Genomic DNA, 72,089 nt, shown 5'->3' with positions numbered 1-72,089 from the left:
GGAAGCGGTTGCAGCGCTGATGCCGAAAAAGTTGGCGTGTGACGTCACAGCTCCACGATGCAGGGCGGAAGATTCGGCTGAATGGAGTAAGCTGACAGCAACGGCTGGGAAAAGTGTCAATCCGGTAACAAGAGATGTAGGCTGGTTTCAGCAAGATAAGTTTGGTGAATCCGGAATGATAAATTTTAGGATGAAATCCAAAGAGGTAAATAAGAGCTCACTTTGAGTCACACTATGGTTAGTGGAAAACAATAACAAGCAAAGTGGAGAGGGGGGAGGAGGCTTAAATAGCATAGCAGGTGAATTGATCAGACAATTAAAGGGATATTCTCAGTAAAAGTAACAGGTTGTATTTAATCAATATGTAATCGTGACACCCCCGAAGATCCACTTACAGTTTTTGAAGACCGGACATCCATCCTCAACGAAGTGGCAGAAGTCCTCAGCGAAACCGGCAGAAGTCTTTATCCAAGCGGGCCAAAGTCTTCATCCAAGCCGGCACAAGTCTTCATCCAGACGGCATCTTCTATCTTCATTCATCCGGCGCGGAGCGGCTCCATCTTCAAGACATCCAGCGCGGAGCATCCTCTTCTTTCCATGGCTAACGAAGAATGAAGGTTCCTTTAAGGGATGTCATCCAAGATGGCATCCCTTGAATTCTGATTGGCTGATAGAATTCTATTGAGCTTCAATCCTATTGGCTGATCCAATCAGCCAATAGGATTGAGCTTGCATTTTATTGGCTGATTGGAACAGCCAGTAGAATGCAAGCCCAATCCTATTGGCTTGGATGAAGACTACGGCCCGCTTGGATGAAGACTTCTGCCGGCTTCGATGAGGACTTCTGCCGCTTCGTTGAGGATGGATGTCTGGTCTTCAAAAACTGTAAGTGGATCTTCGGGGGTTAGTGTAAGGTTTTTTTAAGGGTTTATTGGGTGGGTTTTATTTTTAGATTAGGGTTTGGGCAGAAAAAGAGCTAAATGCCCTTTTAAAGGGACAGTCAACACCAGATTTTTTGTTGTTTTGAAAGATAGATAATCCCTTAATTACCAATTCCCCAGTTTTACATAACCAACACAGTTATAATTATACATGTTTTACCTCTGAAATTACCTTGTATCTAAGCCTCAGCAGACTGCCCCCTCATTTCAGTGCTTTTGACAGAATTGCATTTTAGCCAATCAGAGCTGTCTCCATGGTAAATTCACGTGCAAGAGCTCAATGTTATCTATATGAAATGCGTGAACTAATGCCCTCTAGTGGTGAAAAACTATCAAAATGCATTTAGATTAGAGGCGGCCTTTAATTAGCATATGAACCTCCTAGGTTTAGCTTTCAACTAAGAATACCAAGAGAACAAAGCAAAATTGGTGATAAAAGTAAATTGGAAAGTTGTTTAAAATTACATGCCCTATTTGAAACATGAAAGTTTTTTTGGGACTTGACTGTCCCTTTAAGGGCAATGCCCATCCAATTGCCCTTTTCAGGGCAATGGGGAGCTTAGTTTTTTTTAGATAGGATTTTATTTGGGGGGTTGGTTGTGTGGGTGGTGGGTTTTATTGTTGGGGGGTTGCTTGTATTTTTTTTCACAGGTAAAAGAGCTGATTTCTTTGGGGCAATGCCCTGCAAAAGTCCCTTCTAAGGGCCATTGGTAGTTTATTGTAGGCTAGGGTTTTTTTTTTTGGGGGGGGGGTGCTTTTTATTTTGATAGGGCTATTAGATTAGGTGTAATTAGTTTAAATATTTGATAATTTCTTTTTTATTTTGTGTAATTTAGTGGGGTTTTTTCTAATTTAGTTAATTGTATTTAATTGCAGTGTAAGGTTAGGTGTTAGTATAAGACAGGTTAGGTTTTATTTTACAGGTAAATTTGTATTTATTTTAGCTAGGTAGTTATTAAATAGTTAATAACTATTTACTAACTAGTCTACCTAGTTAAAATAAATACAGACTTGCCTGTGAAATAAAAATAAAACCTAAGATAGATACAATGTAACTATTAGTTATATTGTAGCTAGCTTAGGTTTTATTTTATTGGTAAGTATTTAGTTTTAAATAGGAATTATTTGGTTAATGATAGTAAAATATATATATATTTTTTTAAATTATATTTAAGTTAGGGGTGTTAGGGTTAGAATTAGGGTTAGGTTTAGGGGTTAATAACTTTAGTATAGTGGCAGCGATTTTGGGGGCAGCAGATTAGGGGTTAATAACAGTAATGTAGGTTGCAGCGATGTTAGGGACAGCAGATTAGGGGTTAATAATATTTATCTAGTGTTTGCGATGCGGGAGTATGGCGGTTTAGGGGTTTATATGTTTATTCTAGTGGGGGCAATGTCGGCAGCGGCAGATTAGGGGTTAATCGTTTTATTTTAGTATTTGCGATGCGGGAGGGCCTCGGTTTAGAGGTTAATAGGTAGTTTATGGGTGTTAGTGTACTTTTTAGCACTTTAGTTATGAGTTTCATGTTACAGCATTGTAGCATAAAACCCATAACTACTAACTTTCTGTTTACAGTATAGATCTTGACGTATAGGCTGTATCGCTCACTTTTTGACCGGACAGGCCAACTCGTAATACCGGCGCTGTGGAAGTCCCATTAGAAAAGGACTTTTTAAAAGTTGCGGTAGTTACGTTGCGTTACGGCCAAAAAAGTGTGCGGTACAGCTAAACCTGCAAGACTCGTAATACCAGCGGTAGTGAAAAAGAGCCATAACGCAGATTTTTCACTCATACCGCAAAACTCGAAATCTAGCCGTTAGAGTTAAAACGTCAGAGTTTTTCAAATACATTAAAACATCAGAGTTTTTCTAATACATTTTTTTTACTTTCAGGGAAAACATGTAAATCGTGACAATTTACAATACCATGTATCAGTTTTCAACAACATCTATATTCAAATACATAGATCAAATACATAGATCAAATTATGAATCCTGTTCTCCCTAAAAATACTATTCTTATTCCTGAATTTAATTCTAAGAGAAATATTTTTTTCTCCCCTTTTTAATCCCAAATGTTTTATAAACAGCTGAACTTTCAGAATAAGCAATTGTTAATAACACTATATTAGACTGGGTCCTGGGCAATTTTTATTGAGAGGAGGAAAAACAGAACCATACAACCATACAATTGCAGATTTGGCAACTATGGAAAACATCAAAGTCCCAAAGGTCTTTTTATTGTAAACTTTTTCATAAAAAATTGTAGTAATTACATGAACACTTTTATACCCTCAATAAGACTCAGTTGTCTTATATGAACATCTTTTAATTCTATTGTTTTTTGAGGTTGTGGTCCCAGACAGCCTCAGATCAGTCACTGTCTTACTTCTATTTCCAAAATCAGCATAATTTCCAAGAACCATTTAACTCTTCCTTTTTACCTACCCAGGGTTTCAAGGGTATACAGAGCCAAAACATGCACCACATTATCATCAGGTAAAAATTCCTTTTTAAAGACTCACATTTTTTACCCACATATTGGTGTCAGACTTGTTAATTTCACGCAAAACTGGCATAACACCAGATCCTAAGATTCTACAATCAAGAGATAACTTTTCTCAAAGCGATAGAAATTTCCAACTCCAATTATTATATAGTTAAAGAGAGAAATAGTATCTGTTTTCCATATTATACATGTATACTTTATCTCGTATTTAGCCTACAGTCAGTTACAATGGAGGGAATGCACTTCCTAAGAGAATGGCTACGAGATGATGATTGAATCGCCTGCTTGAATGATTGCACATTGCTCAAGAGGAACATCACAAATGCCATTGTTTTCATTGGTAAGATAGATAAATATATATATATATATATATATATATATATATATATATATATATATATATATATATATATATATATATATATATATATATTTGTGTGTGTGCGTATACTTGAATATACTTATTCTACATTTGTTAGACTATTTAGGTTTACTAGAAAAACAAGGAGTGATCTATCATCTTATATCTTACATACAAGTTTCAACATTAACACTGCACATTCCACACAAAGAAATGTGTTCCACTTTTTCCATTACATACAAATCAGAAAGATAGCTAGAATAGTTGGGTTACTCTTATCCTCTAGTCCTGCTTTATTCCCAGCCCCCCTGCATGGCCAAGAACTTACACATTTGAAGAAAGCTCTTCTTCAGAAAAATCTCGCTAGTGTAATTTTATAACATTATCTTCAGAAACAATGAGAAAGGCAAAAATATTTCTGTCAAAGCAGAGAATCTTTGTAACCTAGTGAAATGACTGCAGATTGAGGCTTGTTTTATCTAAAAGATTTCAGCGACTAGAAGATTATTTTCAAGTTTTAATCCCCTAGAGGATTATTTTGACCTCTTTGTTTCTGATCACAATTTCCAGTTTTGGTATTTCCTTTCTTCACTTATATCCTGATAATAATAAAAATAATAAACACCCTCACTATTAGGTGGACGTCACCGAGTGCTTACGCTGCTGATACTGTGGGCGTGGCAAAGGAAGACGAGGAGGTGAGACACTCAAGGTCACCGAGAATGCGAAAGGTTAGGTGGATACGACAAACCCTCCCGGGGACTGGCTGACTGGACGCATCGGAAAGGCAGTGCCAGCAAAGATTGATATTTCGACTGAGATAGGAGTGGCTGGATTGGATGACACGAGCGGTGTATAGCTTAAACTTGCTGTGCAAGGAGAAAGGGCCCATAAAGAATCTGAGAGGCCCCAACAGAACCCGGGATCACTGATCTGCCCTCATGGGACATACCCTAGTGTTGGAATTAATCCCACAGTGATTTGTCCAGTGGCAGCGTTCTTTACACCACTCCAGCCAATGCTTGACATTGTACATGCGGATGTGAGGCTTGTATACAGCTACAAGGCCATGGAAACCCATTTCATGAAGATCCCGACACACAGTTCTTGGGCTGATGCTGCTTTCACAGGAAGTTTAAAACTCTGTAGTGAGTGATGGAAAATATTATAGATGATTTTTACTCACTACTCACTTCAGCACTTGGCAGCTCTGCTCTGGGAGTTTGCATGGTCTACCACTTTGTGACTGGGATGTTGTTGTTCCAAGACGCTTCCACTTCACAAAATGAGTCGACCAGGGCAGATGTGGGGTTCAATCACATATGCGGCATCGCAAACAAAAGCGGCACATATATTTCACCCGTCGGTCGCTATTTTTACTCCCGTTGCAAGTTGGTATCACATATTCAGCACAAGGACTTACATGGCAAAAATGAAGAAATTTTACTCCATTTTCACCTTGCCACACATAGGCAGGCGCAGCAAGCCTTTCGCTGAGTATATGAGCACCGTAACTCCCTGGAAGTTTTGACAAACACCTAATGCATGCGCAATATCTACTTCTCAACCACCATCCCTCCACCGCAATAACTAAATAAAACGTATTAACCCCTAATCCGCCACCCACCCAAAATGCAAGGTATCTAAATACACTATTAACCACTAATCTGCCAACCCCCACAACGCATCCTACCTATTAAAACTATTATCCTTTAATCCGCCAACCCCCACAACACAATCTACCTATTAAAACTATTAACCCCCAAATCTGCCATCCCCCCACAATGCAATCTACCTATTAAAACTATTAACCCCAAATCCGCCTACCCCCCCACAACGCAATCTACCTATTGACACTATTAACCCCTATTAACCCCTATTAACCCCTATTAACCCCTAATCCGCCCACCCCCACAACACAATCAACGTATTAATGCTATTAACCCCTAAACTGCCAACCCCCCACAACACAATCTACCTAATTAACCTATTAACCCCTAAACCACCATCCCCCCACAACACAAAGTATTAGTTCTAATCACTAAGCCCCCTAACCTTACACCCCGTAAATTAACCCAAATTACATAAAATAAAAAAAGACTATCTTACTAATAAATAACTTAAAAATTAACAATAGGCCCAGAAATACTACCAGTTAAACCAAACCAGAGACCAAGGCAAGTCATCTTTAAACTACTCAGATATCAGAAGAAGTTGGTGGTCTTAAAGGCGTACAGGTCCAAACCAGATTTACTCTATGAGGGCCACAAACTCCTCATTTTTCAGGACTTCTCTGCGGAGGTCGCCTGAAAGAGAAAGGAATTTTCCCCTCTCTGCTCCAAGCTGCACTCCATGGGATGACAGGCCTCACTTCTCTACCCTGCTAAGCTGCAGCTGATGACACCTGGCGGCCCAAAGCTCTTCCTGAATCCGCAACAGCTGCAAGAATTCCTAGACACTGAAACCCGCAATGGAGAGGGTTGAAGGAAGTACCTCTTTCCCACCCCGTGCGACTTGACATATAGGCAACATGCTTCGAGGACTGCTGTTAATGTTAATCTTAAGGACTGAGTATCTGTTCTTATATGTTTATGTTTGTACTGTTGTTGTAACTTTGAAAATGTTTATATTTGAACCCCTCCTGGGTTTACTGTTAAGCCTCTTCCCATCCCATGAGGTCTGCCTCATCTCGTTAACCTTAGTGTGTCTCCCCTTATCCCGCCCCTCCCCCACCCTGCATCATGCCATTATAATCTTACATCTGTGCATTTTTCTACCACCAGGTCGTGGGAGGAGCATCCGGATTCCGTCCAGACTGCTGACGACTCTGTCTCGGATGAGTCCTCTGTCCATGGACAGCACAGACTGAGTTATTGACACCGCAGACACACACTCTTAACCCCATTAAACTTAACTGCCAACCACATTGTGAGCCAAGCAACGAACCCACCTCTTCTCACTCAACTGACCTGAGATGGTATAGGTTCATGTAGAATGCACTCATCACAAGACAAGTATCAAGTTTATCTCTCATCCCTCAACACCATGGCATACCCCCTTAAAATAGTGTCTTGGAATGTGGGAGGTATCAATTCCCCAGCCAAATGAAGCACCATACTACAGCATCTAATGCGTCTTCATACATACATTGCCCTCTTACAGGAGACACACCTCACGGAAACAGCACAAGAAATTAAAAACCAGATGGGTGGGTCACATTTTCTACACCCCCACCAAAGGGCGCAAAAGAGGGGTTGCTATACTGATTAAGAAGGGTCTGTCAGTCCAAATCAATCCCATCAAAATAGACCCAAAAGGCAGGTACATCATAGCTAGCTTACACACAGATGATCAAACATACATCATATGTAACGTATATGGCCCCAACCAACCACAAGCACAATTTTGGCATTCATTACATACCGTCTGGGGGGGGGATTTCAATCTGGCTCAGGATTTACTGCTAGACTGCAGGGTTGATGCACATACAAAAAGACAAGAGAAAATTTACGCTAAAAAAAAAAAAAGAAATCAACAAATATGGCTGCTTTTAAAACGTCACTAAATCTCATTGGTCTGTGGCGCTCGCACTACCCGACTAGGAGGAATTTCACGTGCGCTTCCAAAACACATGGGACACTCTCATGCATTGACTATTTTTTGTGCTCCAAACAGTTACACACACACAGATCCCACAAACAGATGTTAAAGACATAATAATCTCTGGGACGCTTCCAAGGCAGTCATGCGGGGACAAATCACTTGTTTTACTGCCCACTATAACTCCAAACAGAAAAAAGTAGAAACCACATCCACCACAAAAGTAACAGCTACTTAAAACCAATATTTAGCCCACCCCTCCCCCCAAAATAGAAGTCAATATTATGATAAAAAGAAACTAAGGGATGACGCCCTGCGTCAACAGGATCATCTCTTTAAAACACACAGAAAGGCCAATTTTACAGATTCAGAAATAAGACTGGAACAATGTTGGCCAATATGGTAAAATTAGTTACCTCCAAATCTCTGATCCCCTCTATCCAAGTACAGAGAGTATTCCATTCAGATAATAAATCAATCACAGCAGAGTTTTTAAAATTTCACTCTACACTCTACTCCGCACAGCCAAGCACACTGTTTGACAGTAATCAATTCTGGAATCAGATAAACCCCCCTCCCTCAATTCAGAGAAATTAGAACACCTAAACGCTCCAATTCACATATCGGAAGTCCTGAAAGCTATTAAAGCAGCCAAACTAGGCAAAGCCTCAGGCCCTGACAAGATAGCAATTGAGTACTACAAACTTTTGCAAACTGAGCTTAGCCCAATTACTAGCCCAAACATTCACAGCCTAGCTAAAGGGCACAGAAACTCCCCCAGCTGACTTCACAGATGCACATATATGCTTAATCTTGAAGCCGGATAGAGACCCGGCGATCCCTGCCTCTTATAGGCCGATAGCACTCCTGAATAATGAATATAAACTCTTCACAGCCATACGGACGAACAGATTAGCTGCCGTACTAGGAACAGTAATTCATAAAGATCAGACGAGATTTATGAGACATCGCTCCTCAGTCATTAATATATGCAAACCCTTGCGGTCATCGACCACTACTGGCATGGGAGAAATTAAAATAAAACTGATACACTCCCAGAGGCATGCCTTCTCTCTATCGACGCAGAAAAGGCGTTTGATAGAGTGGAATGGGATCATTTACTGACCTTCTGAGCAAATTTGGCATCACTGGAGATTTCCAAAATCTCATACAAACACTATACCGCAAACCATGCACCTCAATAATAGTAAACGGAGAGGTGTCCCAGCCGTTTTTCCTTGAAAGGGGCACCAGACAGGGATGCCGTTTGTCACCCCTCCTATTCAACCTAGCCATGGAACCCCTTGCTATATATATCAGAAACACAAAAGAAGCAACAAAGGTAGGGACTCACTCATTGCACCTATCACTATACACTGATGACGTATCTCCATATTTCAACAGTTTGGAGCAATCTCAGGTTATAAAGTAAACTTGGAAAAATCGGAGCTGACATACCTCACCAAATCATGGCAGCCCGCAGCTTTGCAAACTATGCTTAAAGTTACAGACAGCTCTTTCAAGTATCTAGGCATTCGTCTACATGTTAATCCACACGTAATCTACAAACTGAACATCCCTCCCGTGATTGCACAGATTCGCTCACTGCTGACAGGCTGGACTAGACTATTGATGTCCTTATCAGGTCGAGTGAACCTAATCAAAATGATAGCGATTGGGGGGGAAACTTCGGGGTGGCGGCCATGATAGGTCGCATGATTCCTAGCTCCTTCAATCTTTAGCACAAACCTGCATAAAATTCTCTTTTTGACACCTCAACGCACATTTCTTTTGGATTAAAATACTACAACAGAGTAACCTCATCCGTGCATAACTACTATTTTCAGATTTGATGCATCATCCAGCACCCAGGAACAAACTAGAGGTTGCAGCCTTCCATCTTAACCCCCCGGCAGGGCAATGGCTTGCCTTTGTCATTAGGCAGCAGTGATAGTCCGCAAAACACTGCACATCCTTTTACCAGCAAGACACTGCTCATAATCGGAACAACATTGCTTTCCACACCCTTGCCTACCATCTCATACCACATACCTACTATGGAGATCCCTTCAAACTTTTTTGAGGAGCTGCGTAACCTGCTTGCTAGCCATCACGCTGGCTTGGAGGATAAACTGTCTTTGTCATTTACTACCCATAGCACCTACTCGTTCCAACAACCTACTCAACCTGAAACCAGCGAGTTGGAAGGGCAGTGTGGTGGCGCTTTGGGGCTCCGTCGTCCACATCCTACCTTCAAAGCTTCTGTGGGGATTCTGGAACCTAGGACTGTAGGAACGGCGGACCGACTTAAAGAAATACCAGCGAAAAGTGCGGAGGCTGTTCTGCATAGCCCTATTAATCCATGCAAATCCTGTGGTACCATATCGGCAGAGCTTCAAATAGATGTGTCGCGGTGCAGGGAGAGCACAGAATTCAGCTTGCAAGCGCTCCTAACTCAAAATCAAGACCGGAGACACAAAAATCCAGCGGTGCATATCGTGTACCCACCTTCAGCTTTAATGAGGCGTGTGCTCCTTGAGGACGTGGGCCAACCCTTACCGGCATTGCTGGGGCTACAAATCCCCAATACCATACCTCAGGTCTATGCAGGCATCCCACAAGGACTTCATTTAGAGGGGCTGCAGATGCGGGAAAAAATAGGAAGCACCAGACAAGCGGTTCTAGGGCAAAAACAAGATCGCATTTGCCCGCTCTCCTTACAACATGCTGAGTTTCTTTCCTCAGCTGTGATGAGGACGCATATGATCCCCTGTAATGCAGTTCAATACTTGTCAACTCTAATGTGGCCATATTCGCATCATCGCACTGTTTGGGACCCAGGAACCCTGCTTTCCCCTTGTGCTCGAGGGATGTCTTGGAAACCTCTTAGATATGACAGTTAGCCGCTGCAGAAGTGGTATGGTAAAGTATACTGATTTTTGAAGCAGGGGTAGGATGACTCTTAAGCCCGTTAACATCCCAAGAAGTGACTCCCTGTTCCTCATCTAACAACTGCTGAACTTTAACGCATAGAATCTAAACTAATGTTGACTGTTGCCCATATTTGTTTTTTTTTCTTGTGAATTCATATTCTACCATGCAATTAAGTACAGTTTAATGTTAACTACTAGCTAAATCTGGTGCTGATTATAACTCATGAGCCTGATGTTTTATAGTACTTCTTATATCTAGATGGTGTACATGTTGATCAGTTTATGCCATGAGAAAGTAGACTAGTTCTGGAATCAGGAGTAAGATGACTCTTAAGCCCACTACCATCCTAAGCAGTGACTTTCTGTTCCTCATATAACAACTACTGCACTTTAACACATGGACTCTAATTCAGTGTTGCCTATTGCTCACATTGTTTTTCTCTTGTGAATTCATATTCTACCACCCTCATGCATTTACAACTTCACATTAAGTACTAGTGAAATCTTGCGCTGATTATGACCCATGAACCTAATGTTTTATAGTATTTCTTATATCTTGACATTGTATATGTGGTGAAGCTAACTATGAGGCTATGGTCCCATCTGTACTAAGTTACAAAACTCTCCTTCCACCGCTTTTAATGTAGGCTAGTCCTGCAATCCCTTTACTAATTGAGCCTCATAGGTTTTCACAAGACTGTCAGTTTAGTCAGGGTAGAATGTTGATATCTATAGATATAACTGACAGAAAGGGGAGTTCAGAGTGCTGTATGAGGTTGGGATTAAGTTTCATTGCCTATATTTCAATATGATCATAAGCCCATCCAGTGTTACTTAGCTAGTGTGTCTAAGTTTGTATACCAGGGGAGGGTATGCTATCTATACTATATCTTTTTTTTTTTATTTATATTTTTTTATTGAGGTTTCAAAATGATAGTATAACATACAATAGAAGCCTTATAGCAATAAGGATAAGAATATCAATTTGTACATAACATTGTCACATATAGTAAAAATAAGACATGTTAGAACTGAAAAAGAACATAACAATATATGTCAACAAATAGGCTTTTCTGACCTCTATTTTCTTAATATAGTAGCTTAATTAGTTGGCTATATGAACGGCCACTTATGGACCATTTAAACACATGGAACTGAAAGAAAAGCATATGATAGCCAAGTTGGCAGCCACTTATGGGCTTCAGAATATCCAATAACAATCAGCGGGTAAGCACCGCTTGGAGTCAGGGTTATTGGGCTAGAGTGTATAGTGAAGGAGTAAACCGATAATAGCTGATCATAGTGAAAAGATGGTAGGGTGCAGGATGAGGAGAGTAGGGTCTTGTAATCTGGTGGAGTGTTATGGCATAGGAAGTAGGCTAAGGCCGTGTATACATTAGATCAAGCTCTAGGAGGGATGACTTTCTATTTGTCCTTCAGGGGAAGGACAAATATTATCCCAATTTAGGAGCATACCCTTTTTAGCACACCGTATTGGTTATATAGAGAAGAAGAGGGTCATTGCCTCTAATGCTACTAAGGGTGAGGCTAGTTTATTGAGCTATAAATATGATTCAACTGGGCATGTAGTAATGTTTATTTATTTATTTATTTATTTATAAAATATTTTACCAGGAAGGATACATTGAGATTTCTCTCGTTTTCAAGTATGTCCTGGGATCACAAAACATTGCATTGATACAATAGGGTACAATAAAATACAAAAACAATAATAAAAATACACATTATATGCAAACATTTAACATAGAGCAGGTATGAAATATTTATCCATGACAGGAGCATTCTGTTTTGAGATATGTATAGAGGGATCTCTTAAAGGATTTTAGGCTTGGGGAAGTTTTTAAAGTGTGAGGGAGGTCATTCCATAATTGTGGCACTCTGTAGGAAAAGGAGGATCGAGCTGCTTTTTTTTTGTATTGAGGCAAGCTAAATAATGTGCTGTTATTGGATCGGAGGTTATAGGAGGTGGGAATAGCAGGGGAGAGCATTCTGCTCAGGTAGGGTGGGAGCTTCCCAGAAAGGCTCTTAAAGACAAGGCAGGAAAGATGGAGGGTGCGTCTGGATTCTAGCGACAGCCAGTTTAGTTCTTTTAGCATGTCACAATGGTGGGTCCTGTAGTTACATTGTAGCACAAAGCGGCAGAGCGAGTTATATAACGTATTTAGTTTATTAAGGTGAGTTTGCGGAGCAGGTGCATATACTATGTCCCCATAATCCAAGATAGGCATCAGCATTTGCTGTACAATCTTTTCCTTTACTGTAGGGCTGAGGCAAGATTTGTTTCTGTACAGGGCACCTAGTTTTGGATAAAGTTTAGAGGCAATTTTTTCTATGTGGAGTCCAAAAGATAGATTGGGGTCTAACAACATACCTAAGTATTTAAAAGAGTGGACTGCGGTCAGCGTGCAATTGGATTTTGTTTTGATGCGAAGATGGGAATTTTGTAATTTATGTATTTTAATGTACAGTCTATAATAGAGACAACTCCTTGAGATATATTGACTAGTACAAGGGGTGTAGACCACCTAAGTTAAAATATAATGCACATACTCTCTTTATGGACTTGTCCCCGGGTGCTTTAAACTGGGCATCTTTTACTTCTTAGTCATATAGAGTGTACAGATCAGTTTTAGAGATCTAGAGGGTTATCTTATATGGGGTGAGAGGGCACTTAGTTTGTTAGGTTGCTAATTTGAGGGGAAAAAAAAGAATAAAAAAAATAAAAATAAATAAATAAAAGGGTATAGGTACAGTAGCTTTTCTCTTTGCACATGTAAAGGTGTCAAGATGCTACATATACCAGGGAGACTCCTAACTGACATCTGCAATATAACTGCTATATACCCTATTCAAGCTTATCTGCGTAATGCAAAAGAATTTTAAGCTAAACCTGACCATAGCAGTTGGTATAATATAACCAAGAACTTTTGGAGCGTACTCCAAATTATATAAAAATGCAAGATAAACATATGCAAAATGGAAACCTTGGTCTAAACTATCTGCAAACTGCTCCTTATCCAGGAGGCTAATGGTATAGTTCAGAATATATACAGGCTAACGGTATGTTTAAAATGAAGATATAGGTAGTATAATTCTCACCTAGCAAGTAACAAGAGGTAACACTATCAGACCTAAGTGCATATGAACTGTTAACATAACTTTAGTGAGCAGTAATGAGTACATATTTATGTTCAGGGGTGGAGTGTAGCCACACGGCAAAAATAGTTATCAAGAAAATTTAGGGATAGCTAGTGTCACTGTATGATAAGGTGCTGACAGATTTATCACTCACTGAAACAGTAGATTATTACATTGTTAGGGAAGGGGGCTATCAGGATTAATGTACAGTCTAGCTGTGCACACAATATAAACTATGTAAGGGAAGCTATGGCAAATCCTAATTTACTAGCTGAAGCAACCTACTCCAATATAATTCAAATTCTCAACCTCATGTAAACATGCATTGGAGAAGACACATAGGGAGAGATGCTGACGTGACTAAAAGGGTGCTATGTCTATACATTGTTTGTAGCAAACTGATGGGGTTATATAAACTATATAATCTTGGGAGAGAGTGCCTTATTATGAGTGACCTAATAGTAGCTCCCATAGTAATGATAAAACAGTATATCAAGTAGTAGAACTATTAGGGTATTTGTTAGCTCAGCTTAGGAGAATGTAAAAGACAATAGTAGAGCAAGTAGCACCGCACTACCTAAAGCGAGTTAGTCATAGCAAACCTACTCAGGAATTAACACCTACAGTAATATTTGCAGCCGCCAGAAATTGGTTTTAGGGGTAACTCAAGGGAAGGCTGCATAAAAACAAACATGTATTCAGGCATAGATTAAAGCTAAATTTTGAGAACTGTTTGCACAAGTTAAACCCAAACTACATATAAGTTCACGTTAAACATTGCCTAAGTTTAAATAGGACACTGTCCAGCTTGGTGCAGTTGAAGAGTCTTTTTAGGTCAACCCACTCCAACTCGTAGACAGGATCGCCCCAGCTTATTGTAGGCTGAGAAGGAAACTGTGTGAACATGAGCGCACTGAATGTGAGATTTCTCAAGCAAGCGGGTATATGCAAAATCTACAGGTCTCACAATCTGGAGGTGAAGAATCTCATAGTCCCGCCACTGGAAGTCGTCCGCAGCCGCCCGGTCCAAGATCCAAGCCAAATGGACATCTTTCTGCGTCCCACCAAGACAGTGGGTATATGGTGCCAAATATAGTATAGATTGCATGTCTGTTAGCAAAGATGGCTCAGCGCTCGGCATATCTGCGCTCATGAGTAGATGCTGCTGCGTGTCCTCAGCGTGCGAGAGTGACCATATGGTTAGGTCAAACACAGTGTCAGCCACTCTATGATCTCTCGACTCACAACTTGGGGCTCCTCCATCCTTAACTCCCCACGAGGGGAAGCGCTGCTGAGTAGGGGATTTGTCCACTGATGATTCTGTGAGAATCGGGTCTTCGTTAGTGAGGCAGTCACTGTGATCTTGTACAGGTACTTCCCTGAAAATGGCGACCAGGTCGTCAAACCCTTTATCTAGCTTGTTTGTGAGCTCCAGTAGTAAATCATGTAAATCTGTGTACTCCATCTTGTTCAAGTGGTTCATCGATCCTGCAGAGCCCTACAGTCTTGGGAGGCTTTAGTGAAATTAGCAGTTGTAGGCCGGCGCCGTTCTTTATGATTTAATTTAGTACTTCATGCAGCACTGGAACAAAATTATACTGATACCTAATAGTTCCTGTAGGCATCAGGGATCAAATATGAGTTTTGAGGCTCTGTAGTTAGATAGATTTCAGTCACAATTTAATATAAGTCTTTTGGTAGATGCAGAGCTGCTAAGAAGTGCGACTGATCATGGCGCCGGCTAGACACGCCCCCCTATCTATACTATATCTTATATATTATTAGTGTCAAGTGACCTAAAAATAGTTTCTAACTAGCTGCGGTATGCCACTTAGCTTTATCGGCCCCTATATTACTATCACCATATCTTTATTTGTGCAATAGTGGGGATCTTCAGGCTTGTAGTCATATCTCCTATCAGTGGGGCTTATGCTAATATCATTTATTAGTTATATGATAGAGATGTACACCATGTTTGTTATATTTTCCTTGTAGCTACTAAATATCGTGTGATATGCTGAAGGGGTTAGGATGCGCAGACCGCCCCTGTAGTAATAATATCTAGATACTCAGATTCAATTATTCTGTGCTGTAAGAAAAGGGAGTGCCTTGTCTCACCTGTTAACTTAAGGTGGGGATCTACAATCATCCCTTAAGAAATCCTAACATGACATTCAGTTCTTAGAGAGTTATCTGCTTTTGACTTAATCCCTCCTTCTCCAATCATATTACAACAGGGATCTCCAATTAGATCTCATGTTAACAGTAGGCATATTTCTACCAATGATTGTTTGTTTTATACACATAATTAGTGTCTATCCCTTGTTTATTGTGTCCTATAGTTCTTAAAAGTAAAATGAGGTTCTTCATTTGAGGTCCATGAGAGGCCCTGTCACATCACTGTTTACCCGCCTTATATTATGTTTACAGCATCTTTGGGGCCCAAGAGTGGCCACATAAATTTTATGGTGGGTGTACTGTTTGAACAGCATAATGTTTGCATTTAATGTGTAATTTGTCAATTAATTGTATTGTGTATTTGTGCGATTTATATTGACAACCTACACTGTAACAATTTGTTTCCTCTTTAACATGTATTGACAATTACTAATTGTTTGTTTGAAAAAGAACCTCAATAAAAATATCTAAAAAAAAAAAAAAAATGATAGCGATGCCCAAACTATTGTACCCTTTGCAACTACTCCCCTTGCTACTAACCCAAACTGATCTGAAGAATATCTCTAGTGCTTTTAGCAACTTTGCGAGGAACTTGAGGAAACATAGAATTAGCAGAACTAAATTAGCCTTACCAACTGATGAAGGGGAACTGAAACTCCAAAATGTCGAATGGTATAACTGGGCGACATTGTCAAAACTAGTCTTGGCTAGCGCGAAACTCAGTTTTCAATGACGAGTAACTCGAGAAGTCCATAGTCCACCCACTACATCTAGACTTCTTACCTCACACTCTTATTCACTCACTCCCTCCGCAAATGAAAGATAACATTCTATTTAAAGATCCACTCAGAGCATGGGCGAAGCTGTGCAAATGGTGGAAGCTCCCTCGCAAAATCACCATACATCTCCCATTACAGGGAAATCCTACCTTTCTACCTGGAATGACCACAAGCATGATTGCTTTGTGGTAAGAGAAGGGACTAAGTTCAATCTCACAATTGATTGATCCACTCACTGATAAAGCATTCCAGATGAAGAACTAGAATAATACTGGCACTAGGATCTAGTAATACATAGGAAATAATGAACTGATCCTAATGATCAATCCGGTGCTACCCCCAAAAATATAGAGCATAAACAAATGGGAAAGGACAAAAGTAGGGGTTTGATATAGCACTCTTTCCTAAGATATAAGGTAACTGCTAAAAGAATAAACTTTATTGGTTATAGTAAAATATGAGGGAAAACACCTCTATGAAAGTAACAATACCTAAATAGCCAATTATTTAAAACACCATGTGAAGACACCCCCCTGTTTCCTGGTCGATATCTGCTGTCGTCGGCATCAGGTGCCAGGGGTGACAAACATGAGCTAAGTGTAAAAAATCATACACAATAAAGTGCACTAAATAACACAGACGCGTTTCGGCCTTGCATACAGCCTTTTTCAATGTAAATGTGGACAAGCCGAAGCCCAGGTGCCACCCCTTTATATACCGTCAGTAAGAGTAGCCATCCTCGAATCCTAAAACAGCTTTATGCAACACTCTCTATTAAACCAATCCAAGCTAATCAACTAACTGGGTGTGGGCGTATAGTTAGCCTCTCTTATGATTAGCCGAAAGCTCATTGTGTCGCAGTGAGGGAAGCGGCGGCGGGTCTTGTTTGAATCAATTTTGACAGCGCAAAATAAGTAATAATTGAGTGTATTATCATCTGTCAAAAATAACGATCGACTCCCAGTACTTGTAATATGTTAAAACAACACAGGGTCCAGCATTCTCCACAAATTACCTTTTTACAATAGTGTCATGCATTACGCATAAGACAACAAAATCTGCCTTAGTATGCGCTGTATGTAATGCCATTGCTGGGTCGTGTGGAGATGAACGACTCCCATTACCTCTGATGTGTGTAACCAACACGGAGTCCGACAGTCTTAATAAGTGATCCTGTTGTGATAATATGTTTCCGCATAAGATATTTATATTTGCCTTTATATGTGCTGAGTATGACATTGTTACACAGTCCTGTGGATGCCCGTTAAATATGATGATATATATATATGCATATGCATAAAACCTGACAAAGATTATAATAGGTGGCTGTCTGATATGGTATGAGGCAGCATTGACCAATGGATAACATCACCATGTACTAAATGTAAGGGTAATATTAAGCCAACTGAATGCCCCCTTACTTAATGAGTATGATGATAGAATATGAATAGTGTGTACAGGGAGTGCAGAATTATTAGGCAAATGAGTATTTTGACCACATCATCCTCTTTATGCATGTTGTCTTACTCCAAGCTGTATAGGCTCGAAAGCCTACTACCAATTAAGCATATTAGGTGATGTGCATCTCTGTAATGAGAAGGGGTGTGGTCTAATGACATCAACACCCTATATCAGGTGTGCATAATTATTAGGCAACTTCCTTTCCTTTGGCAAAATGGGTCAAAAGAAGGACTTGACAGGCTCAGAAAAGTCAAAAATAGTGAGATATCTTGCAGAGCGATGCAGCACTCTTAAAATTGCAAAGCTTCTGAAGCGTGATCATCGAACAATCAAGCGTTTCATTCAAAATAGTCAACAGGGTCGCAAGAAGCGTGTGGAAAAACCAAGGCGCAAAATAACTGCCCATGAACTGAGAAAAGTCAAGCGTGCAGCTGCCAAGATGCCACTTGCCACCAGTTTGGCCATATTTCAGAGCTGCAACATCACTGGAGTGCCCAAAAGCACAAGGTGTGCAATACTCAGAGACATGGCCAAGGTAAGAAAGGCTGAAAGACGACCACCACTGAACAAGACACACAAGCTGAAACGTCAAGACTGGGCCAAGAAATATCTCAAGACTGATTTTTCTAAGGTTTTATGGACTGATGAAATGAGAGTGAGTCTTGATGGGCCAGATGGATGGGCCAGTGGCTGGATTGGTAAAGGGTAGAGAGCTCCAGTCCGACTCAGATGCCAGCAAAGTGGAGGTGGAGTACTGGTTTGGGCTGGTATCATCAAAGATGAGCTTGTGGGGTTGAGGATGGAGTCAAGCTCAACTCCCAGTCCTACTGCCAGTTTCTGGAAGACACCTTCTTCAAGCAGTGGTACAGGAAGAAGTCTGCATCCTTCAAGAAAAATGATTTTCGTGCAGGACAATGCTCCATCACACGCGTCCAAGTACTCCACAGCGTGGCTGGCAAGAAAGGGTATAAAAGAAGAAAATCTAATGACATGGCCTCCTTGTTCACCTGATCTGAACCCCATTGAGAACCTGTGGTCCATCATCAAATGTGAGATTTACAAGGAGGGTAAACAGTACACCTCTCTGAACAGTGTCTGGGAGGCTGTGGTTGCTGCTGCACGCAATGTTGATGGTGAACAGATCAAAACACTGACAGAATCCATGGATGGCAGGCTTTTGAGTGTCCTTGCAAAGAAAGGTGGCTATATTGGTCACTGATTTGTTTTTGTTTTGTTTTTGAATGTCAGAAATGTATATTTGTGAATGTTGAGATGTTATATTGGTTTCACTGGTAAAAATAAATAATTGAAATGGGTATATATTTGTTTTTTTGTTAAGTTCCCTAATAATTATGCACAGTAATAGTCACCTGCACACACAGATATCCCCCTAAAATAGCTATAACTAAAAACAAACTAAAAACTACTCCCAAAACTATTCAGCTTTGATATTAATGAGTTTTTTGGGTTCATTGAGAACATGGTTGTTGTTCAATAATAAAATTAATCCTCAAAAATACAACTTGCCTAATAATTCTGCACTCCCTGTATATGGATTACATACAAAAAGGCCATCAAATCTATTGTATTGTTTAAAATATCATAAATACTGGATAACATCAGTTATACTCAATAACTATAAATAACCTTAGCTGATATAACAAATAGAAATAGGAAATTAGCTTTCCTAGGGCCCATTACCTAAACATTGCTTACATGTGGAGTCTGTTACACATCTAAGGGCATAAAGATGTGAGAATCCACTCAACTTTGGAGAGTGAGAATATTATATATACAGTCTCACATATACGTACTATAGTACGTGATGGAATGCTAATATTATGGTAATTCTTTGTACATCCATATAAACCTAGGGGCCTATCTATCAAGCTCCGAAAGGAGCTTGATGGCCCGTCTTTCTAGTGAGTCTTCAGACTCGCCAGAAACAGCAGTTATGAAGCAGCGGTCACAAAGACTCTTGTGAGCTGCTGGTGCAATGCTGAATACGGAGAGTGTATTGCTCTCCGCATTCAGCGAGGTCTGGCGGACCTGATCCGTACTGTCGGATCAGGTCCGCCAGACTTTGTTAAATAGAGGCCCCAGGCTCAAAAATTATAAATGCCCATAAATATTAGTGATCATATATCCATTGGATACATACAATTATTTGGATAATGCACTCTATCTAAATATGTCAATGTTTAGATAGATCTCTTACAACCAAAAGAGCACAAATCAACCGATACACTCAGATTCATCTCTACCTATAATTGCCAAAGTGAACAATTGACTAATATTGTTCACAAAAATTGGCATATTTTAATGGGGGATGAACAATTGTGAACACTACTACCAGATAGACCCTTGTTCACATTTAGAAAAGCTAGAAACCTCAATGATCACCTCACTGTGAGCCACTTTAATAGGAACGCCAAAAAAGCACCTATGTACAATGGTTCTGTCCCATGTGGGCATTGTAAGATATGCCAACACATGGTCAAAAAAGAGGTCATGACAGATTCCAAAAGAAATGGAAAATAAAGACACACATAAATTGCCAAAGTACTGATGTTATTTACTGCATATTGTGCTCATGTGATAGCCTCTATGTAGGCATGAATACCAGGAAATTGGGTACAAGGATGACTGAACATATGAGTAACATCCGCAATGCACGTAAAGATCTTGATAAAGGCAAACAGATAACTAGTGTGGCTAGGCATTTCCTTAAATATCATGACGGTAAAACCACAGTATTTAAAAATGTTGGGGCTTTGAAAAAGTCAAACCTGGGATCTGAGGAGGTAATTGTGAACGTGCCTTACTTGAAAAAGAAACCAATTGGATTTTTAGACTTAATACAGTAATGCCACATGGAATGAACGAGGCAAATAATTATTGGGCCTATCTATAAAGCAAATTTATCTGAGTAGTTTTTCTGAGTGCATTATCCAAATAATTGTATGTATCCAATGGATATATGATGACTAATATTTATGGGCAGTTATAATTTTTGAGCCTAGGTTAATATGGATGCACAAAGAATTACCATTATATTTACATTCCATCACATACTATAGTACGTATATGTGAGACTGTATATATAATATTCTCACTCTCCAAAGTTGAGTGAATTCTCACATCTTTATGCCCTTATATGTGTAACAGACTCCACATACAAGCAATGCTTAGGTAATGGGCACTAGGTAAGCTAATTTCCTATTTATATTTGTTATATTATCTAAGGTTATTTATAGTTATTGAGTATAACTGATGTTACCCAGTATTTATGATATTTTAAACAATATGATAGATTTGACTGCCTTTTTGTATGTAATCCATATACACACTATTTATATACTATCATCATACTCATTAAGTAAGGGGGCATTCAGTTGGCTTAATATTACCCTTATATTTAGTACATGATGTTATCCATTGGTCAATGCTGCCCCATACCATATCAGAAAGCCACCTATTATGATCTTTGTCAGGTATTATGCATATGCATATATATATATCATCACATTTAACAGGCATCCACGGGACTGTGTAACAATGTCATACTCAGCGCATATAAAGGCAAATATAAATATCTTATGCGGAAACATAATATTATCACAACAGGGTAACTTATTAAGACTGTCGGACTCCGTGTTGGTTACACACATCAGAGGTACTGGGAGTCATTCATCTCCACACGACCTAGATATGACATTACATACAGTGCATACTAAGGCAGATTTTGTTGTCTTATGCGTAATGCATGACACTATTGTAAAAAGGTTGTTTGTGGAGAATGCTGGACCCCGTGTTGTTTTAACATATTACAGGTACTGGAAGTCGATCGTCATTTTTGACAGATGATAATACACGCAATTATTACTTATTTTGCCCTGTCAAAATTGAGTCAAACAAGTCCCGTCCGCCCCTTCTCTCACTACGTCACAATGAGCTTTCGGCTAATCATAAGAGAGGCGAACTATACGCCCACACCCAGTTAGTTGATTAGCTCGGATTGGTTTAATAGAGGGTGTTGCATAAAACTGTTTAAGGATTGGAGGATAGCTACTCTTACTGATGGTATATAAATGGGTGGCACCTGGGCTTCGGCTTGTCCATATTTACATTGATAAAGGCCGTATGCAAGGCCGAAACACGTCTGTGTTATTTAGTGCACTTTATTGTGTATTATTTTTTACACTTAGCTCATGTTTATCACCCCTGGCACCTGATGCTGACGACAGCTGATATCGACCAGGAAACAGGGGGGGTGTCTTCACATGGTGTTTTAAATAATTGGCTATTTAGGTATTGTTACTTTCATAGAGGTGTTTTCCCTCATATTTTACTATACCCAATAAAGTTTATTCTTTTAACAGTTACCTTATATCTTAGGAAAGAGTGCTATATCAAACCCCTACTTTTGTCCTTCCCCGTTTGTTTATAAACCATTCCAGATATCACACTTGCAAGACAAATTTGACCTCGCTAGACATAGCACTTTTGCATACCTTCAATCCACTCATTATGCTCACAAATTGCTATTTGAGGGACTTAGCTGTAGGACCAATACTCCAATAGACAAAGGCGGCCCGGGTGCATCCTCCTCAAACCTTAGGCTTCTCATCCCCTACAGCTTCAAAATATAACCCTGCCTGCCAATTGTACTAGACTTGTTGACCCCCCAGGAGACAAGTTAAACGAATTCTTAATACCTTGTTATTTTTTACACATGTTTTTGGTTGTTTAAACTTGATGGAATGGAATGTGATCCCCTTCCCTCCCCTTCCCCCTCCCCTCACCTTCCCCCTCCCCTCACCTCGCCCCTGTTCCTCCCCGCCCACTCCAAAAGTTGCATAAAATACCTGAGTGGAGATTATCCACATGCTGGGAACCTCTTCAAGATGCATCTATCACATAATGTAAGCCTCTGATTACGACACTGCTTTTATGTAAATTGAGTTGTTGCAAATTTATGTGAAACATTTTATTCCTCATTGTGGTGCCCCTATTTGGGTTCCCAATAAATAAAGATATATAAAAATAAATGAACAAAATTAAAAAATCCTTACTTGAAATTAAAATAAAAAATCCTAACATTGCATAAAAAAAAAACTAAGATTAAATTAAAATAAAAAATCTAATATTGCAAAATTTAAAAATAAATAAAACTAATCTAATACCCCTATAAAAATAAAAGGCAACCCCAAAATAAAAACAGACCCTAATCTGAGAATAAACTACCAATAGCCCTTAAAATTACCTTTTGTGGGGCATTGCCCTGAAGTAATCAGCTCTTTTACATAAAAACACTACAAATTAACCCTTAACAGTAAAACAACCCACCCACCCAACCTCCCAAAATAAAAAAGACCTAACTCTAAAAAAACCTAAGCAACCCATTGCCCCTAAAGGGGCATTTGTATGGGCATTGATTGATTTTGTATGGGAAATCAGCTATTTAGTGCCTATTAAAAATAAAAGAAATCTAAATCATAATCTAAAAAACAAACCCACCCAAAAAAACAAAAAAAAAAACCTAACACTAACACTGACATAGGTGCTCACCATTTCTGAAGTCCGGCAGTGAAGGACTTCTTTCAGGAAGCTCCATCTTCATCCATTGCGGGACCATCTTCATTCTTCTTGCCAGAAGTGCGGAGTGGCCTTCGCAGATGCACTGATCCGGAGTGCTGGTCCTCCTCACCGGCGGTGGTCTTCAGCAACGTAGACGAACTCTTCATATGATCATCCGCCGCACACTGAAGATTGAATGCAAGGTACCCCTTTTATTTCAGGGTACCTTGCATTCCTATTGGCTGAAATTTTCAAATCAGCCAATAGGATGAGAGCTACTGAAATCCTATTGGCTGATTTGAACAGCCAATTGTACTGACAATGTTTGTCTATTAAGATTTCATGGCTATGTGCACTAGTTAGCAATGGGGGTGGCTGAAATACCTGAACTCAGCAATTACTAGGGTTGTCCACATACTTTTAGCCATATAGTGTAATTATTATTATCATCAATATTATTACTGTAGATTTTTTTAAAGACACCCAAGATGAATATATTTTCCCTCCTCTAGTTTTCACACTTCCCAATTATCTATTTACTTATGGTCTGTTACCTTAACTTTAGATTATTTTATTATTACTTTATTATATATTATTATTTTTTTTTTTTTTTTTTTTTTTTTTGTCTCATATCTTTAGACTCAACCATTTCATTATTCTACAGTCAAGGGCTCCATTTATTTAGCTGCGGATGCTGCTTCGAAAGCCCCATCGTTTCAGATCCGCCTGAAACAGAAGTTAAGAAGCAGCAGTCATAAGACCGCTGCTCCTTAACGTCTCTGCAACCTTTTAGGTGGCGGACTGAAATCATCCCAATCCAATACGATCGGGATGATTGATGGCCCCTGCTAGTGGCCGATTGACCGCCAGTGAGCGGCATTGCACAAGCATTTCACCAGAAATGCTTGTGCAATGACAAATGCCGACAGTGTATGCTGTCGGCATTTAGCGAGGTCGAGCAGACATGATTCGCTACAGCGAATCATGTCCGCTTGCCTTTTAATAAATCTACCCCATAGTCTTCAACATTTAATGTCAATGAGAATGTTGCTCTTCCCTCTATTAGTTTGGGTTTTATAGTTTTGTTCCTCTTGGTTTCTGGCTGCTTTTTTTTTTGCACTAATAATCTGGTGTCATTTTAGCATCAAACAAGAAAGATCGCGTTGGGGTGTTTACAGGACTGTATATGGACATTACACCTCCAATTGGTCCTTTTCAATAATTCTTAAACTATGTATGTTCTTTGTCTGTTGATCTCTGATAATTCATCTGATAAACAAAATATTATTCAGCGTCTTTAATAAAATTTAGATTGTTCCATCAATTATTGAGGATAATCCAAATTGAATATCCATTACTGTAAACATTCTTCCACAGTAAAATCAACCAAATTGTGTAACTCCTCAATTTTTTTTGGCTAAAACTAGGATTCAGGGATGTGATTTCTTATGTTAAATGGGTTGTCTTTCTAATGGTATTTATGTAAGTTCAATTGGTAGTTTTTTTTATTGTTAATCGGGTTAAACTTGTTGGACTTTGTCTTTTTTTCAACCTTATCTATTATGTTACTATGATTTCAATTGGGTGTCTATGCATTTTATTTTGTATGTATATAACTGCACATATCAGTTATTTGTGAGTTTGTAATGTTTTTGCCTTTACTTCATCCATCATCATGATTTGCCTGTATTCACCTTATATATTTTGTGTATGCAGGTGCACCATTTGTTTGGTATGCGTCGCTATGGAAACACCCAGAACACATCATGAAAACATTTTTTGTTTTTCAGATAGACAAGAATTTTCACATTCTTGCATGATTTCCAGCACAGAGAATAAATAGCAGATTGTTTTTCATGGGCCTCTCAGTTATCTCCTGCAATTTCAGTTCTTAAGGGAACATTGCACTTTGATGGTTATTATTATATAAGAGACATGAAAATACTGTAGATATGTTAAGCATAGAGCAAATTATATGCAAACTTTGTATTTGGTAGAGAGTTTTGTTTTGCAGCACTTGTTAATGTACATACATATGCATATCATTTGCAGATGTTTAAATTAAAGGGATACACTTTTTGAGAAGAATTTGTCATGGGCTTTGCGCAACAGATTAGGGTTTTCGTGTTTTTTTTTTCCTTTTTGTCTTCTCCATTGACATTTGCAACTTGTAATACCTGCGCAACAACAAATGCAAAAAAATCCATAATGCGTGCAGTGTTTTCACAACTGATTTGCAGCTCGACTTGTAATCTTGCCCTTAGGGAATGACACCTGCAACGTGTGAAAGTCTCTTTTGTAAAACACTTTTAATCCACACAGCGTCCAAGCTGCTGCTGTCATGTAGTGCAGACCCTTCCTTGTTATCCACCTGCTGACAACTCCTGCGTGTCACTTGTAATCTAGCCCACAATTGCCAGTTTTGAGGACACAGAGGTTATGGCATTCAGAATGCCAGATGAAGGGACCTCAATGTGCTAAAAGCTTTCAATTGTATCCACTATTAGCTATTAAATGTATCACCTGTATATCGCTTTTGTTATGTTCTTACAAAAGGATTTTTACTTTTCTTTCAGGTCTCAAAACACAAAATTTTACAGTCGCTAAAAAATAATTATATTTCTTTTAAAGATTATAATATTAATGTTAACCTGAGCATTCCAGAATGTATTGCTTTCCAGTACACAATACAATAAGTATAAAACCGCCAGGCAGAGATTGTCATTTGAATTAAAATAGCCATCCATTTAAAACTGTTGCACTATAACAAAATTGTAGAAGAGGGGCCACGTCTAATTGTAGTGCAATGTTTTCGTATCCTGGTGTAGTGCAATGTTCTCGTATCCTGGTGTAGTGCAATGTTCTCGTATCCTGGTGTAGTGCAATGTTCTCGTATACCTCTCTTGTGGTCAGACCTACATATTGAAGATTACAGGTAGTGCAGGTAATCACATATATCACATACATTGATGAACAATTTAAACTAGATGTAAAATGAAAAATTCAGAAGAATCCCTCTCCAACCACCAATTATTCACAAGCCTTGTAACTCCTACACCACATCTGTGCTTAAAGAGACATAAAACCCCAAAAAATGATTTCATGATTTAGATAGAACATACAATTTTAAACAACTTACCAATGTAATTCTATTATCACATTTTCTTTGTTTTCTTTTTATCCTTTGTTGGAAAGCTGGAAGCTAAGTTTAGGAGTGTGCACGTGTCTTCAGTACTATATGGCTGCAGTGTTGCAACAATGTTATACATTAGTAGGAGCACTATATGGCAGCACTATTTCCTGTCATGTAGTGCCCCAGACATGTTTGCGCTACCTATCTAGAGATCTGTTCAACACAGAATAGCATAAGAACAAATTTAATAATAGAAATAAATAGACATGTGCATTTCGTTTCGGCCGAATTTCGTTTTCAGCCAAATTTTGGCCAATTCAGAGATTCGAATGCATCCGCATTTCTGAATCGACACCATAACTAAAATCCAGAAAAATTCCAAAAATGAATAAATCAGTTTCCGAATTTTCTGATCAATCCTTTATTCATATTCTGAATTTTTCATTGTTCTAATTTAAACCGCAGTTCCCTGACATCGCTGACACTAACTAAATCACTAAATAAAGCTATTAGCCCTAAACCGCCATTCCCCAACATCGCCAACACCAACTAAATCACTAAATAAAGCTATTAACCCTAAACACTGTTCCCCGACATCGCAACACTAAGCCTATTAACCCCTAAACCGCAGTTCCCCGACATCGCCAACACTAATGGAAACACTAAATAAACCTATTAACCCCTAAACCGCCATTCCCTAACATCGCCAACACTAACTAAACCTATTAACCCCTAAGCCTCTGTTCCCAAACATCGCCAACACTAGCTAAACCAATTAATCCCTAAACCGCCAGCCCCTACATCGCAACAACCTAAATGAAACTATTAACCCCTAAACCTAACACCCCTAACTTTAACATAATTAAAATAGACCGAAATTAAAGTCACAATTATTAACTAACTACCTGTTTAAAAATTAATACAAATTTACCTGTGAAATAAAAATAAAACCTAAGCTAGCTACAATATAACTATTTACTAACTACCTAGTTAATATAAATGCAAACTTACCTGTGAAATAAAAATAAAACCTAAGCTTAAACTAATAAATCCTAACATTACTAAAAATACAAAACCTAACATTACTAAAAAATTAAAACTACAACTACAAAAAATACTAAACACCTAAAATTACAAAAAATAAAAAAAACTACCATTACAAAAAATAACAAATGAAATTATGCAAAATAATACAAATTATTCCTATTCTAATACACCGTTTAAAAATAAAATAAAAAAAAAATAGAAAAAATCCTAATCTATAATAAACTACCAAGGGCTCTTAAAGGGGCCTTTTGTAGGGCATTGCCCTTAAGTTAACAGCTCTTTTGCAAACACATAAAAACAAACCCCCCTAACATTACAAACCCCCATTCCCCCAAACCCACAAAATAAAAAAAAACCTAACTAAAAAAACGAATCTACCCATTGCCCTGAAAAGGAAATTTGTATGGGCATTGCCTTTAAAAGGGCATTCAGCTCTTTTTCGGCCCATTAAAATAAAAAAAGCCCTAATCTAAAAAAAAAAAGGAAATTTGTATGGGCATTGCCCTTAAAAGGGCATTCAGCTCTTTTTCGGCCCATTAAAATAAAAAAAGCCCTAATCTAAAAAAAAAAAACACCCCAAAAAAACAAAAAAAATACCTAACACTAACCCCAAAATCAGTACTCACAGTTGCTGAAGTCCGGGGAAAGATCTTCATCCCAGCGACGAAGCATCTTCATCCAGGTGGCTCCATCTTCATCCATCGCGGGACCGGCATCTTCTTCATCCCTGCGGAGGCGGAGCGGTCGATGCGTGGAGGCGGAGGTCCAGGCGGAGTTCTATCGGTTCCACGTGGAGGTCCTCTTTATGCGATCGTCCGCTGCACACTGAGGATTCAATGCAAGGTACCCCTTTTATATTGGGGTACCATTGCATTCCTATTGGCTGAAAAATGTTAATCAGCCAATAGGAATGAGAGCTGCTTAAATCCTATTGGCTATAGCGAATCATCTGCCCAACATCGATAAATGCCGACAGCATATGCTGTCGGCAATTATCATTGCACAAGCATTTCTTGGGAAATGCTTGTGCAATGCTTGTGCCGCCCATCGGATCAGGATGATTGCAGTCTGCCACCTCAGAGGTGGCGGACGGGTTAAAGAGCAGCGGTCTTACGACCGCTGCTTCTTAACTCCTGGGTCCAGTGAGCCTATGAGCAGCATACGCTGCTTAATAAAGCTGCCCCTTGGTGTGGTTCAAATCGCATCAGTGCCTACATGATGAGCATCCCCACCTGCACAATGAGCCCCTGCAAGCTGGAAATAGTGGTGCGTGATGAATATGTTATATTCCTGTATATCCTCCATTAGTCACGTGCGCAGTAAAAGTGATCATTAAAAATAGTAGACAAAAAAGACACAAGAAAAGAGTTGCACACTAATAAGTTAATTCACTAGAGAACAGGTGCTTCCTAGAAAAATACATATGAAACAACATAGAAAAGGAAGTGGGGATTTCACAATAAGAAATTCCCAAAAGTCTAGGGAATTTACAGCAGATCCCCTGCTCATCCTGACTTACCCCTGATGTTTGGACGCTCTAAGAACGAGGCAGCTAGGAGGGGCGACCGCGTGAACAAATACAGGTAGAATATGTTATACGCATCTGTACACCGAATGCTACTGTCTTAAAAGAAAACAGCACCTGTGAATAAAGACGCGTGTTTCTATTGCTCCTCCTATGCTATGCCTTTAAAGCACTATTTGACTCAGTAACAATTGGGGTTCAAGTCTGAAGTAACTGGTCTCTATACACCGGGGACTGTATAACTGCATCCACTTTTTGCATTTACGCTGCACCTATTGGATTACAAATATCTGCAAGTCTTAAACGGACTGTTTTTGGTTTATTTCCCCTGGTGCACCAGATAATAACTTTTTGGCCAGTACCTTATAACACTGTTTTGTGTGGGATCCACTGTATGAATGTGAATGTGTGTATTGTGTATTTAGTTAATAAATATTTATATCGTTTTTGACATACAGCTTTTGTTGTGCATTTATTTAATTTTACAGTTGTGCTGGATTTACCTAGACTTTTGGGAATTTCTTATTGTGAAATCCCCACTTCCTTTTCTATGTTGTTTCATATGATCATTAAAAATATAGGTAGCCCTCAGTTTACACTGGGGTTAGGTTCCAGAAGGAATGGTTGTAAATCGAAACCGTTGTAAATTGAAACCCAGTTTATAATGTAAGTCAATGGGAAGTGAGGGAGATAGGTTCCAGGCCCCTCTCAAAATTGTCATAAGTAACACCTAATACATTATTTTTAAAGCTTTGAAATGAAGACTTTAAATGCTAAACAGCATTATAAACCTAATAAAATATTCACACAACACAGTATATATAATTAAACTAAGTAAAATGAACAAAAACATTTGCTAAACAGCATTATAAACCTAATAAAATAATCACACAACACAGACTTCACTTGCATTTTTCTGCAAACAGTTCTTTCTATGCATTCCAATCTGGACTGATTTATAGACAGGAAGATCTTGTTCCTTTTAAATCTGCTCAATAGCTCAGGTCTGGTTAAACTGATTAATTTCAGCTTGCTTGGCTGCAACACAAGCGGAAAGCTCCACCTACTGGCTATTTTAATAAATGCACTGCTTCTCAATGCTTTTCAATAGCAGTCACATGACTGGAAAAAAAGTTTGTTATTCTGAAACGGTGTAAATTGAACCGTTGTAAAACGAGGGCCACCTGTACTCACTTTTACTAGAAACATTTTTACCTAATAAATTATATGGTAACAAATGCCTCTAACCAAAATTTAAATGAATTAATATACATTTCACAACACAACATAAAACTCAGCACTCCTGATTAATGAGAAAAGGCTAAACTTTATTAATAAACCTAAACAAAGAAAAAATGTGTACCCAAAATTCTTGCCATTCCAAACATACATCAGTCATACACACATAAAAAAAGATTACACCCCAGGCATCCCTAGGGGAATCAAAAATATGCTGCCATCTTGAAAGAAAAAAAGGTCTGAAGGACGTAAAAATTCCAATGTTAAATGTAATCTTTGTAATCCCAAAGCTGAGGGTATTGATAAACAAAGTCAACGTCCATAAATCTCATCTGCTAAATTATTGCATCAAAGCTAAATGAAGCACTCTATGAACCCTTTCGTGGATGTATACACATAGATCTCGGATGGATCCTGACAGTTAAATCTTACTGCATACAACGCCTTTTATCAGCGTGTTTGTCACATTTACTCCGTACAGCAATCGATGCGTTTACACTGTAGAATATTCCCAAGGCTATACATATGGCAATCTTAATGCAAACAGCAATGAAATATCCCGTTGTATGTAGCTGTCAATGTCACTAATCAGTGTACCAATATGTTAGCAGGGTGTAGCAATTGATTTCTTAACATGCATGTTAGTGTAAAACCCAATACTTGCGATTCCGTTTGTGTCACTTCCAAACTCTGTGCATACGTCACTCCCAACTTTAATCCACTTTCGCGGCAGGGTAGAGTTAACAGAAATGTAGCAATTAGTAACAGCATGAATGTTAATGAAAAGCCAAATACATGCGTTCACACTGCAGGGTGTTCCCAAAGCTATACATACGGCAATCTTGATTCAAACAGCAATGAAATGTCCCGCTGTATATGGTTGTCAATGTCACTTATCAGTATACCAGTATGTTAGCAGGGTGTAGCAATTAATTTGTCAACATGCATGTTAGTGTAAAACCCAATACTTGCGGTTCCGTTTGTGTCACTTCCAGACTCTGTGCATACGTCACTCCCAACTTTAATCCACTTGCGGCAGGGTAACTCCGTGACTCACACACCATAAGCTGAAGGAATCTGGAAACTAGAGGCTATTCATTGAATACAGCATCTCAGAATGCCCATATATCAGATGGATCTTTATAGAAAGATGAACAGCATAACCAAACAACTCTGACGCGCGTTTCAGAAATCCGCCCTTTTTCAAGGAGTATACGTCATGAAGGAAACCACCTCTTCAAATAGGCCTTAATAAGATCTTATTGGTTGAGTCAGACACTCCTTCCATATACGTAACCATCATTCATACTCTCCCTATTTATTAAAGGTGGAATTGTGAAACTAAATCAATATAAAAAAAAATTACAATATATAAGAAAAATTTAAGACTGATTAACAGTAACAGTATTGCAGCTAGATCCAAACTAAATCTAAACGATCATTAAATAAAAGACTCCCTATAACTTAACATTTCCTAAAATTTACAATGTATATACATTACACAGTATTGCATATAGGGGAACAGAGATTTATATTTTATTCTTGATTTTTTTTTTTATACATTTCAGTTTTGTCTGTAATGCCCCTTTAAGACTCCTTAGATGAAGACTGCCTTCAAATTTTTTAAATGAACTGAAGTGCGATGCTGAACATTTCTTACCATAACCTAATTACTTGCAAAAATATGACCAATTTTGATTGTTAAAATGTTGGATTTGCTTATCAGAAGGAATTCCTATGATTCTTTATCTTACCACAATGTACTGTTGGGACATTTTAGAATTTTAAAGATATGTGCTGTACTGTAACACATGTACCAATGGACATATGTTTTGTTTTATACTTATCTTGTCATATAAAGCACTGACTGTTCTGATGATGTCTATTTTTATTATTACATATCCTAAGAAACATACGGCCAGATTACGAGTTTTGCGTTATGAGCAGTGCGGTGCTAACGTGCAGTTTTTTTCTCACTGCTCACTTACCTGCAGCGCTGGTATTACGGGCTTTTACAAAACCGGCGTTAAAAGACAAGAAGTGAGTGAAGAGCAAAATTGAGCTCCATACCGCACTTCAATACCAGCGCTGCTTAAGTCAGCGGTGAGCCGGTCGTACGTGCTCGTGCACGATTTCCACATAGACATCAATGGGGAGAGCCGGCTGAGAAAAAGTCTAACACCTGCAAAAAAGCAGCGTAAATCTCAGTAACGCAGCCCCATTGATTCCTATGGGGAAATAAAAGTTACGTCTACACCTAACACCCTAACATGAACCCCGAGTCTAAACACCCCTAATCTTACACTTATTAACCCCTAATCTGCCGCCCGACATCGCCGACACCTACATTATACTTAGTAACCCCAAATCTGCCGCTCCGGACATCGCAGCCACCTACATTATATTTATTAACCCCTAATCTGCTGCCCCCAACATCGCCGACACCTACATTATATTTATTAACCCATAATCTGTCGCCCCCAATGTTGCCGCAACCTACCTACACTTATTAACCCCTAATCTGCCGCCCCCAACGTTGCAGCCACTATTCTAAATTTATTATCCCCTAAACCTAAGTCTAACCTTAACCCTAACACCCCCTAACTTAAATATAATTAAAATAAATCTAAATAAAAATTACTATTATTACCTAAATAATTCCTATTTAAAACTAAACAATTGCCTATAAAATAAACCCTAAGCTAGCTACAATATAACTAATAGTTACATTGTAGTTATCTTAGGGTTTATTTTTATTTTACAGGCAAGTTTGTATTTATTTTAACTAGGTAAAATAGTTATTAAATAGTTATTAACTATTTAATAACTACCTAGCTAAAATAAATACAAATTTACCTGTAAAACAAAACCTAACCTAAATTACACTAACACCTAACACTATACTACAATTAAATAAATGACCTAAATTAAATACAATTAAATAAATTAAATTAAATTAGCTAAATCACAAAAAACAAACACTAAATTTCAGAAAATAAAAAACAAATTACAAGATATTTAAACTAATTACACCTAATCTAATAGCCCTATCAAAATAAAAAAAGCCCCCCCAAAATAAAAAAACCCTAGCCTAAACTAAACTATCAATAGCCCTTAAAAGGTCAGCTCTTTTACATGTAAAAAAAAATACAAACAACCCCCCCAACAGTAAAACCTACCACCCACACAACCAACCCCCCAAATAAAAGCCTAACTAAAAAACCTAAGCTCCCCATTGCCCTGAAAAGGGCATTTGGATGGGCATTGCCCTTAAAAGGGCATTTAGCTCTATTGCAGGCCCAAAGCCCTAACCTAAAAAATAAACCCATCCAATACACCCTTGAACTTCAATCCTATTGGCTGATTGGATCAGCCAGTAGGATTGAGCTTGCATTCTATTGGCTGTTCCAATCAGCCAATAGAATGCAAGCTCAATCCTATTGGCTGATTGGATCAGCCAATAGGATTGAACTTTAATCCTATTGGCTGATTGCATCAGCCAATAGGATTTTTTCTAACTTAATTCCGATTGGCTGATAGAATTGTATCAGCCAATCGGAATCTAAGGGACGCCATCTTGGATGACGTCACTTAAAGGTACCTTCATTCATCTTTAGTCGTCGGATGAAGAGGATGCTCCGCTTTGGATGTCTTGAAGATGGAGCCGCTCCACGTCAGATGGATGAAGATAGAAGATGCCGTCTGGATAAAGACTTCTGCCCGTCTGGAGGACCACTTCGCCTGGCTTGGATGAAAAGTTCTCCCGGATTCGTTGAGGACTTTGGCCCGGTTGGATGAAGACTTCTGCCGCTTCCTTGAGGATGGATGTCGGATCTTCAGAACAGTAAGTCGATCTTCAGGGGGTTAGTGTTAGGTTTTTTTAAGGGTATATTGGGTGGGTTTTATTTTTAGGTTAGGGACTTTGGGCCGCAAAAGAGCTAACTGCCATTTTAAGGGCAATGCCCATCCAAATGCCCTTTTCAGGGCAATGGGGAGCTTAGGTTTTTTTTAGATAGTATTTTATTTGGGGGGTTGGTTGTGTGGGTGGTGGGTTTTACTGTTGGGGGGGTTGTTTGTATTTTTTTTTTACATGTAAAAGAGCTGATTACTTTGGGGCAATGCCCCGCAAAAGGCCCTTTTAAGGGCTATTGGTAGTTTAGTTTAGGCTAGGGTTTTTATTTTATTTTGGGGGGGCTTTTTTATTTTGATAGGGCTATTAAATTAGGTGTAATTAGTTTAAATATCTTGTAATTTGTTTATTATTTTCTGTAATTTAGTGTTTTTTTGTACTTTAGCTAATTTAATTTAGGTAATTGTATTTAATTTAGTTAATTTATTTAATTATAGTGTAGTGTTATTGTAATTTAGGTTAGATTTTATTTTACAGGTACTTTTGTATTTATTTTAGCTAGGTAGTTATTAAATAGTTAATAACTATTTAATAACTATTCTACCTAGTTAAAATAAATACAAACTTGCCTGTAAAATAAAAATAAACCCTAAGCTAGCTACAATGTAACTATTAGTTATATAGTAGCTAGCTTAGGGTTTATTTTATAGGTAAGTATTTAGTTTTAAATAGGAATTATTTAGGTAATGATAGGAATTTTTAGTTAGATTTATTTTAATTATATTTAAATTAGGGGGTGTTAGGGTTAGGTTTAGACTTAGGTTTAGGGGTTAATACATTTATTATAGTGGCTGCGACGTTGGGGGCGGAAGATTAGAAATTAATAAATGTAGGTAGGTGGCGGCGATTTGGAGGGACGGTAGATTAGGGGTTAATAATATTTAACCAATGTTTGCGAGGCCGGAGTGTGGCGGTTTAGGGGTTAATATGTTTATTATAGTGGCGGAGACGTTGGGGCGGCAGATTAGGGGTTAATAAATGTAGGTAGGTTGATGCGAAATTGGGGGCGGCAGATTAGGGGTTAATAAATATAATGTAGGTGTTGGCGATGTTGGGGGCAGTAGATTAGGGGTTCATAAGTATAATGTAGGTGGCAGCGGTGTCCGGAGCGGCAGATTAGTGGTTAATAAATATAATGTAGGTGTCGGCGATGTCGGGGGCGGCAGATTAGGGGTTAATAAGTGTAAGATTAGGGGTGTTTAGACTCGGGGTTCATTTTAGGGTGTTAGGTGTAGACATAACTTTAGTTTCCCCATAGGAATCAATGGGGCTGCGTTAAGGAGCTTTACGTTGCTTTTTTGCAGGTGTTAGACTTTTTCTCAGCCGGCTTTCCCTGTTGATTCCTATGGGGAAATCGTGCACGATTACGTACGACCAGCTCACCGCTGACTTAAGCAGCGCTGGTATTGGAGTGCGTTGCTCAACGCTCACTTCTTGCCTTATAACACCGGGTTTGCAAAAACCTGTAATACCAGCGCTGTAGGTAAGTGACCGGTGAGACAAAACTGCTCATTAGCACCGCACAGCTCAAAACAAAAAAACCCGTAATCTAGCCGAGGGAAATTAGAGTCATCTGAGTAACACATATGCAGTACAGATGTAAATTGGGTCACAGCCATATCTTTTTAATATGCTCCAACTCCTTCTGAGCCCTGTCTCCCTTATGAAGATTTTGAAGTTGTCCACAGCAGCCACTGAACAATCTGTCCTCAGGGACTAGATGTGCACAAACATGCACTTGAAGTTAGTTTTAAAATCAGTTTAAACAAATTAAAGTTCTTATTGGGCAAAAACATACTGTAGCATTCTTATACAGTTTTCCATATTCAAGATGAAATTTTTATGTCACTAATGATTGATTGTATTCTTTAATAATACATATCACATGGATTAGTTTATGGCAAAGTTATTTTGTGTTTCACTATCACTAATACAACCTTTAGAAATACTGTTATATAATGAGGCAGGAACGTGGTGAATTATAAAGAACAATTTAATGTATTTTCTGAGGTAAAATATGATCCCTTCACAGAGCTTATCCCGATATTTACAAGTAGAGAACCATACAACTCATGTGCTTGTTCTCACCAGATCAGCATATTGTTGTTGTTTTTTTTAATTATGTGTATTTTATGTGTGTATGATACATATTAATAACAAAAAAAAAACACTTTTCTGCAGATTTATGAAATATCTTGATGACTTTAACCAGCAGTTTAACAGTTAATACTGCAACTGATTAAAGTCACCAAGTCACTTTTAACCATGTGTGTGTGACTTTTTTCCAGCAGTATAGATGGCAATTACAGCTAGATTCATTGGTGTCAGTGGGTGAAGGGATCAGCTTTAGAGTTCCACACAGTCTCTCAGCTGCAGGGTAAACAACCCCTTTCTGAGCTGGACCATGGCTATGAGCAGCCTTCCTTAACAAATGACCTTTGTTTTTTGCAGGCATACCTGCTCAGCTAGCCTGCTTCTCTGCCTTCTGTAACTAAAAGGGCACCTCTGAAGGCAGAAGAGGGAGGAGCAGTTCAGGACTTTTCCTGCATGACAGGGAAGGCAGCAAATCACATAGCAGCTGCTGCTTCCTCCTTCCACACTCACTCCCTATGTGCATTGCAGCTGTGGGCGGGAGCTCCACCCTCCACCTCTGATTTGAGGTTTTTAGCTGCAAAGCATTCTGGAACTTGTAGATTCCTGCAGTATAGCATTAAAAAGTACTTTACTCACGAAATACATGGCATTTTGGCATTGTCACATCTCGGACCCCCCTTGGGCATGGGGTCCCTGACTGGAGTCACCCCCTGATGGCAGCCCTGGTAACTCATAACTGTCCAGGGAAACATGGCAAAGGTAGCAATGGTATATGTCTGGCTTCTGCAGGAAAAGATAAGATATCAAACTGCAAAATAGAGAGGAATATGTGGCACAGCTAGGTTTGTGAAGCCTGCAATGTGCTCTTTCAGTTTTCCAGACTGAACAATTAACAGTTTTCAGGCTTAAAAGGGACATTAAACTCCTCAATATATTAATATAAATGGTTTAATTACATCTAGTAAAACAACTTTGCAATATACTTTCATTATTTATTTTGTTCTCCTTTCCTGTAATTTAAAGGGACAGTCAACACCAGAGTTTTTGTTGTTTAAAAAGAAAGATAATCCCTTTATTACCCATTCCCCAGCTTTGCATAACCAACACTGTTATAGAAATACACTTTTTACCTCTGTAATTACCTTGTATCTAAGCCTCTGCAGACTGCCCTCTTATTTCAGTTCTTTTGACAGACTTGCATTTTAGCCAATCAGTGCTCACTCCAGGGTAATGTCACGTGCATGAGCTCATTGTTATCTATATGAAACACATGAACTAACGCCCTCTAGTGGTCAAAATGCATTCAGATTAGAGGCAGTCTTCAAGGTCTAAGAAATTAGCATATGAACCTCCTAGGTTTAGCTTTCAACTAAGAATACCAAGAGACCAAAGCAAAATTGGTGATAAAAGTGAATCGGAAAGTTGTATAAAATTACATTTCATATTTAAATCCTATTTAATTTCATGAATCATGAAATCATGAAATCTGAATATTTTGGGCTTTACAAATTCATGTTAAACAGGGAAGTGCAGACACAGCAATATACCACAGCCATTGGTCTCACACTCTAGTAAGCCATTTATAACCATTACTAATTGGCCTCAGCAGAAAAAGTAACCTAAGTTACAATATGTATAACACATGTACAAATTATTCTCAGGCTAATCTTTGCTCTGAATACATAATTCAAGCACTGATTTATTTAGGGCCAGATTTTTAGTGGAGCGCAATATATTGCTTTCGCTAAAGCAATATTTGTGTTCCACTTGGTAAAACCAGCTCATGCTAATGTGCACTGGTATTACAAGTTAGATGTAATGCGAACGCAACCTCACATTCGCATGGCATGGAAGCATTGCACTCACGAGAGAATGCTTCCAAAGACCCCAATTGGAGCCTCGTTCTGATGCCGTTAGAGACAGCACAGAACTTAGGCGCATTGAAGGGGGTAAGTAGCGCATGCAATGGCAGCAGTTTGTAAATATATATGTATATGATTATATGCATATATATTTATGTGTTAATATGTGTGTATACACAAATATACATGAATATAAGCATATACATACTGTATATATTTACTGGAACATTTTTTTACCATACTGATAAGCAAAAGTAACAAAATAAAAATACGGTCTGCATAATATAAGTACAATAAAATGCATACATAAGGACTATAGCAATGAACAAATATTCAGTATATATGAAATCTCCATTTTGTATTGTATGTTCTCCTTAGTACACTTGGGGGCACTTTTGTACCTCCAACAAACTGATAAATCAAAGGATGGAGAGCTAGCAAACTATAGAGCAATGATATAGGTATGTGATAAGAAACATGGTATAAAATTCAGTGGGTAAGCACCGCTTAAAACTTAGAGTTAACATTAAAGACTTAATAACTGGTAACCTACTTTGAGCAATATAGGAGAAGAAAGTTGTTAAACTAAATTAGTCATATTGATATTCAAGAAGAGGACTTCCAAACGTTATTGGGGCTAGGTAGATAGGGGAAGGTGAGACTACAAACTCCAGGGCGATGTATAAGTTACTTGTTCCCATAAGTATATGTGTGCCCTATCCAAGATCTTATCCTAGTTTCTACTAGTTGTTTGCATTCATCCAATATTTGTAGCATCAAGATACGAACACTGTAATAAGAGAAAGTTCACTGCCTGAAATTTTAATAAAGTGGCAAAACTCCATTGTTTCGGCCACGGACAAGGAGGTACCTATATATATATATATATATATATATATATATATATATATATATATATATATATATATGTTCTAAGCTAGTGGGATTAAGTTAAAGGCTTGTGTAAAACAGTGACAAGAACATAACTATAGTATTTTCTCTACAAGACCTTCTGCATATGATAATAGGAAATGTAATATATATTAATTTATAAAAATCTTGGACAGTATCAAAATAACACTCTATAGCTAGTACTCAGTAGCATACCTAACCTGACATCCATAGCTCATTTTCTGTTAGGGATTAAAAATGTAATAAGATATAAGGAACATCTGAACTCAGAAATACAAAGACCACTTAAGTTAGTGTGCGATAACTTTGGGTGTATTAACCCATGCCTGCTCTCGGCAATTCAAATCTGCCAGTATCAAAGTCCTCATGGAGGATAGTGACATTCCATGGCATGTGAGGCGCTACTGAGGGATTGACCATGAGATCAGGCTGTGTGAACAAGTCCAGATGTGATTCCCTCAGCTTCGCTGCATCTATGTGGTCGCCAGAACCTGCACAGCTTAGTGAGTGTCCGTTGTAGACAAAAATGTACAATCCGTTGCTTTGACTGTCACTTTATCTGCATCATCCCATGACCTGCTTATGGTAACTGCGACATCCGCAACCTCCGTAGAGATTTTAACTGTTGGTAGGCTAATCCGATCTTGCTCCGCACCACTCCCCAGGCATTTCTCAGGTGCCGCCTTATGTAGCTTTGATATCAAAACAGCAAAAGTCTTATGTAATAGAGAGGTTAGTTCTTGATGGTGTTCATCCAGCACTTGGCACAGATGTGTTTCCAATCTGTCTAAAGAAAGCATGGTGGGAGCACAGAAATCTAACAATGTCACCCTCTTCTCCCAGGGTATAATATAGGTGATATAACAACAATTTGTGGGTTAGTGAGATAAATTCCCAATGTCTAGTTGCGGCTACATAACCCGGTAGCTCGGGGGGGGGGGGGGGAGGTACCAGATGCTTCACAACCAGACTCCGTTATAGGCCTCAGTTGCCTCGATTGATGGCCTGCAATATATCCCCTGCAATCTGTATATTAATAGAATCCACTGATTATCATAGGTTCAGCAATGCTTCTTTTTCAGCTGGATGTTTTTTAGATTCCCAGATAATTCTTAGATTGTGAGAACGCTCTCCGGGGTTTCAGAATATGCATCCTGTCATGGCTGCACCTAGCCCCCCCCCCCCATCTTTATTTTTTAATAAAATACATTACACAGTAATTTGGGGCACTTTTATAAAATTAACTAGAGATCTGAGCTCTGGTTAATTTTATAAGCACTAATTGCTATTGTTAGATTGTAGTAGCAATAACAGGCACTTGTAATGGCTGTTATTTAGTGCGAGTCCACAAACAGGCAAATTTGCCCATTTGCAGGTGAGCGATAATTTAGCGATCCACTTGTAATCTAGCCTTTAGTGTTTAATGTCCCTTTAAAGCGATAGTAAACAATTTGTAATTGCAATACATTCCTGTTGTCTTGCTATAGGATTACATATCAGCCAAGTCTACACGTCTGATTAGTGTTTATTGTCCAGATCTGAAATGCACATTATTACATTTTAGTTTTAAGCAAAAACTTTAATACGTTGTAAAAATGCTTCTCATAAGAACTTTCACTGCTTCAGCAATAGATTTTAATCTGCAAGGACAGGTGAAGAGTGTTTAGATATACTTACAAACAATATGCATACTCAGAGAGCTGAAAGTGACTTAAATTGCATCAGGGCTCATTTTTGAGCCGTATGTCCCTTTAATGAACTTTATTTGAAGGTGTCTCTATCAAGCTCACATCTTTAATATTCTCCTTCCTCTTGTTTTTTGTTTTAGGTAGCCCTTTACCTATTCAGGGGTAGGGGGTAAGGAAATGAAGCACTGTTTAATAAATAGTATACAGTTACGGGAAGAAAACTATCTATACTATAATTGGGTTTGTAATGTTCGTCGCCGTCGGCAGTTGCACATGTATCCTCAATGGAATGTTGGCAGCGCAAGGCAGCCAAAATAATTCACCTGGATGCAGAGAAGCTGCATCTTGGTGGATTCCAAAAATGACAGGGTGGTGAAAGAATCCACCAAAGGTGGATTCCGCATTTTCGGAATCCACCAAGATGCAGCGTAAGATGCATCCCGGTGGATTACGAAAATGGCAGGGTGGTGCCACCCTCCCATTTTTCGAATCCACCAGCATGCAGCGAAGGCAAACGGAGCATTACAATAAAAAAAAAAAACACACCGCCAGCACGAAGCACAACAAAAAAAAAAACGAACCTCCCACACGAAGTATTAACACATACACCGCAAAATAATAAAGTAATTAACCCCTTAATCCCTTAACCATCAACCACCAGCATCGCAATAAACCTAATTACCCTATTAACCCCTAAACCGCAAAACAACCACATCGCAATAAACCTAATTACCGTATTAAGCCCTAAACCGCAAAATCTCCACATCGCAATAAACATAATTAACCTATTAACCCCTAAACCGCAAAACCCCCACAACGCAATAAACCTATTTACCCTATTAACCCCTAAACTGCAAAACCCCCACATTGCAATAAACCTAATTACCTTATTAACCCCTAATCCGCAAAATCCCCACATCGCAATAAACCGAATTACCCTATTAACCCCTAAACCGCAAAACCCCCACTTTGCAATAAACCTATTTACTCTATTAACCCCTAAACCACAAAACCCCCACATCGCAATAAATCTAATTAACCTATTAACCCCTTAAACTGCCAACGCCCACAATGCAAATAACTAATTACTAAGCCCCCTAACCTAACACCCCCTAAATTAACACAAATTACCTAAACTAAAAAAATACTAAATTTACAAAAAATAAAAAAAGCTAAGATTTAAAAAAATAAAAAAAGGCTAATATTACAGAAAATAAAAAATTAAATAACCAAAGTTTACAATTTTAAACTTAATCCCTATGAAAATAAAAAAGCCCCCCAAATAAAAACACCCCCTAATCTAAGAATAAACTGCCAGTAGCCCTTAAAAGGGCTTTTTGCAGGGCATTGGCCCAAACAGCTCTTTTACATTATTAAAAACACAGTCCCCCCTAACAGTAAACCCCCCCACCCACCAAACCCCCCAAAATAAAAAAACCTAATACTAAAAAACGTAAACTACCCATTGCCCTGAAAGGGGCATTTGTTGGGCATTGCCCTTAAAAGGGCATTTAGCTCTTTTACAAAATGCCCACTCTAATCCAAATAAACCCCCCCAAAAATTAAAAAAAAAAAGAAACCTACGTCTAACCCCCAGGTTGGTACTCACCATTCCTGAAGTCCGGTGGAGAAGGTCCTGTCCCATGCGGTGAAGTCTTCTTCTAAGTGGCAACCTCTTCTTTCTCCTTCCAGGAACAATGCGGAGCGGAGCTGAAGTCCGATGACTGCCAATCATCCAATAGGATGAGAGCTACTGAAATTCTATTGGCGCCGGACTTCAGGAACTGTGAGTACCAATTTTTTTTTTTTTCTTTAGATTAGGGTGGGCATTTTGTAAAAGAGCTAAATGCCATATTAAGGGCAATGCCCAACAAATGCCCCTTTCAGGGCAATGGGTAGTTTAGGTTTTTTAGTGTTAGATTTTTTATTTTGTGGGGTTTGGTGGGTGCTGGCAGTTTATTCTTAGAGTAGGGGTGTTTTTATTTTTTGGGGGGGGCTTTTTTATTTTCATAGGGATTAGGTATAATGTTTTTAAATTTAATAATTTTGATTTTTAATTTTCTGTAATATTAGATTTTTTTATTTTCTGTAATTTTAGATTAATTTAAATTTAGGTTTATTTTTTAATATTTGGGGGTTAGACTTAGGTTTTTTTTTTTTTTAAATATTTTTTTTTTATTAACTTATTAACAATGGATAGTTTAGTTTTTTTAGTGTTAGGTTTATTTATTTTTGGGGGGTTTGCTGGGATTGTGGGTTTTACTGTTAGGGGGGACTTAGAATTTTTTGTAACTGCAAAAGAGCTGTTTAAAGGGACATGAAACCCCAAATTTTTCTTTCATGATTCATATAGAGAATACGATTTTAACCAATTTCCCAATTTACTTCTATTATTTAATTTGCTTCCTTCTCTTGTTATCCTTTACTGAAAGGTTTATCTAGGCAAGCTCAGGAGCAGCAGAGAACCTAGATTCTAGCTGTTGATTGGTGGCTGCATATATATACCAATTGTGATTGGCTCACCAATGTGTTCAGTTAGAAACCATTAGTGCATTGCTGCTAGATCAACAAATGATACTAAGAGAATGAAACAAATTAGATAATAGAAGTAAATTAGAAAGTTGTTTAAAATTGTATTCTCTATCTGCATCATGAATGAAAAATGTAGGTTTCATGTCCCTTTAACTTAGGGTAATGCCCTGCAAAAAAACCCTTTTAAGGGCTATTGGTAGTTCAGCATTAGATTGGGGGTGTTTTTATTTTTTGGGGGAGGAGCTTTTTAATTTTCATAGGGATTAGGTTTAATTTATTTTTTTATTAACAACACATAGACTGCCCTCTGGGCAGGCTTACCAACTAGTTTTTAAATAAAGAAAAATATACCCTGTTTCTGCAGTATTTCTTTTTTAATCTAGGTGTGTTCCTTTAGGTTTTTCTAATTCACAGGATACACAAGTGAGATAAATAATTTCTATGGTAATTTAGTTGTATTTACTCATCAGTTTATCTCTGATTGCTCAACTTTTAGTTGCATAGTACTTAATATTCAAAGGACATTTCATCATATATTTATTGTCAATTATATGATCCTGGATCTGAGCTAGACAGAATGACTATAATTGTACTTCCCAGATGTGAATCATAGTTTTCCATTTTCTTAAATCATCTTAATATGTTTTTTCACAAATAAGTTGTTATTAGTATTAAAACACGATGGTGGAAACTGTAGACAATCTAATAAATACGTTTAGCGAGGAGGCCGCAGCGCAGAAAAAGTAGAGCACCCTTATTTTTACAAACTGATGTCTGAAAGTTCTGTTTATTTTTAGTAATGGATGGTAAATCCTAGTATTTTTTAAACGCTCGGATTTACCATCACTTTAAATTCTGCAATATGAGTACACAAAAGTAGTCCAGCAGAGTTTTTATGAGGCTCCCCACTTATTTACTTTACATTAATCCTCAACTTCTCTTTGTCTATAAAACATGCAGAGATACTATTTAATTCAGTTGCCTCATTTCTGTACTTTCTTTAACCAAGCTTGTATATGGCTGTTAGATGCTATTGTGCAGGTCTCATAAAAGCTGAATTTAGAAACAAGCTTCCCGCATACCTCCCAACATTTGTGGCTGAGAATGAGGGACACAGGAGGTTGATAAAAGCCTGTCACCATTTTGTGGATGGAGTCGTGTTGGGAGGGGAGGTATCATGAGTTGTTAGTGGGCAGACTTGTGGGTGTTTCTGGGTGGTCTGTGGGTGTGTCAGGACAGTTTGTGGGTATTTCTGGGTGCTAGGTGGGTGGGGTTAAGGGGAATTTTCCTCATTCAAACCCCACATGATTTGCTTAGTCTCTCCCCTCTCTATACGTGTTGTAGTTATATACCGACCACCTGGCTCCTCAACTCAATTTCTATATCACTTGGCTGCCTGGCTACCTTATTTCCTTTTCTCAGACATCCCTCCCCTCATTCTTGGCAACTTCAACATCCCTATTGACAATCCCACTGCCTCCTCAGCAAAACAACGTCTGCAACTCACTTCCTCCTTCGGTTTGTCACAATGGACTGATTCTCCCACTCACAAAGACGGTCACTCTCTTGACCTGATCTTTAGCTATCAATGCACTATTTTAAACTGTACATACTCCCCTTTTCCTCTTTCTGACCACCATCTCATCGCTTGCAACATATCATCCCTCCCTACAACTCTCCCTCCTTCTACTCCTCACACTAAACTTCACAGAAGCATTATGTCATTAGATCATCAACAGCTTGCTAATTCCCTCGAACCTCTTCTCTCATCCTCCTCCTCCTTTTCCTGCCCTGACCAATCTATCTGCCACTATAATTCCACCCTTACATCCATCCTTGACAATCTGGCCTCTTTTACCATAGCTCAGAAATCACACACTCACCCTCGGCCCTGGCACACTCCTCTGACACGGTACCTACGCAGATGTTCCCGTACTGCTGAGCGGCACTGGAGAAAATCGGAGTTCAGCTGATTTTCTTCATTACAAATTCATCTTGAACTCCTACTATTCTGCCCTTAATCTCTTTAAGCAATACTACTTCTCTACTCTTATCTCTACTCTTTCTTCAAACCCAAAACGTCTGTTCTCCACTTTCAATAGTCTTCTCCGCCCACCCCCACCTCCTAATACAACTTCTCTGTCAGCTCAAGACTTTACCAGCCACTTCAATAACAAAATCGACTCCATCAGAAATGAAATCAGCTGTCAACATACTTCCATTCTCTCAACCCCTCAAATGCTCGCAATCAACCACAACCCACATAGCCATAAACTTAGCTCTTTTTTCCCTGTTACTGAGGAAGAAGTTTCTGCACTTATACTGCGCTCTCACCTCACTACCTGTCCCCTTGACCCTATCCTCTCACAGCTACTCCCCTCCCTCTCTTCTACCCTTACCCCTATACTAACACACATTTTTAACCTCTCCCTCAGCACCGATATATTTCCCTCATCTCTGAAACATGCACTGGTCACACATATCCTCAAAAATCCTTACCTTGATCCAACCTCCCCATCCATCTACCGCCCTATTTCTCTCCTAACTCTTGCCTCAAAGCTTCTCAAAAAGCTATTATATGCACACCTATTCCATTTCCTTACATTAAACTCCCTCCTTGACCGACTGCAATCTGGATTTCATCCCCATCATTCCACAGAGACAGTAATCGTTAAGGCTACCAACTATCTACTTACAGCAAAATCAAAAGGCCACTTCTCTCTGCTTATGCTCCTGGATCTGCTCGCAGCGTTTGATACTGTTGACCACCCTCTTTTGCTCCAAACCCTCCAATCCTTCGGCATTTGTGACAAAGCCATCTCGTGGTTCTCTTCCTTCCTTTCAAACCGTACCTTTAGTATAGCCTTTTCTGGGTCCTCCTTTGCCCTGTCACCACTTTCTGTCGGGGTACCGCAAGGCTCTGTCCTCTGTCCCCTTCTCTTCTCAATCTACACGTCATCATTAGGTTCCCTAATTAAGTCCCATGGTTTCCAATATCATTTGTATGCCAACGACACCCAAATCTACTTCTGTGCACCAGACCTATCTCCTTCCTTGCTAACCCGTGCCACTAACTGTCTTTCTCACATCTCTTCCTGGATGTCCTCTCACTACCTCAAGCTAAATCCCTATTTTCCCTGCTTCTTCCAAAATCTCCACCCCCAATCTCTCTATAACTAATGAGAACTCCATCATTAACCCTACCCCGCATGCTCGATGTCTTGGGGTCACATTTGACTCAGATCTTTCTTTCACTCCTCACATTCAGTCCTTGGCTAAAACCTGCCGCTTCCACCTTAAAAACATCTCTAAAATTAGACATTTCCTTACACAAGACACAACTAAGATTTGAATCCACTCTCTCATCCTTTTCCGCCTTGATTATTGCAACTCTGTCCTTTCTGGTCTCCCCAGCTGCCGTCTAGCTCCTTTACAATCCATAATGAATGCCTCTGCCAGGCTCATCTTCCTTACATGTCGCTCTTCATCAGCTGTACCTCTCTGCCAATCCTTTCACTGGCTTCCTCTTGCCTCTAAACACCCAATTCTCACTCTGACATACAAAGCCCTCAACTGCACTGCTCCCCCCTATATCTCAGACATTATCTCCAGATAATCTACCTCCCGTGCCCTTCACTCTGCTCATGGCCTCCTACTCTCCTCCTCTCTTGTTTCCTCCTCACACTCCCATTTACAGGACTTCTTCAGACTGGCTCCCATCTTGTGGAACTCTCTGCCTCGCTCCACAAAACTCTCTCCTAGTTTTGAAAGCTTCAAGCGCTACCTAAAGACTCTACTGTTTAGGGATGCATACAACCTACACTAACCCTTCTTTATACCAGTTCCTCGCCTCCATTGCTATCCCCTGTACCCCCTTAGCATGTAAGCCTAAGAGTCCAGCTGTTTGTAGATCACCTAGATTGACTACAACAGTGCGACTCTTGGCAGGGCCCTCTACCCGTTTGATCCCTATAAATGTTTTGTTGTACTCTGCCTTTGTTTATAGCACTGCGGAATCTGTTGGCGCTCTACAAATAACCAATAATAATAATAATAATAATAATAATAATAATAATAATAAAGAGGGACATATGGCTGTCTCAGAGGGAAAGAACTCAGAATCAGGGACTGCCCCTCTCAAATAGGGACAGTTGGGGGCGGCGGATTTTTAATAAGGAGCAATAGTACTGGGTATTGGGTAATGTAACACTCTGTACTATATTCTGCTGATGTCTAGCTGGTAGGTCTTGGGTAACTTACTGACAAGTTACTGTTGGTGAAGAAGAGTATAACAGAAAATAATAAATACATGAGACTGGCAAAACAGGTAGAAAATCCAGGAGTCAGTTGAGGAATCTTGCCAGGCACCTTAAGACAGTTCAAGCTTTTAGCTGTGTAACAAGAAGCATCCAGAAACAAAGCAGTAGTTTTCTGGGGCCAAGTATCGATCTATCTATCTATCTATCTATCTATCTATCTATCTATCTATCTATCTATACAGTATATTTTTTATTTTTTTTAAATTCTGTTTATTCAAAGAGATCAAGAACAGATACACAGTTTCCAGACAAAGCAAAAATCACAAAATACAAATCATGTGTGACACATGACCATGCATTTTCAATGAGAGGAGCAGAGTCTGAGCAAAAACCTGTGTCGGTATTTACATGTACATCATCACAACTGAAAGTAATTGAGTTACTATCTGAATTTTGTCGTTCTCTTCACTCTTTGTACATTTTATAATTTTATCACAACAACACAACTAACTATAACAATACCCAGTTTCACCCATAGATGATTCAGATGCATTCAGGAATCTGGTGGACATTCCCTAGATTTAAGGGAAAAAAAAAATATATATATCTTTTAGCTTCCTTGCAACCCAATCCCCCCATCCCCCGCGGACCCTACATGAATCATTCATCTCTCCTACAAGATCTGCGAGATTAGGATCTCGCCTCCTCCCCCTTCCACCACCTGCGCTTCCCTATCATACAATGCCGGCCATTCTCCCCTTAAGGAGGGCACTAGAAGAACTTCCGTCTGTGAGAACGGACCGAGTATTTGTCTCTGTATTGTGGGACTTTGCGTTTTCAGAAAGGGTCCCCACTTAGAGAGAAAAGGTCTTATTCTGTGTATAGTGTCAAGTTTAACATCAAATTGTTCTGTAAGCAGCTGCTTATAAAGTTTACGTTTGAACGGTCCTATGTTAGGTGGCTCCTTACTTACCCATAAACATAATATGCAGTTTCTGGCTATTAGCACTACCAATGTTAACAGTACGTGGTATCTATGGGGAATGTCATTCCATCGAAAAAAACAGTTTCTGATCTAGTTGTATGTTAACAGATATGTCTGTTGCACACTTCAGCCAATATTGGATTCTGGCCCAAAATTGTCTCACCAAGGGGCAAAGGAAGAGATAGTGTGGAACATCAGGTGCGGATTCCACTTAGATAATCGGTTGGGAGTAATGTAGTCAAAGTGAAACATTCTCACTTGTGCCTCACGGAGAGGCATGTTCAGCGCCGCTTTTTTGGTTAACTCCAGACTTTTTTGGATGTCTGCAGTGGTGATATCTCCCACTCCTCTCACCATCCATTTATCCACAGCCAGCTTCTGAAAATCTGTGACCGACCTGTGCATCAGGGTCCTATACATGTTAGAGATTGAGAAGTTCCCCACTCTGAAGGACGTCTGCGATATAGCAAACACCAAGGCGTCCCAAAAGTTTGGGTCTTTTAGTTTGAGATCATCAATGTAATGGCGTACCTGAAGGTAGGCATAACATTGCTTATTAGGAGTGCTATATTTCGCACTTAAGTTGCTAAATGTTCGGACTGTATGCGACAGAGGGTCCAGTAGGTCTCCTACAGTTCGTATTCCCTTTTCTCTCCATTGACGGAAAGGTAATGTATCTGTGCCTGCTGGGAAGTCTAGATTACCCACTATTGGCAGCAGTTTAGCGGAGGGTCTACACGGCCCCAGTCTCTTATGGGCCATACGCCAGGCAGCTAGTGGGCCCTTGTAAAGAATGGAAGCTTTGATAAGTGGGGGCATCTCACTGACTCTCAAGTATGGTAGGTATGAGAGGTCCACAGGCTTTAGGGCTGCATTTTCTAGCTTGAGGTCACAGAAGTGGGAGGTTCCCAGTTGCCAGTCTAAGACTAGTCTGATCAATGCCGCCCAATCGTACATTTTGAAGTTTGGGAGGCCGAGGTCCCCATTATTATATGGTTGCTGTAAGAATTTTATTGCAATCCTAGGTTTGCCCCCCTGCCTCACAAATTTTTTGATTGCCAAATTCAAGGCTCTCAGATCTCTTCCGTGCAACAAGAAGGGCAACATCAGCATTGGATAAAGTAGTCTTGGGAGGGAGACCATTTTTATAAGGCTAACTCGTCCCATAATGGATAAGGGCAGTGAGCCCCACTGCTGGAGTTGTCTGCAGACATCCGCACACTGGCTCGCCAGGTTAGAGTCGTACATGCTTTGAGGGTTCCTATGTAGGTGGATACCCAAATATGTGAGTTTGTTCCCCACCTCCGTGAAGGGGTATGTCCTCTTACTCTTGGGATGCTTGTTCAGCCACAGTATTTCTGATTTCCCGGCATTAACCTTGTAGCCTGAAAAGGCTCCAAAGTCCTGGATAATGCTAAGAATTGTGGGAATATGCTTATCAGGGTCTTCCACAAACAGCATCATATCATCTGCATATAAGGCCAGATGTTGAGGCTTGCCATGCACCACAATGCCTGGGAAGGTTTGTCCGAGCTTGATGGCCAATGGCTCCAGCGCCAGATCGAAGAGCAAGGGAGACAGGGGACAGCTCTGTCTCGTGCCCCTCTGTAAGACAAAATCCGGTGAGAACATGCCATTAGCAAAAACCCTGGCCACTGGCTGCGAGTATATGTTGTGTATAATCTGAGCAAATGCACCATCAATATTGAAACGCATCAAGGTATTACCCAAATGGTCCCACTCCACCCTGTCAAAGGCCTTCTCCGCATCCAAGGATAGCAGGAAGGCCTCCGACACATCCTCTCTTGTCCCCCACCCCTCCTCCAGCAGAAGTCAATGACCTGCAGAACCCGACGTAGGTTGACTGCTGAGGAACGCTTATAGACAAATCCAGTCTGATCTGGGTGAAGAAGCGATGGCAAAAGTATCTTCAGAAGCCCCGCCAATACTGCCATTAGAATCTTATAGTCTACGTTCAGCAGTGAGATGGGTCTGTAAGATTCCGGCAGAGACTGATCTTTCCCAGTTTTGGGAATGAGCGTTATATGAGCTGCAGAGAAGGATGGTACCAGCCCTTCCTGGAAATATCCATTGTACAGTTTCAGTAACGGCTTGGATATATTGGGCTTCAATAGACGGTAAAACTCAGCGGGCAAGCCATCAAGGCCCGGTGTTTTACCCAACGCCATGTTCATTATAGCCTTATCCAACTCCTCATTTGTGATAGGAGAATTCAGTTGGTCTAGTTGTTCACTGCTAAGCCGAGGGAGATTCAAGGAGGACCAAAATGCATCACTGACCGCTGCCGGGCAAGCCGGTTGCTTAGTGTAGAGTGCAGTGTAGTAGTCTGCAAATCCTTTGACGATATCTATGGGGGCAGTGCGCATCTGCCCTCCATGTTTTAAAGAGACAATGTCCCTTCTTGCTGTCCTGGATTTAATTATGGAAGCCAATAGTTTCCCCGACCGGATTCCAAATCTGTGAAACTTAGCGGCCGTTTTAATTAGGCCCGATGCTGCCCGCTGAGACATGAATGCATCCAAATTTTCTTTGGCAAGGACGTAAGCATCGTACAGCTCTCTAGTTTTAGCGGTACAGTAGTCCCTGTACGCAATTACTAGGGTCTTTTCCAACGATACATACTTAGACTGGGTCTTACGACGCAGTTCCGCCATATAAGAAATTATGTTGCCTGCCAGAACCACCTTGGCTGTTTCCCACAACAGTTGAGGATTCCCTGCATGAGCCAGGTTATCCGTGTAAAAGTCATTCCAGGATTGGGCCAGGAATTGCTGAAGTGTGCCGATGTGCTGCGATAGCTAGGGAATCTCAGTGTGTTTCTGTTGGCGGGGGTTTGCTAGGGCAGAGCGTGAGTTCCACTGGTGCATGATCCGACAGCAGAATGTCGTGGATCCTGGTTTGCTGCACCAGCGAAATGATCGGATCAGGGATCATAAAAAGGTCTATCTTGGACAAGGAGGCCTTAGCCTTAGATATGCATGAGTAATCTCTAGCCTCTGGATGGCGCAACCGCCATATATCACATAACCCAAGTTCTTTTTCCAGGTTGCTGAAATTTTTTTTCTCAAACCTTCCCTTGTATTTAGGCCTGTTGGGCTCTGCAGAGAGCCCTGGAGTCCGTAGTCTATCACACAGTGGGTCTGGTGCCAAATTAAAGTCGCCCCCCCAATTTAATCTTTGTGTCTAGGTATGGTGTAAGAGTTCTGGTAAGCTGGGTCCAGAATGTGGCGCTTTTCTGTTAGGGGGCGTACAAGTTACACAAGGTGTAAAGGTGCAAGCCCAGCTTGATCTGAACAATGAGGTAACGGCCTTCTGGGTCTTTGTGTGTTTTAACAATGTCTATAGCCAGTTTTTTTACCAAAGAGGATAATCAGGCCTCTGCTAGAGCTAGTGTGTGATACATATACAACTCTGCCTACCCAATCTGCTTTCAGCTTCTCGTGTTCAGAGTCTGTGAGGTGAGTCTCCTGTAGGAGAGCAATATCCGTGTGTAATTTACGCAAGTGTGTGAGTATAGCCTTTCTCTTAATTGGTGAGTGGATTCCTCCAACATTCCAGGTAATAAATTTAGCTACCATCTATTCATTTTCCAGAGTCAGTGAGCATTGTGCCCACGAACGGAGGGGAGAGGGGGAAGCAGGGAAAAAAACCATACAAACAAAAAAAAAAAACAGTGGGGGAGGGCCTCTGTACGTAACCGACCATTGGAGGATTATCTCTATTCATAAAATTGAGAAAAAGTTTTTGAGATGCTGATGCTGTGCATCAAATGCCCAATGGTCTTTGGCAAAAATAGGGGACCTCCTGTATTCCCACTGGTCTTCCGGGAAAAAATCCCCAGAGAGAACCTTGTCCAAGAAAGTTGCACAACTATTAAGGTGGCGAGCAGTAGAAGAAAAAAAAGAACAAAAAACTACTGCCATCTGCAGTTATAGTCCACCATTCCCCAAAATGAGGGATAAGTGTTATGGGCCACATTAAATGATACAGAAAGAAAATAGTTATTAATATTGATGCATACAGGATGATATATATATCAACGAGGTGTTAAGGTCGTCCCATTCTCCAGCCCGGTAAATAACCTGTATGCATAAGTCTATGAGGCTACACCCTGTGTCATGAGTTACACGACGACCTGGGACCTGGCTTGAGCAAGATAAAGATAGACATCCCCCCTGCCGAGCAAGCAGGAAGAGCAGAAACAAAATTGTACTTAACAGTTGTTTAACAGTCTTAGCAATTATTACCCCCTTGTACTTCAACAGTGACAAATGCCTAGTAGATACCAGGCAGGTAAGCTAGACAACAATTTGATTCTATTTCTCAACAGTTTTTTTTTTTTATTTATTTTTTTTGAAAATTTTCTTTTTATTGAAATAATAAGTACAGTACAAGAAACGAGGTACTCCTCTTCCAATAAACAGCCTACATTACAATGATTAGGTTGATCATGTTTCAGGCAACCAAGAGTCCAGGCAGACACCTGCCCCTTCTGTTTAAGAGATTAGTGTCCGTATTCCGGATTCTTACAACACTGTGATCTTCATCCTTGTACAGCCACAGGAGTTTGGGTGCAAAAGTCTATGTATTTAGGCTAGGTGGACAAGGGGGTATATGAAGGAGAGCAGCAGTCCGCCCGCTTATTAACTTTAACAACTTAACTAGGAGCCTGAGAAGTCAATGCAGTAACAATACAACGAGTATAAAACAGGCAATTCAGTTCTTGAACAAAAGCCATCTAAAGGAAATAAGGCCCCTCTGTTAACTTTCACTGCAGAATCTTAGCGAATTATCGAATATTACAATGCCGCGCTCAATCAGGACTGCAATCGGCAGCATCTCTATCCATTTTAACGCGGTCGGGTCGGGCGCAGGTGGGTATTGAGGAGAGAAGGGAAGGGCAAGACAGAATTGGGGAACGTGTTTACAAAGTGGGTGTGGGCCATATCTATATGCACGGGGCTAGTGCACCGTTATGCCTACTACTCTATCTGTGGAAGGTTTGTGGCATTCCACCTCCTTAGCATTAGTTCGTGCATGGGTAACCTCCCCACCCCATAGTAGTGATATCTCTCCAGAGCTAATAGCGTATTCACTTGGTCTATCCATAGTTTCAGAGTGGGAACATTTTGTGTTTTCCACCTTTGTGGTATCAGAATTTTTGCACTATTTATCATTATGTAAAGCAGGGACATTTTGACATCATCTTTAAGGTTTGGTAGATCAAGCAGTAGAAGGGTGCGTGGGTCACGTGGGATTTGAGCGGATAGAGTGTTGTTTATGTGTGCGAAAACTTGGGTCCAAAAAGGATCTAATTTAGGGCAAGCCCACCATATATGCAGAAAATCAGCTGTCTGTCCGCAATCGCGCCAACATTTATTACTAGTATGTTGATAGATTTTTTGTATCCTCTGTGGGGTGAGGTACCACCTGGCCAGAAATTTATAACTCATCTCTAGAATTTTTGCCGAAACAGAGGATTTTTTGTGGTGACAAAATGCCTTTCTCCATTGTTTGCCACTGATTTCTATGCCCATATCCTTGCCCCATTTGTGGCAGTACGCTGGGAGGTCGTCTGGTCCAGTGTTAGATAGTATTCTGTATATAACAGAGATTGTGTGGCGAGGTGTGAAGGGGAGTGAGCACAAAGATTCAAACTCTGTGAGGGGCCTGATGAGACAATTTCTTTGTTTGTGGGAACTAAGATAATGGGTTAATTGTGCGTAGGTAAACCAAGATGAGGGGAACCAGTGTTCTCTCTCATTTATTTCTTGTCGGGATTTAAGTTTTCCGTCTCTAGTGAAGTTTTTCCATGCGTGTGTCGAGATTTTAGGAGTATATTGTTGTGTGTATGGAATGGGAGGAAGGAAGATCAGGGTTATTGAACACTGGAGTGAGGGGGGATGGTTTAGAGGTGATATGAGTGCTAGTTGCTATCAATTTGTCCCATTGAGTAAAAAATTCTAGTATCAGGGGGTAACTACCTATCGCCTTGGGTCTATCTGCGGCCTTAAGCCAGCCAAACCAACCTACATTGGGAGTATCGAGAATTTCCCTGTCTAGTTGTATCCACTGTTTGTGGTTTGAGTTGTGGCACCAGTCTGTGAGTCTTTGCACTAGTGTGGTAAGTCTGTATTTCTCTAGGTTTGGTACTCCCAGTCCTCCCCTGTCTCTGGTCATATATAATGTTTTCTTAGGGATTCTCGGCCTTGTGGAGCCCCATATGAATTGTTCTATGTTTCTTTGTAGGTGCGGGATATAATTTTTGGGCAGAGGGATTGGAAGAGTTTGCAACAAATACAGAATCCTGGGTAGGATATTCATCTTTACTACATGAACTCTACCAATCCATGAAAGTGGTTTATTTTTCCAGCAGGAAAGATCTCTAGTGATGTCTGTTAACAGTTGTTTGTAATTAGTTGAAAATGAGGTCTGAGTGTCTGCAGTCAGATAAATACCCAGATATTTTAGGTGAGAGTTTTGAAATTGAAGTGGACATGTTTCGGACATCTTTGCTACGTCAGAAGCTGGCGTGTTTATGTTTAGTATTTCTGATTTGGTCAAATTAAGGAGAAAATTGGAGTGTTGACCGTATTCCCTGAATTCCTCCATCAATGGGGGTAAGGATTTTTCTGTGTTAGTGATAGATAGGAGAATATCGTCCGCATACATTGCCAATTTGTATTCGGAGTGTGTTGTGCGGATGCCCTGAATAAGGGGATTTAATCTAATTTTTTGTGCTAGAATTTCAATAGACAATGCAAATAATATTGGGGATAATGGGCAGCCCTGCCGAGTACCGTTACTGATGTTAAAAGGTTCTGATAATGTGGAGTTAACTTTAATTCTAGCAGTGGGTTCCGAGTATAAGGAGAAAACTTTAGTGATAAAGGATTGGCCTATGTTAAATTTAGACAGGGCGGCCCTGAGGAAATCCCAGTCCACCCTGTCAAACGCTTTTTCCGCGTCAGTTGAAATTAGTGAAATAGGGATAAGATATCCCTGGGCATATGCGATGAGTTGGGTAATTTTCAGGGTGTTATCCCTTGCCTCTCTATTGGGAATGAAACCGACTTGGTCTGTGGAAATAATTTGATTAAGTAGTGGATTTAATCTATCAGCTAATATTTTGGCAAATATATTGATGTCCGTGTTTAACAGGGAGATGGGGCGAAAATTCTGCGGTGCATTTGTGGGTTTTCCTGGTTTAGGGAGGACAGTGATGTGGGCCTCTAGCATGGTTTTGGGAAACCCATTATTTTCTCCTAGTGTGCCAAACAATTTGTGTAATCTGGGGGCCAAAATCTGGGAGAATTTTTGGTAGTATTTTGTACCAAACCCATCTGGACCCGGACTTTTGCCTGCGGGCAGGTTTTTGATAGCTATTGTATAAAGGCACCAAGTGTGCTGAAACGCGTAGAAGTATCTGTGGATCTATTGTTGTTTGAAACTCACTCATCCCAAGATAGCTGCTAGCTGCTAACCACAGGAGGAATATCACGCAGCATAGTACCTTACGAAACCAGCGGAGAATAAACAGGGCTACATCCGACAGTGAATCGGCTGCGAGTACTTCCGCCGTGCAGGGACAACACCGGCGAGGGAGCGCAGCCAGGTAAGTCTGTCTTAAGCCATATCCATTACACCTCGTTCACAAGGATAATAACATCTACAGAAACATACTGATATATTATCGGACTTGGAATACTGTGATTATTAACAACTTTGAATACAATTATCGTCTCTCACGTAACACACAGCTGCATATATTTTATAACCGGAATAACACTGCACATTTGAAAAAAAAGTTACACTTGAAAAAAGTTACACTTGAAAAAAGTTACAATTGTATTGAGAAGAGTCACTATTTATTTTGGATACAAAATTGCATCACTTAAGTAAAAACTTGACACTGAAGAATTGTCAATTTCTCTCACATCACCCGCAACCTCTTGTGCTAAAAGCATAAGGAGTTCTTGGAACTTTGATATTAATCACTAACAAAACTGGGATTACCAAGAAATAAATTTATGGTTACTGCTAATAAGACTTTTTAACATCTTCACTACCAAGTATTATACTTCACTATTGAGTGCAAAATGTCTTAGCTAATAATTGTTTATCTTCACTATTAAGTGTTAAACATCATAAAATTCTAAACGATATGTCATTTGAAGGCCTACAAGGAATGCTTTGACAAACAACACATTCACTGTGTATATTTCCGATACTGTTGCGAATCATCATTTTTAATTGTAGTTGTGGCCACAACCGTATTTTACTGTATTTTATATATGCAACATGAGGGACTGCTCCTCTGTAAGGCGAGGAACACTCACCTCATCTATGTAGTGGTGTAATTTAGTTTTTTTCTCATTCCCCTCGACATGTGATTGAGGTTGTACTTTAGATATGTTATAAAGTGTTGTGTAATATTTATGGAAGATGTCTGCAATTGTTGAACTGTCTTTTTTCTCAACCCCGGCTGAGTCCTTAACTGCATGGATATATGACTTGAGTTGTTTCCTGCGAATAGTTCTAGCTAGCAGTTTTCCTGACCTATTTCCCTGTTCAAAGTACTTTTGTTTGAGTATGAAGGCTTGTTTCTGGTATTCGTATTGCATATAATTAGTCAGTTCTGCTCTAGCCTCTTTTAATTCTGTAAGAAGTGTATCATTGTTAGGGGTGCGCTTATGGGCTTGCTCTAGTGTATATCTCAACAGTTTTTTAAACAGTTTTTTAAACAGGGCAATGAGCCCAACTTTCATGAATGTGTGATTAACCAATCGTCCTTCTTTCCGCCATTCACTGATTGCAGGATACTGCCCTGGGTGCCACACCAGACTAGTATTAGTGAGTATTACCCTTTCACCTCATACCAAGTCTGTACCAATCTGAGTGTCACCCAGTGCAACACACCAAGCAGCAAATACAAAGTAGCAAACACTAACAATAAAACCCATCAGTATTTTCAACAGTGCTCTCAACTCCAATTGACTAACTGCACCATCTCTCAGTCAGGGTCAACCTGCATTGCTTCTCTACAAGTGTTACCAGGCCTTTCCCGGGACTCTCCCAAAAAGGCTTGGGGCTCAGAAGGTGAGTCAAAAAACTTGGGGCCATTGTCAGTTAATAGTTTCAACCTTGCCGGGTATAGTAAGTATACCTTTCGGCCTTCCCTATTCAGGGAGGAGCATATCGCAGAAAATTCCCTCCTTTTCTTCATCAGTTCTGCAGAGTAATCCTGGAAAAGCAGGAGTTTAGTATTTTCAAACATCAGGGAGGGATGTCTGCGATACGCTCGGAGTACCTGCACCTTGACTTGAAAGTGTAGAAATTTAATCATTACCTGCCTAGGGGGCTGCCCTTCTCTAGGATTCTGTCTTTCTGGGCCCACTCTGTGTGCTCTTTCTACACTGCCCCTCATGGTACCTGTTGCTATGCCTAGCAAAGATGAGAGGTCATGCTCAATAAAGTGTATTATTTCAGATGGTTTAACTGACTCTGGTAGGCCCACCAGGTGAACATTATTTCGCCTAGACCTATTTTCTAGGTCTTCCAGGCGCTGATATAAGATTTGGTTCTGGTGTGTTAGGTCCTCAACCTTTCTTGTATGTGTAACATTAAAGTCCTCTAGCTCTGAAACCCTTTCCTCCACCTCATTAAAGCGAGCTGTGATCTGCTTAACCTCACCAGCTAGTGTGTCTACACCTTTCTGAATGTTGTCCATCTTGGTCATAAACAGCGAAGTGAGCTGTTGTACTATGGCATGTGATTCAGTGGATTCAGGCACAATATCAGTGTTTTTCGGTGTGTTGGTAGATGCATTATCTGCAGTATTTTTCTGTCTTTTCTCACCTGTCTTACCCCTACCAGACATTTTAGAAGATTCTAGAAATCTATCCATATAAAGTGTGGTAATTATCACATAGGTGTCTCTGAAAAATTGTTGCGTAGCTTAAGGGTAGCGTTGTCAAGATTGCCTAATCCCAGACAGCGAGGGAGCTACCAGTATTATGTATCCTGAGGGAGAAAAAGACTGTGAGTGCCCAAGTAAAAAGTTATTACTTCACATATGCCAGTGGACACCACTCTTAGACACCTCTGGGGCCCTCCTCCCCCAAAAGACCTATGGCGTTAGTGCTCTAAGGATACAGGCGGTGTTCAGGCCTATATAGACCGTCCCCTCTGCAAGTACTAACCACCTCAAGCCCCTTCAATCCTGCTTATATTATTATGTTTCCCATTCCCACAGTTACTTTCAAAATTGGCACATACAATTAAATGCGGTTCACAGAATGCCCCCTGCAAAAGACTGGGAAACGGTTCTACTTAGTATGACCGTGATGGCCTAATTATACTTTGTTTGTGGGTGTGCAATCATATAAAAAATGTTATAAAAGAGCATGCAAACAAAACAATGAAGCTCTCAAACAATTGCAATTTTACTTATAAGAGCCTTATTCAGCACAGTTCGTCAGTGTCAGTGTTATCACCGTCTCCAGGGTCGCCACAGGCTAGAGACAAATTCAGCTCAGTCAGGAGAGATCAAACATAGGGCTCTAGGTAGGTTCACACTGCTCTGTGATCCACTCCTCTGAGTATACAGTGTCCTAGGGAAGAGAGAGCCCAATGTCCCTCCAGTGAATCTAGGCTGCCTATATGTGAGGCAAGAGCTGATTAGTTCAGGCAAGCTGTGTCTTTTCAATTCTGTTGGGGCCTGTGCAGATGTTAGTGGGGAAAACTATAGCTGCAGCCTGCCTGTGTGATATGTCTTCAGCTCTGTGAAAGCAGTTATTGAGGCTGCCAGCCAAAAAGGTATCATCCGCCCTGCAACCTCACCACCCGCTGTTGCTGCAACAAGTCTTGCGGTTACTGCTCCCAGAGAAAACCGGCCCGTTATGTTATGTAGAGTTCCCACACAATCTGTAAAACCTGAGTCTCACACACGTGGCCCTATTATCTATACGTGTGCTCACCTTCCGTCCAGGCCTCTAGGATCCAGTGCTGCAACAAGATGAGCCAAATGGTAGGCGAGAGCAGCCCGAAGCCAGTGGGGACCCAGGTCGGTCACACAAATGGGTATATTAGTATAGGCTACCAGTCACCACACTGAGTCTTTGCAGCTTCTCTCTCTGCTGCACAGTGCACTCCGCTCCATGTGGCTGTGAGGGGTATGGTTACGCTCACCTCTGTCCTGAGCGTCTTGTGCAGTGCCTCTGCTCAGGCGGTGAGTAGTGTGCTCCGCTATAATCCGATCACCGTGAGCGATTGTCTCACCGGCTGCCAGGCCCCAATCTGTCCCAGTACAGTGCTGTGCCCCGATCGGCGATAGCGGCAAGGAGGAGGCCAAGATGGCCGCCGGCTGTTCAGCTCCGTCACACCGCACCTTCAGTGCTGAAATCAGGGCTTCGGTGGGGAACAAAGTTGGTGCCGTTCTGCTCTTAGATTGCCCAGACACGATCCCTGTCAAGGGCTAAGGAGCACGGGCTTCAGTTTTTGGTGTAAAATACCTCTGATTCGTGAAGTATTCACGGAGCTCTGCAGCGATGCTGCTTCTGTCTAGCCTGCCCACCGGAAGTCCCCTCCTATACAGTATATTTTAATATACCTCTATGATTACCTGTTTCTCAGACTTTGCTTAGCTGCACTGAGAATGCCCATTATCTCAGTGTTTTTTTACAATCTTACATTTTAGGCAATTAGTGCTGGTTCCTGCATAACCAGTATCATTCTCCATGGGAGTGAGTACAATGTTATCTATATGGCACACATGAACTTAGAGGTTGTAAAGTATATTAATATAACATTGTTGGTTGTGCAAAGCGGGGCCATACTGTATATAACATCTCCTGTGTATACTACTTTTTTGTTTTGGATATATTTTTCCTTTCCTTAACCCCTTCACTACTGGGAATTTTAGATAAAAACTTTAATGCAATACAAAAATGAAAGTTAAAGAAGTTTATATTTAAGTAAAGAATAACTGCTTATTGCTCATCAGCCTGTGAAGCCACAGTTACTCAAGATAACAGGCACCTGAAGGGAAAAGACTGGCCCTGACATAGCTTACAGACACAACTAAGCAATGAGTGGCAGGGCAGGGCTGGACCTTCATCATGCGCAAATAATAATGCTGGTCACTGGGCGGGGTAAGGCAACAGAGCATGCAATTTTAAACAACTTTCCATTTTACTTCTATTATAAAATTTGCTCCATTTTCTTATCTCTTATGAATGCACTTCTGGGTGGTAGCTGAATACATCAGGTGACAAGAAGCATATGAATGCTTCTCCAAGCCTACTTAAGTATGCTTTTCAACAAACGATACAATGACAGCAAAGCAAATTAGATAATAGAAGTAAACTGGAAAGTTGTTAAAATTGTATGCTCTATTTAAATCATGAAACTTTTAAAGGGTCATAATACCCAAATGTTTAAACACTTGAAAGTGATGCAACATAGCTGTAAAAAGCTGACGAGAAAATATCACCTGAGCATCTCTATGTAAAAAAGAAAGATATTTTACCTCAAAAGTTCCTCAGTAGCCACATCTCATTGTAAAGGATTTCTAAGCAGCATTTTAGTATGTCTGTCCTGCTGTTCATTTCTTCATTTTTTTTTTTTTACCTGCAGCCCAGCTGCAGCTGAGTATAACTTTTTTACACAGAACTTACTCTGCTGAGCTGAGGAGATTGGGAGGTAAAATGTATTCCTTTTTTATATAGAGATGTTCAGGTGATATTTTCCTGTCAGCTTTTTACAGTTATACTGCATCAGTTTCAAATGATTTAGCATATGAGTATTATGTCCCTTTAAGGAACATGGAATACAAAAGTTTTCCTTCATTGATAGATCATTTCATTTTAAACAACATTCGAATTTACTTATCTAATTTGCTGCATTTCTTGGTATCCTTTGTTAGAAAGCATACCAATGTATGCTCAGGAGCAGCAATGCATTACTGGGAGCTAACTGCTGATTGGTGGCTGTTCATATATGCTTCTTGTCACTGGCTCCCTCTAGTGTTTAGCTAACACCTATTAGTGCCTCGCTGCTTCATCAAAAGATACCAAGAGAATGAAGCAACTTTTATAATATAATTAAATTGGAAAGTTGTTTAAAATTGCATGTTCTATCTGAATCATGAAATAAAATATTTGGGTTTCATGCTCTTTTAATTTTGACTTTAATACTACTTTAATGCTAGGCAATAATTGCATCATTGAACGTGTTGCATTTCTTATGCAGCCTAATATGTTTTTACAATTTAGCAAACATTAATCCCTGCAGCTAAGCACAACTCGTGTTTCTAAATCAAATCACGTACAACTAAACCATGTGATCAAGCACGTCATTCTAAAGCTACTGAATAAATAACATCCCATCTCATAAATTGTTTCCTTCTCACCACACCCTCTCCCGCAGCAACTAATTAAACAGATTTTTATGTGTACCAGCTGACTAGTGCCAATTATATATAATTTTCACATGCTTTCTTTCATTAATGCGCTCTTTGTGTTCATTCTACCTTGAATTTATTCTACACTTGTTTTATTAATCTTCTTTTATTAAATTATGTTATTTTAAAAACCATATACAGATATAAAAACTGTTATAAAAACTGCTTGGGACCGGATAAGTTTTGTATTTCAGGATAGTCTGGATTTCTGAATATTTGTATAAAATAGGACAACTTGTAGTGGGGAAAGGACTAAGTGCAAACAACAATATCCTTATGTCATTTACAGCATATTTACATATCAACCTAAAGGTAGTTTTATATCATGTTTAATACTTTTGTATATATAGTACCATCACAATCAGAAAGGTAATAGTTATTGTTTTAAATCAATATAAACTTTCATTTGCATTTTAGAACACAAAAAAAAATATAAACTATAGCAGACAGAGAAGATTGTGACTTAGTGGCGGGAAAGCAATTTTCATTTTTAATAATTTTATTTTTAATTTTTTTAAATGAAAAGTTTGAATTTCAGAATAATTCTGGACTTCGGAATTCCGAATTTGGGGATTGTTACCTGTACTTCATGACATGTTTCCATTTTTTTTAACCCTTTCATGAAAACAATCAGAACAAAACAGATAACAAAATATGGGGGTCTATTCTTATCATGTGTTGCAACATATGGATTTAACAGGATTTTTATGTATTTTAAAATTTTGTTGTTACGGTCCATCAAAAATATTTTTTTTAATGGTTTTCCATTTTTTAAAAATCTGACAGATATATCCACACATATTTTGCATTCAGAGAATTTAATAACAGTATTCCAATCCATAAAAAAAAAACACTTAAAGGGATAGAAAAAGTCAAAATTAGGGGCGCGATCAAATATACGGCACAGGTTTCGGCGCAAGCGTGGGAACCTGTGCCTCCCATAATTTCACCTTGCACATTGGGGTATTACATATACTGCGCCATTAGATGCTAAACTGGCGTAAGTAGGACAAACTGGCGATCTTCTGAAATGTGCGCAAATACACATTTTAGTCGTCGCAAGTAACTTACGCCAGTATTTTGTCCACGGAAAGTCTCAATAAAGAGTAGTTTTATGTAAATTAGGCTAACACTCGTAAAAATGAACCGCAACTTCATATAAAAATGCGACACATATTTACACTATTCAAAATTCATATATAAACCCATGCGCAGCTGCCATTTTCTTCAGTGTGTTTGGATGATTCGTTGAGCTACAGCCCACTACACTGGAGTGGAGGATTAGTCAGAGTAGAGAGAGAGGCGCAAACAGAGGAGTTAGTTAGGTCGCATTGTTGTTTGATTAAGCTTGTACACTTACACATATTTTTACATATTGCACACATTTTGCATACATATATATACAAATAAACCACACTTTTTTTTCTAACACCTCACACATTTTATTTGAATTTTACAGTGTGATAGGCTGAGTGTTTGGTTGTGATTGTGTGTGATTGAACTGGGAGTTAGTGTGAGTGTGTGTAGTGTGATTTAGTGTGAGGATGGCAGGGAGAGGTAGGGCGGAGGGGAGGAGGGGAGAGGAGTGGCAGGGAGAGGAGTATTGTAGAGGACAGGAGGAGCAGTGGGGTCCCCGTCAGGGAGTAAGTGGAGTGGGGAGAGGGAGAGCTAGAAGGGATGATGGGCGAAGAGATGCCTGACAGCCCCAGAGACCAGGCACATCTAGGAGAGGGACAAAGGGTGCACATGGGGACAGAAGGGGGGAGGAGGGAGAGGATAGGGAGGAACCCACACCAGGGACATCACAGGTTGCAAGCCAGGTGTCCATGGAGGATGAGAGGCTGAGATGTCCCAACTTCTCATTTGATGAAAATGTTGCCCTAGTCCAGGCCATCATGGACAATTACAGTGCCCTCTTTGGGCAGGTGAAGGGCAAAGGCAGTGCCAAAAGGCAAAAAACGGCATGGTTGGCGGTAGAGGATGCCGTCAACAGTGTGGCCCCGCAGAGGAGGACTGTTGGGGGCCTTAAAAAGTGGTGCAATGACTGCAAGAGGCGAGAAAGAAAAGATGGTGCAGGAAGCTATGCACCAGAGGGGAACAGGCGATGGTCCATCCCTGGACATAGAATATAACACCTGGCAGGAGATGATACGCAGGTCCCTGAGTATCACAGCAGTCCATGGACTTCCAGGGGCTTGTGACTCAGGGGCTGCAACCACAGCACATCATGTTGGCGAGTAACATCCCACACACCAGTATTATATGTATTTGAGATATAACATCCTTTAATATCACACATTCAGGTACACATTGAGGAGCATGGTATTTGGCCTACTAACAAAAACATCTACAATTATATTTGACATTAATGCTACTTAACACAATGCAATTCATGATATGAGGTGGAATAGTGCAATACTAACATGTCTCAGAGTAACACAGGCCACAAGCCACATGTATAGTTTTCAGTAAATGGACACTATAGCCATCACAATACTTTTAGCTCAAGAAAGCAGGTTCTGTGCCTACATCAGGCTAAAGTAAATGTTGTGACCATAGTGTCACACATTTTTTCCATCATTGACATGTACACATAACTATTGTATGAAACACATACCTGTATACTGTGCATATTAAAATCCCTCATAGCACAAATCACAATGTGCACATGCATGTTTGACATGAGAATCAGTATAGTCCCTAGCATGTATCAATGTACATTGTATGCCCACATGGACATATATCTGACTGTACTAATCCCTCTCATCATTTGACTCCTCCACAGAACCTCCTGTCACGAGGATACAAACAGGCATGCCGCCACCACCACCACCACCAGTCACAGGCATGCAGCCACCACCACCAGTCTTCAGGCACCCACATGAACAGTATGCTCCCAGGCATGAGCAAGGTTGGATTGCTTCAGTTGAGGACCCGGGAGTGATGCCACCACCATTGCCATATGACCCCTGGCAAGATTCCTGGCCAGAGGAATATTCTTCTTTTGGCTTTGAGGGGGAGCCTCAAAGCCACAAAGGGTCCATGTATTTATCTCCCCAACACAATCTCAGGGCAGTCATGGCTTTTACCCACAGACTATGTCACAAGAAGTGACAACTGGTCACACAATGGTCATCAGTGGGACTATCAATCCACCCTGAGAGCTCCACCATCCTCATCACTTGGGAGAGCTCCACCATCCTCATCACTTGGGAGAGCTCCACCATCCTCATCACTTGGGAGAGCTCCACCATCTGCAGATGAAAATATAGCTGAAAGTACTCAAGCACCAGCAGATGCAGCTGAACCTGCCCCCCCCCCCCCGAAAAAGCAGATGCAGCTGAACCTGCCCCACCAGAAACAGCAGATGCAGCTGAACCTGCCCCAACAGAAACAGCAGATGCAGCTGAACCTGCACCTCAAGCACCTAGAAGCCCTGCTGCTCAAGAGCCTATGGATGCATTGTATTCTCCCCTGGGTGAGGAATACATTGCACTCCAGAGGATGCTCATAACAAGCTCCAAGAGCAGACAAAGAGGCCAAGAGAGGTTCCACAGGAGCCAAGAGAGGTTCTTCAGGAGCCAAGAGAGGTTACACAAACATAGCATAGAGCTGCAGAGGGACATGGCAGCATCATTAAGTGAAAGTGTTCAAAACCAGTCACAGATGATGCAAATTCTGTCTGATATGCAGATGCAGATGGACAATAGATGGCAAGAACAAAATCAGCTCTTGGGTGTGTTGGTTGAGCACTTTACACACCAGCAGGACACTGCCTCCAGCCTATCATCTGTGGCCATCACACCAGCAGAAACATCAGAATCTTCTCAAACCAGGAGAACAAAGCAATCCACTACAGTCAGCTCCCTCATCCAAGAAGCCAAAAAAGAAATAAATATTCTTATAGTTCACCATAAATCTTGTCCTCTGTTATTTACCATATAATTGTCATCCACATCCATGTGAGGTGTGTTTTAGTACACTAATATTGTTAAAACATATAATATGACCTGTGTGGAAATGGCAAAAAAGGTAATATTATCATGTTTATGACATATTCATGTTCTATAAACCACATCACATAGTTGTGTATGAAGGGTACATATAGTAATATTCACCTATAAGATGTAAATCAAGGTTTCTCACATCCAATATAAATTGACACATGGGTATATATATAAATAATAATGTATTTACAGAAGGTGTGAACATAAGTTATAAACATCCATTTTCATTCTTCTTAATGATAGTCAATAAATCATAGTGACCTAAACATGAATTAAACAAATGAGACATTTTCAGTAATTAGGGTGGTTAAGGGAAGGGGGGTGGGATGTAGTAGTTTCACTTACATGCAGTGGAAATCCGCAGTATGTAATTCTGCAAGACATGATATATACACATGCAATGGTTGGTGAGGTACAGTCAAACATCATAATACATGTGAATGTTACGGTTTACTGTACTTATGAACAAGTAACTTACAGGTGAAGTATTCACGGATGACAAAGTCCCTCACTTCATTCCCCCTCAGTGTCCCCCTGTCCACATCCTCAGGTACAGGAACCAGCTGCTGATCTTGGTCTGGTTCTATGTCCCCCAATATACGTGTGTCCACAGCAATGTTATGTAGAATACAACATGCATTGACAATGGAACACACTTTGTTGGGGTTATACTGTAAAGCTCCACCTGTCAAATCCGGACACCTAAATCTGGTTTTGAGTAGGCCAAAGCTCCATTCTATAACATTACTATAGTATGTATAAACTTGTCCACAGCACTGTTATTCTTAAATCTCTTTATTCTCTGTTAAGGTACAGACATAAAAATAGCAACGTTTCAAGTGTTGCCAAGAGTGGCAACACTCGAAACGTCGCTATTTTTATGTCTGTACCTTAACAGAGAATAAAGAGATTTAAGAATAACAGTGCTGTGGACAAGTTCGTACATACTATTGTGATTGGGAGAGCCTGGCAGAGTCCCTGTCTTCACGCGCACTGGACTCCTAATGTTGCTGCACTGATACGTTGTTACATTCTATAACATTTCTGGTATATATGTGGGCCTCCTGGTACCTGAGTTGTGGCTCTGTAAGGGGGTGTGCCAAGGGGGTTAACAGCCATGGTCTGCAGCCTTACCCTGGGTCACCTGTCATGTAACATATGTATTATGATTACGACAGGTTCATCATATGCTTAAAGGGACATAACATGGATTTAATTTAAAAGAGATATTTTCCAAAAAAATTAAATTGGTGCATTGTAAGCAATCTACTTTTATGCCAGGATTAGTCTAGACAAAATTTTATTTTCATGATTCAGATAGAACATGCCATTTTAAGAAAATGTCCTTTTAAGTGAAAAACTATTTATAGTATATTGTCCCTTTAAAGGGACATGAAACACACATTTCTTATTTCATGAGTTAAAAATAACCTGCAATTTTATTCAACTTTTTAATTTACTTCTATTATGTTATTTGCTCCATTCTATTGATATCATTTGCTGACAAGCATATTAGATATGCTAATTAGCTGATGATTGGTGGCTGCACATAGATGGCTCATATGATTGGCTCATCTATGTGCATTGCTATTTCTTAAACAAAGGATATCTAAAGAATAAATCAAATGAGATAATATAAGTAAATTGTAATGTTGTTTAACATTGTATTCTCTATCTGAAACATGACATAATTATTTTGTGTTTAGTGTCCCTTTAGTAGAAATATACAGAAAGAATGATGGTAGTGCATACTCACCAAGCAGCCAACCTCCCGAGAGTGTGCCAGATTCGAAAAGCTGGAATAAGGAGGTCTGGCGCAGGATGTAGGAATCATGTGCACTAACTGGAAAGCCTGCATACACATGTGTGAATTTCAGAGTGGCATCGCAGACCATCTGGCAATTCAAGGAGTAAAACCCTTTCCTGTTAATATAGAGGAATGGCTCCTCATGTGGGGCCACGATACGCACATGTGTGCAATCAATTGCCCCCATGACATTGGGAATACCCCCCAGTCGATAGAAGCCTTGTTTAAGACTGTTCCATTCCTGGGGGGTACAGGAGAAATGAATGTATCGCTGTGTCTGGTTATCTAGAGCAGTCAAAACCTCCCCTAGGAGCCTGGAGAAGGTGAACTGCGCTAGGCCAGACACAAGGCCCTCTGTTGACTGGAATGATCCAGATGCCAGGAAGTGTACAACACACAACAGCTTCTGCATACCAGTCAGAGCTAGGTTCCTATTCGCTTGAGGATCAATATCATCCTTCAAGACCTCATATAGGTCAATGAGGCTTGCAGAAGTCAAGCGATACTTTTCCCTGACCTCCCCTTCTGTCATTCCAAACAGGGTGACCCTAACCCTGTGTATCCTTGGTGCCCTTGCTCTTCCCCTCTGCTGATGATGATGTCTTATAGGCCCTGCTGACCTATGACCAGCTGCAGCAGCAACAGCAGCAGGGGCAGCACCAGGAACAGGGACAGCAGCGTAAGGAGCAGGGACAGCAGCAGCAGGAGCAGGGACGGCTACAGCTCCATGACCAGGGACCTCAGCAGCAACTATAGCATCAGCAAGTATATCCTGAACAACAGGGGCTTGTAGGGCTTCCAGCACCCCTTGTGCCCCACAATGCTGTCTCTCTAGGTATTGGAGATAAAGCAGGGGAAACATGGTGGCTAATGAGGGTGTGCATTGCCAGGTGTTTTAAGGCTGCAGGTGAGAGGATGTGCTGCTTGTGATTGGTTTGACACACTTGCAGGGGCAGGAATAATAAATGCTTAGAAGAGGTTTAACTGTTTGAGATTTGTAGATGATATTTATGTGATTACACATGCGTTTGTTAGGCCTTCAGGGAGTTACGTTGCTTTTTTAGTCAGTGGAAGGGTTACTGCACCAGCAATTTTTGGCGAGATAAGAATGGAGTAGATTCTCTGAATTCTGCACGCGTAAGTCCTTACGCTGTATATTGGATACCAAATTGTGCAGCTGTTCTATGTTAGTCTATGGGTAAACAAAAATACATCCGAAGTGTGAAATATATACGCGTGTAACTTGTATGCTACACCGTATATGTAATACCAAAATCGCGTAAAATCTGGCGGCGGAGGATTTTGCTGGCGACGCTGCATATGTAATGGAGGCCTAAACTTTCTTCCTTCACATTTGTTCACCCGTTGTGCTCAGCAAGCTTCCAGTAGTGCATTGCTGTTCCTTCAACAGAGGATACCAAGAGAATGCTGCAAATTTGATAATGGAAGTCACATGGTAACTGTTTAAAGGGAAAGTATCGTGAAAATTAAACTTTCCTGATTCAGAATAGAGCATGCAATTTTAAGCAACTTTTTAATATACTCCTATTATCATTTTTTCTTCATTTTCTTGGTATCTTTATTTGAAGTCACCAATCAGCAAGTGCTACCCAGGGTGCTGAAACAAAAATGGGCCGGCTCCGAAGCTTACATTCCAGCTTTTTTAAATAAAGATACAAAGAGAACGAACAAAAATTGATAATAGGAGTAAATTAGAAAGTTGCTTTAAATTGCATGCTCTATCTGAATCATGAAAGTTTAATTTTGACTAGACTATCATTTTAAATCTGCAGGCTCCATCTGAATTATGAAACAAAAATGTTGGGTTTCATGACCATTTAAAGACTGAGAAATACAGTATGATTTTATAATTAACAAATGCAAAATAAGACAATGTAATAACACTTAATTTGACTTTTTAATGAGCAGTAGATTTTTTTGTGATACATTTAAATTTCCTTTCATTTTCCTGCCCCTCTGTATCATGTGACAGTCATTAGCAAATAACAAACTTTTATAAGTATACACTAAGAACATGGACATGCTCAGCCGGAACTGGTGCCTCAGAATTTGAGCATATAAAAAGACTGTGCACATTTTTAAGTAAATTGAAAGTTTATATATATAAATAATATATATTATTTTTAAATACATGTTTTATCTGAATCATGAGTGTTCAATTTTGACATTTGCACAACCAACACTGTTATATTAATATACTTTTTACCTCTGTGATTAACTTGTATCTAAGCATCTTCTGACAGCCCCCTTATCACATGACTGTGACTATTTATTATCTATTGACTTGCATTTAGTACTGTTTTGTGCTAACTCTTAAATAACTTCCCGGGCTTGAACACATTGTTATCTATATGGCCCACATGAACTATCAGTCTTCTGTTGTGAACAGCAAATACAAAAGTATGTGATTAAGAGTCTGTCAATAGAGCCTTTGAAACAGGCAGAAATTTAGAGGTTTAAATGTTATAAAGTATATTAATCTAGTGATATTGGTTGTGCAAAACTGGGGAATGGGTAGTAAAGGCATTGTCTATCTTTTTAAACAATAACAATTTTTGCGTAGACTGTCCCTTTAATGTCCCTTTAAAATCAACCTTGACCAATTGAAGCAAATGTTGGAATGTTTTGAAGGACATTACCTGGCTTTTGGTACAGCATTATTCAATCTGTTTGTTTTGTACATGCTAAGTTTACATAAATAAGTACATTTGGTTTGTGGTTTAATAAAAAAAAGTTGAAATTAATATTTAAATTACCCTTTTAAACTATGAAACTTGGACAAAAGTAAAATACAATTATCAGAATTCTAATTTATAATTGCAAAAACATGTAAATGAGAAAATTATTCAAAATGATATGAAATTGTTAAATACACACATATTATAGAACGATAATGAGCTAGATCACAATCAATTTAAAAAAAACGTATCAAATATTTTTCAACAGAAAACCACCATTAAAGTTGATGATGATTTTCATAGATAAGTCAATTAATAAGGATTGTGATCAACACCATTTTTAGCTACAGTAAGTGAGTGTAGAAAAAGCTGCTTTAAAACACATTAGTTAGGCGCCATTATCAAACCTTTATCCATTAGCCTCCAATGTTATTGTTTTGCTGTTCCTGTTTTTTTCCATTGTTTATCATTACAAGTGAAGGAAAACACGTTTTGTATCACATCCATAATTATTATGGCTGTATTTACTGTACATTGCTGGTGTTAATCTAAGGCTGGCCAATAGCCATTAAAGAGACAGATTATGACACGCTAACAGTTTTGTGAAAAATCTAAAATACTCTACAAAGTACAGTTACACTCATAATAATACCATCTAATAAAAATTATTTTAAAAAAATTGCACAATAAAGTTATAAGGGCTCAAAGATATGATGTCTCAGGAGTTAAAAAACAAGGCAGGAAAAGGACTTTAACATTGAGATACATACATACATACACATGTCTAAATATGTACACATATGTATATATATCTATGTTTATATGTGTGCACATATGAATGTATGTACAGGTGGCCCTCTTTTAACAAGGGTTCAATTTACACCGTTTCAGAATAACAACCTTTTTTTCCAGTCATGTGACTGCTATTGAAAAGTATTGAGAAGCAGTGCATTTATTAAAATAGCCAGTAGGTGGAGCTGTCCGCTTGTGTTGCAGCAAAGCCAAGCAAGCTGAAATTAATCAGTTTAACCAGACCTGAGCTATCGAGCAGATTTCAAAGGAACAAGATCTTCCTGTCTATAAATCATTCCAAATTGACATGCATAGAAAGAATTGTTTGCATAAAAATGCAAGTGAAGTCTGTGTTGTGTGATTATTTTATTAGGTTTATAATGCTGTTTAGCAAATGTTTTTGTTCATTTAACTTAGTTTAATTATATATTCTGTGTTGTATGATTATTTTATTAGGTTTATAATGGTGTTTAGCATTTAAAGTCTTCATTTCAAAGCTTTAAAAATAATGTATTAGATGTTACTTATGACAATTTTGAGAGGGGCCTGGAACCTATCTCCCTCACTTCCTATTGACTTACATTATAAACTGGGTTTCAATTTACAATGGTTTT

General features: G+C 39.6%; 1 long non-coding RNA gene across 1 annotated transcript; it reads left to right on the top strand.

Annotated features, from left to right (window-relative positions):
- Positions 1 to 22,819: 22,819 nt before the first annotated feature.
- On the top strand, positions 22,820 to 66,088 carry LOC128640986 (uncharacterized). The gene is made up of 3 exons (XR_008399420.1): positions 22,820 to 22,846; positions 42,604 to 42,697; positions 64,956 to 66,088. It is a non-coding gene; the product is annotated as an uncharacterized LOC128640986 (long non-coding RNA).
- Positions 66,089 to 72,089: the final 6,001 nt, after the last annotated feature.

The sequence above is a fragment of the Bombina bombina genome, chromosome 1 (assembly GCF_027579735.1).
Source record: "Bombina bombina isolate aBomBom1 chromosome 1, aBomBom1.pri, whole genome shotgun sequence".
NCBI lineage: Eukaryota > Metazoa > Chordata > Amphibia > Anura > Bombinatoridae > Bombina > Bombina bombina.
Note: the sequence above shows the minus strand (reverse complement) of the source record. Positions and strands in the feature narration are given on the sequence as shown.